The sequence below is a fragment of the Pipistrellus kuhlii genome, unplaced genomic scaffold (genome assembly GCF_014108245.1).
Source record: "Pipistrellus kuhlii isolate mPipKuh1 unplaced genomic scaffold, mPipKuh1.p scaffold_m20_p_11, whole genome shotgun sequence".
NCBI lineage: Eukaryota > Metazoa > Chordata > Mammalia > Chiroptera > Vespertilionidae > Pipistrellus > Pipistrellus kuhlii.
In genome coordinates, this window is record NW_023425416.1 from 51,168,522 (window position 1) to 51,234,750 (window position 66,229).

At 65.8% G+C, this 66,229-nt stretch overlaps 4 protein-coding genes across 8 annotated transcripts; 3 read left to right on the forward strand and 1 right to left on the reverse strand.

The window, feature by feature from the left end:
• The first annotated feature begins 1,943 nt into the window (after nucleotides 1-1,943).
• CISH (cytokine inducible SH2 containing protein) lies at nucleotides 1,944-21,057 on the forward strand. Its single transcript, XM_036432192.2, has 5 exons — nucleotides 1,944-2,063; nucleotides 4,710-4,918; nucleotides 5,122-5,641; nucleotides 19,503-19,513; nucleotides 21,049-21,057. Exons 1-3 carry the CDS (start codon nucleotides 2,044-2,046, stop codon nucleotides 5,637-5,639), a joined length of 747 nt encoding a protein of 248 aa, XP_036288085.1. The 5' UTR covers nucleotides 1,944-2,043; the 3' UTR covers nucleotides 5,640-5,641; nucleotides 19,503-19,513; nucleotides 21,049-21,057.
• A 1,738-nt stretch (nucleotides 21,058-22,795) lies between these two features.
• On the reverse strand, nucleotides 22,796-30,952 carry HEMK1 (HemK methyltransferase family member 1). Of its 4 annotated transcripts, XR_006741178.1 has the most exons (12): nucleotides 30,767-30,952; nucleotides 29,226-29,579; nucleotides 28,828-28,919; nucleotides 28,551-28,644; nucleotides 25,629-25,763; nucleotides 25,288-25,352; nucleotides 24,994-25,043; nucleotides 24,360-24,468; nucleotides 24,076-24,215; nucleotides 23,477-23,572; nucleotides 23,268-23,381; nucleotides 23,124-23,150 (listed from the first exon to the last, which is right to left on the reverse strand). XR_006741178.1 is itself a non-coding variant. In XM_036432189.2 (11 exons), the coding sequence occupies exons 2-11, from the start codon at nucleotides 29,448-29,450 to the stop codon at nucleotides 23,057-23,059; spliced, it is 1,074 nt and encodes a 357-aa protein (XP_036288082.1). In that variant the 5' UTR covers nucleotides 29,451-29,579; nucleotides 30,767-30,934; the 3' UTR covers nucleotides 22,796-23,056. The 4 variants fall into 4 exon arrangements, 3 of the variants coding, with proteins under 3 accessions (XP_036288082.1, XP_045435502.1, XP_045435503.1); XM_036432189.2 differs by lacking the exon at nucleotides 24,076-24,215 and having other exon boundaries at nucleotides 22,796-23,150; nucleotides 30,767-30,934; XM_045579546.1 differs by lacking the exons at nucleotides 23,477-23,572; nucleotides 24,076-24,215 and having other exon boundaries at nucleotides 22,796-23,150; nucleotides 30,767-30,945.
• A 1,371-nt stretch (nucleotides 30,953-32,323) lies between these two features.
• On the forward strand, nucleotides 32,324-41,598 carry CUNH3orf18 (chromosome unknown C3orf18 homolog). Of its 2 annotated transcripts, XM_045579548.1 has the most exons (5): nucleotides 32,324-32,485; nucleotides 34,201-34,527; nucleotides 36,899-36,924; nucleotides 37,454-37,574; nucleotides 38,818-41,593. In XM_045579548.1, the coding sequence occupies exons 2-5, from the start codon at nucleotides 34,297-34,299 to the stop codon at nucleotides 38,896-38,898; spliced, it is 459 nt and encodes a 152-aa protein (XP_045435504.1). In that variant the 5' UTR covers nucleotides 32,324-32,485; nucleotides 34,201-34,296; the 3' UTR covers nucleotides 38,899-41,593. The 2 variants fall into 2 exon arrangements, with proteins under 2 accessions (XP_045435504.1, XP_036288086.1); XM_036432193.2 differs by lacking the exon at nucleotides 32,324-32,485 and having other exon boundaries at nucleotides 34,263-34,527; nucleotides 38,818-41,598.
• Nucleotides 41,599-60,660: 19,062 nt separating this feature from the next.
• Nucleotides 60,661-61,185, forward strand: LOC118715781 (clumping factor B-like). Its single transcript, XM_036432398.1, has one exon. The coding sequence runs from the start codon at nucleotides 60,661-60,663 to the stop codon at nucleotides 61,183-61,185; it is 525 nt and encodes a 174-aa protein (XP_036288291.1).
• Nucleotides 61,186-66,229: the final 5,044 nt, after the last annotated feature.

The following is a 66,229-nucleotide window of genomic DNA, read 5'->3' on the forward strand; positions in this document are numbered from 1 at the left end:
CCTGCCTCCCCCACCCCCCATGGGTCCTCACTTCCCTGATTGGCGGGCGGCCAGGGGCCAGCATGGGTGGAGACCGGATGGCCTTGCAGGTGCAAAAGGCTCAGGCATGTTCCTTCTCCCGAACTTTCCAGAGGTTCTTTGCCCGGATCCTTTCGGCTGTGACAGCCGCAGACTAGACCCCTGCGGACCTGCTTGGATCTGGGGGCCCCCGCTGCACCCTTCCTCTCCCCCCCGCCGCCATATCCCTCTCCAAACCCCACCCCATGCCACTCACCGCCCCACCCCACCCTACCCCCAGAGTCCGGGGGTCCCAGAGGCACTGGCACACCCCAGACGGCCTCAGAGGCCTGGGACCCGCCCACATGCTGCCATCTACACTAAGGTGACCAGATTTTAACATTGGTAAAGCTGGACACCATTGACAGGGGGGGGGGTGTCCTTGATTAAAAATTTGGTCTCTATGGAGCAACAAAAATTTTCATAGAATGCAAAAATAGTATTGTAATATATTTAAAAATTTTTTAACATAAGTACAATTTACAAATATAATAAATTTAAAAATTATGTATAGTATTATTTTATTCTTTGGCATATTTCTCTTTTGAGTGAATTTTTTTTTATATTGATTTTTTACAGAGAGGAAAGGAGAGAGATAGAGAGCTAGAAATGTCGATGAGAGAGAAACATCGACCAGTTGCCTCCTGCACACCCCCTACCGGGGATGTGCCCGCAACCAAGGTACATGCCCTTGACCGGAATCGAACCCGAGACCCTTTAAAAGGTGATGAAAATTTTCACAAGATTTTGTTAAATTATATTTCACACATAAAATGGCTTTCAAAGTCTCAACACTTAATTGTGATTTTACTGATGTCCACACTTCATTTAAAACGAATTCAGTCACAGCATTAGTTCCCGGTAAGGACAGCGCATATTCCACAATTCTAACAACTGATCACCAATGCGAACTCTGATGAGCAGTTCTCGATAATCAGTTCTCAACAATTATTTGTTATTATTAAAGTTTAACATTATAAAATTATAACAAAAACAATATAAAACTCACATCCTGGCTAAATAACCACATGGCCGCCGAAAACCATATATTCCCTTCCCGTTCTCCTGCTGTTCCCTAGCTTGTCGAGCATTCTTTCCAAAGATCAGGACATTTTAAAAAATACATATTTTATTGATTTTTAAACAGAGAGGAAGAAAGAGGGATAGAGATAGAGTTAGAAACATCGATGAGAGAGAAGCAGCGATCAGCTGCCTCTTGCACACCCCTACTGGGGATGTACCCGCAACCAAGGTACATGCCCTTGACCGGAATCGAACCCGAGACCTCTCAGTCCGCAGGCCGACGCTCTGTCCACTGAGCAACACCGGTTTTGGCTAAAAATCGGGACTTTTTTAAAACGCCGCGGGCCAAATTGTTAAAAATCGGGACTGTCCCGCCTGAAACGGGACGTCTGGTCACCTTAACCTGCACAGACCCCAGGCCCTGCCCGGCGGGGTGAGAGCGCGGAGGACTAGCGGGCCCCGCCGGCCCCCAGACCGGTTCCCCCCCCACACCCCCCCCCCCCCCCCCGCCCGCCCGCCCGCCTCCGGGTCAAGTTCAAGCCCGAGCGCGTCAGCGTCCGCAGGCCCCGCCCCCGCGCCGCGATAGGCCGGCGCCGGGCCCCGCCCCCTTTTCCTGGAAAGTTCCTGGAAGCCGGTGCGCCGTCTTCCTGCGGGGCGGCCCGCGCCCGGCCCCGCCCGCCCGCCCGCCCGCGCCCGGCCCCGGCCCCGGCCCCGGCCCCGGCCCCGGCCCCGGCCCCGCGTTCCAGGAAGACGTGGCTTCCGGGAAGGCGGGCCGCGGGGACAAAAGATTAGGCGGCCGCCCCGCCCCGCCCCGCCGCCGGCCCGCCCCCCGCGCCGGCGCCTCCGGTCCCGTCCCTGTCCCCGTCCCAGTCTGGCCCGCGCCCGCGCCGCCGCCCGCCCGCCCGCAGCTCCCCGCGCCCGCGCCTCCTCCCTCCGAGCCCGGGCCGGGCGCCGCCGCCGGGAATGGTCCTCTGCGTCCAGGGGTGAGTAGGCGCCCCGCCCGGCCGGGCCCCGGAGAGCAGAGCGCCGGCCCGGGCCCGCCGCCGGGGGGGCCGGGGCTGGAGGGACCGGAGCGCAGGACTGGGTGCCGCCGGGGACGGTGACCCACCCGGGGCGGTGACCCTCGCCGCCGCCGTCGGAGAGCCGGGGGTCGGCTGGCGCCGGGGGCACACAGGTGCGCTCCGCCTGGGCTCTGGGGCCCCTGGGTCACCCTGGCAGCACGACCTCCGAGCCCGGGCTCCCCGGCCCGGACCCCCTGGGCCCAGCGCGCTCCTAGCCTGCCGCCCGCCCGGGCCTGCCGCGGGCTCGGGCCGCCTGCCCCGCTCTGTCCGGCCGGCCCGCTCCCGCCACCCGCTCTTCTTGGGAAGCAGCCTGAGACCCGAGGCTCGCCTCAAGCTGGCACCTGCCAGCCAGCAGCTCTTGGGAGAAACTGGGTTTGGCCCGGTCCTGTCTGCCCGCCCCCCCTCCCCTCCTCACAGCCCAGCCTAGGATCCTGCCTCCCTTCTCCACGTCTCCCAAGCCTGCGGGGGTGGCAGGGGCCGATAAGACGGTCTTGGCCGGGGCGCAGCATTCCTGGCACATTCCTGCCGTTCCTTCCAGCGCCCAGACCCTCGGCGTCACCTTCCGCCAGGGGTCTGCGCTCCCCAGACGGACCGGCAGCTCAGAGAGCCGCGGGGAGAGCCGGTGGCCCAGGGAGCCGGTGTCAGAACTGGGTGGTACCGGGTGAGGCAGGGTGCCAGGTGGGGCCAGGTGGTGTGCCCCTTGCCCTTGCTCGGAGCGGAGCAGGCGGTCCCGTTTCCAGGAGGAACCTGGAGGTGCCAGGGAGAATGTACTTCTCTAACTGCCCCCCCTGTCTCCAGCGCCTCCCCCCTCCTCCCTGAGTTCTGGGACTCCCGGACACCTCGCCGCGCCCCACCCTGCCCTCCTCAGCTCCCCCGGGTCTAGGGCCCCACACCCTCTCACTCTGCGTCAGCTGAAGCTCAGGGCCAGAGGTGGGGGCAAGACTTGACGCCCTCCGCCCTCCACGCACCCAGCCATGGCAGCCAAGCCTCCTGGGAAGGGGAAGCAATTCCCAGCTGCAGGCTTGGGCTGCCCGCTTTCTGGAGGGCCGGGTCCCCCCTCGGCTGTTTGCCCCGTGGGCACGTGTCCCCAGGCGGAACCCCAGGGCTAGGCACCCGGATAGGCGGCCACCCCCGCCATGCCGATGCCACAGCCACGGGCACGCCCCTCCCAGACACTCAGTCGCTCACCAGAAACTTGTGGGCCCAACACGGCCGTGCCCACGCCCACATGCGCCGGGTAAGCTGTCTAGACGCGGCCGCCCCCAGAGGCTCCGGCAGGACTGGCTAGCCTCCCGCCGCGCTGGGAGGTTCCTGGGCCCAACGGGCAGGCCCCCAGCCAGGGCCTGGGAACACGGCCTCCGGCTGCCCGAGGGGGACTCCAGTCCCAGGTGCAGCCAGAGGGAGAGGCGTCAGGCAGGCTGGGGTGTGCCAGGGCGCGTGGCCCCCTCTGCCCGTGCTGCTTAGGGACCTGTTAGTCTCCGAAGGGTCACCTCTAACCTCATTGCTGGACGTGCTCTGCCGGCTGGTGGCTGGCTCCTGCCCTCCCCCCCCTTTCCTGCTGCCCGGGCAGCATCTGGCACCGTTTCCCCTGCTGTCACCTCTGCCCGGAGGGCCTTCCCCGGTCCTTCCTGTGGCCCTGCGGGCGGGCGCAGCTCAGGAGCAGGGAGGCCTGGCTCCCTGAGACACCTGGGCGCTGTGACTCGGGGATAAGCTCTCCCCGAGGGTCGGGCCCGTGGTTTCCTTGGACCGGCCAGGACCAGACGCGGCGCTGAGGCCTAGGGGTGCAGTATGGAGCTGTGAGGGAGGGCCAGCTGTCCCTCCCCCATGCCCCACTGCCAGGACGCCCGGCCATCATGCTGGGCTCAGGTTGGGGTGGCCAGCCGGGATATGCCGTGGCCGGAGAATCGGTCTGGGCCAGGCGGGCCCTCCATGATGGTTCTAGCATAGAATCGCAGAGCCTGGTGGGGCTGGTGGCCAGGGTGGGCCAGGGGCTGGGCAGGGTGGGTTCGGAGGGGGGTACGCAGACCTGCCCTTTGGCGGGAGCTCACGTTGATGGGAGGCGGGACTTGCCAGCGCCTTAGAGACCACTGCCCCTGGGACCCTCCGCCGGGAGGAGCAGGGAGCAGGACAGGACGATGCCCAGTGTGGACTTAGTCCTGCCCGCAGCTCAGCCAGGAGGACCCCCGTGTGAGGGGCCTTGGCACTGAGTCCGGTCAGCATGGTGGGCAGCCAGCTGGCCGCTGGGAGTTAGAAGTGCCCCCAGGGATGGCGTGGCCTTCGAATGGGCCACAGAGACAGCGACCGCTCCCTGAACCACAAACGCAGGAGAGCCGAGCATCTTTCCAGAGAAGCCACGCGCAGGGGAGCAGTCAGGGGGATTCTGCGATGACAGTGGCAAGCGGGTGCCAGACGCATTGAGCCAGGGCTGGGCAGAGGGGAGGCTGAGGGTCCCAGGGAGATGGGCTGGACAGGGTCGCGTGCCCAGGCTGGGGCACAGGGGACTGTTGGGGATCACTGGAGGTGGGGAGAGCACAGGGCCTCCCCTCACTGCCCCTCACTCCCTTCCAGACCTTGTCCTTCGCCGGCTCCGGAGCGGATCGGGCAGCCGCCCCGGCGGGCCCAGCCTGAGCCAGTTATGCAGCCGCTGCCTGCCGGGCCCTTCCCGGAGGCGGCGGCCGAGGAGGCCCCGGCCCAGCCCGAGAGCGAGCCCAAGGTGCGCGACCCAGGGGAGGACCTGCTGTGCATAGCCAAGACCTTCTCCTACCTGCAGGAGTCCGGTGAGTCCCAGCGGCAGGCGCTGCCCCGCCGAGCCCAGAGGAAGCTTCGCTCCGACCACAGCGGGACCAGTGGGACTGGGGAGGCCCGGCCCTGCCCGGGTGCTGGGGGAGGCGTGAAGGGGAGACCGGGTCCTGCCCTGGTTCGGTGCCCCCAGACCGTTTCCACGGTGACCAACCTCTCGGCCCCCCCCCCCCTTGCCCAGGCTGGTACTGGGGCTCCATCACGGCCAGCGAGGCCCGGCAGCACCTGCAGAAGATGCCGGAGGGCACGTTCCTGGTCCGGGACAGCACCCACCCCAGCTACCTGTTCACGCTGTCCGTCAAGACCACACGCGGCCCCACCAACGTGCGCATCGAGTACGCCGACTCCAGCTTCCGCCTGGACTCCAACTGCCTGTCCCGGCCGCGCATCCTGGCCTTCCCGGACGTGGTGAGCCTCGTGCAGCACTACGTGGCCTCCTGCGCCGCCGACGGCCCGGACCCCGCGCCCGCCCCGGCCCCGCCGGCCCCCAAGGAGGAGGCGGGGGACGCCGCGCCGCCCGGCCCCGCGGCCACGGCCGTGCACCTGAAGCTGGTGCAGCCCTTCGTGCCGCGCAGCCGCACGCCCAGCCTGCAGCACCTGTGCCGCCTGGCCATCCACCGCCTGGCCGCCGACGTGGACCGCCTGCCGCTGCCCCGGCGCATGGCCGACTACCTCCGCCAGTACCCCTTCCGGCTCTGACCGTCCTCCGGGGTCACGGCCCCCTGGACTCCGGCCACCGCCGTCCCTCCTCCGGCACCCCAGTGCCCACGGGCTCCAGGCAGCTGGACCTGGGAGAGCCTGTGCCCGAGGAGAGGAGCCGGGCAGGCCCCGGCTTCCCATGGGCAGTGCCGGGCCGCTCCCTGCCCAGCCCCCCGCGCTCCGCAGACTTCGCCTGAGACTCCGCAGCTCTCAGCTCGCAGGGCAGGGCGGCCCCTCCTCCCAGCCCGACTCTCAGACTCTCAGGGAGGATGGCGGCCAGCGGAAGGGGGCGGCCATGACGTCCCCTGGTGGGGAGCAGGCCAGGCTGGGCTGCGCAGTCACACATATTTATTTATTTATTCTCCTCGCCCCGCCTCTCTGCCCTGGGCGCCCAGAGCTCCGGGGACCCCCGCTCCGCCCAGCTCCTCTGCTCCCCGCGGACAGCCCGCAGAAGCCCGCCGTGGCTGTGTCCCCCCGGCCCCCCAGCCCTGCACAGGAGGCGGCGAAAGGACAGGAACATGGAACAAGCCTCAGCACCCAGCGGAGCCCTGGGTCCTCAGAGCTGGTCTCGCTGGCCGCTCCGCTGGCCCCGCTGACCTTGCTTCCCCCCGGGAAGGGCCTGCCCGCCCCTGAGAGCGAAGGAGACGGCATCTAAGGGGACTTTATAAAACCATCACTATCACACACACACACACACACAGTTCGCTCGTCTGTCCTCCCACTGATTTTCTACGATGGCAATAAAATTGCTCCTGTTCATGGAGCCTGTGGGCCTCTTCTGCGTCTGCGCACGGACGGGTCCCCTCGGTCTCGTCATCACTGTCCCCGCTGTCTGTCCGGCTGCCCCGGGCTCGGGCCATGGGAGCGCTGGGGCAGGCGGCTCTGTCCTCTCGCCTCTGGTTCCCGGAGGATGAGGCGGGAGGGAAGGCCGCTGCCAGGGCAGGGAGGGCAGAGGAGCACCAGCCCGAGATGTGCCAACAGGAGAGGCCCATCGGACTAAAAGGGGAGGCTGGGGGGGTGCCCTGGCCGGCCACCTGGGGAGCAGGTGCAGGGCCATTGGGGGTCCGTGTGGTGAAGCTCCTCATTGCTCAGCCTGGGTCTCGGCGCCTTTGCGACCCCCGGAATGCCCGCGAGGCCACGGCGGAGGGTGAGGGGCAGACGGCCTCAGGGGGACCGGGCGCGGGTGAGGGGCTGGGGGAAGCTCTGCAGCAGGTGGCACGGAGCGGGGGCACCTGTGCAAAGAGCAGGCGCTGGCTGTGCCACCATCAGGGCGAGGACATCCGGGGGCGGGTGGGGGCGGCGGGAGCTGCCGGGCAATCCTCTCCGGGGCTGGGCCCGTCAGCGGGTGGGGTGCCCTCCCCCCCCGCCCCCCCGGGAGCTGAGGCGTGTGGGCTGTGGCAGGCAGGGTGGCCTGGAGCTCCTGGCTCTTGTCTCGCTCACAGCTGAAGCGGGAAGGCTCTGAGGGTGGTGGTCACCCAGCCTGTGAGGGGCAGAGCCAGGGTGCACACTCTGACCCAGAGGTCTGCCCTGCCCCCAGGGGCTGAGGGCATGAGAAGGGTGGGGAGATCCTGGAGGGCTCTCCGGAGGAGGGAGCGGGGCCGGGCCTGGGCGCTGGGCCCGGAGGATTCTGCCCGCCGTGGGGAGGGGCACTGGAGATGGGTCCTTATGCTCTGCCTCCCTGGCCTCACCGTCCTCCTCCGCACCAGGTTTGGGGACAGATGCCAGGAGGCCAGTCCGGGCCAGGTCTCCCTGGGACATCCGTCACCCCAAGCACTGAGTGTCCCCCGAGTCACCTGGCCTGGCCTGGCAGCTGCCCACTGAGCAGAGGGTGCTGGGCCGGGGCCACCTCAGGTGAGGGGGTTGGGCCGTGGCCAGCTGGCTCCCCCCAGGGGACCCTCCCCCCTGCACAGCAGCCCACAGTGATGCCAGGGGCAGGGGGCCTGGAGCCAGAAAGAAGGCGGAGGATGGGGGAGCTCCCAGCGGCCCTTCCGGAGGTGGAGGCGGGAGCCAGCAGGCTGGCAGCCCTGCCACACCAACCTGTTGGGCCAGTTTCTGGAGAACGGGCGAGCTTTGCCAGAAATCAATGCCTCTCACCACCCCCCTGCCAGGGCCAGGCCGAGTCCCAGGCAGGGGCCCCTGTGTCTCCGATACGAGATGGAGGAGGCCCTGGAGGTTCCGTCCTCCTCACCCATCCCCACGGCCTGGTTCACCCCACCTCCCTCCGGCCTGGGCCGGCCGCCAAGCGCTTGGTTCTGGGCATTCCCCTCGGTCTCACCAACTCAGCCGGTTCCTTGGCTGTGAAACAGGAGCGAGACCATCTCTCTCCAGGGGGCACGAAGGGAGGGGCCCAGGGGCACGGTGCTCAGGGGATGAGCGCCGAGCAGGCCCGATGAGCTCAGCCTGGCGGCTGCCCTGGTCCATGTGTGGGTGTTTGTTTTTAATATATTTTTATTGATTTGAGAGAGGAAGGGAGAGGGGGAGATAGAGACAGCAATGATGAGAGAGAATCATTGGTCGGCTGCCTCCTGCATGCCCCCCACTGGGGATCCAGCCTGCAACCCGGGCCTGTGCCCTGACCGGGAATCGAACCAGGGACCCTTCGATCTGCAGGTTGATGCTCTCTCTGCTGAGCAAAACGGGCCAGGGCCTCCCTCCCAACTGCCCTCCGGCCGCTGCCCTCTGTCTTGCCCAGGACCAGCCTATCACCTCTTGCTCGCCGGCGAGGCCCTCCTCTCGGCCTCCTCCTTAGCCTTCCCACCGCCTCTGTGAGGGTGCTCCCAAACCAGCCCCGCCCTGCCTTCCCCTCAGCGTGTCCAGGGCTCCTCCCTGCCCTGCCCGGCCTCCCCCGGGCCCAGGACGGGCTCTCCCCGCTGCCCGCGCTCTGTGGCTCCCTCCAGGGGTCCCCGCGCCGCCCTTCCACCTGGGATAGCCTGCGTCCTCAGTCTGCCCTCAGTCTGCCGGGGAAAACTCCTACTCACCCTTCAAAGCCCGGCCCAAACGCTCCTTTTCTAAGAAGCCTCCCCTGACGTCCCCCGCCGTCAGTCACGCCTGCCTTAGGGAGCCCGCTGCACTGCATGCTGTGAATTCCCCTGAAGCTGGAGTCTTCAGGTTCTCCAGTCTCATGGGAGAAAACATGCTTCCCATTCACATGGAAACAGCCATTCTTGCCAGGGACCGGTTTGGCTCAGTGGACAGAGCGTCGGCCTGAGGACTGAAGGGTCCCGGGTTCGATTCCGGTCAGGGGCATGTACCTTGGTTGCGGACACATCCTCAGTGGGGGGTGTGCAGGAGGCAGCTGATTGATGTTTCTCTCTCATCGACGTTTCTAACTCTCTGTCTCTCTCAATTCCTCTCTGTGTAAAATTAAAAAATAAAAAAATATTTAACAAAAAAAATAATAATAATAAAACAGCCATTCTTTGGTTCCTTATGAAACTTCTCTCTCTCTCTCTCTCTCTCTCTCTCTCTCTCTCTCTCACACACACACACACACACACACACACACACACCGTTTAACCTCTTAGAGCCTCAGTTTCTCCGTTTGTCTAGCAGAGGCAGTGGTGGAGCCCATGCCATGGCAGGTGGGGGCTGGGGAGTGGCGGGCCTGGGCTTGGGGTCGCAGAGCGAGTGGAAGCGGGTGCTCCTCTCTCAGCAGGAGGCTGGGCAGGCCGGAGCGGGAGGCACCTTTTGGGCGTGGCCCGAGCTCTGTGCTCCATGGGGAGACATTTGCCCCGGGGACGAGGTCTCATAGAAGCAGGCAGGGCCCAGAGCACAGGAGGCAGCCACTGGGACTGGGGGGGGGAGACTCCTCCAGTCCCCACTGGGGAGGCCACACTCAGTGGTGGGGCTGGAGGGAGGGGGACACGTCAAGGCGCCCCAGGCAGAGCCTGTCCGGGGCCTCTCTCCACACCCAGCACCGACGGGCCAGGTTCCATGGCCGTTCTGTCTCTGGAGCTGGGTCCTGAGGTAAGGACATCGCTCAGAGGCTGGACTGGACCAAAGCTTTGCTCATTTCTGTGGGGTTATTTTTAGTCCTCACCCAAGGATATTTTTCCCTTGATTTTTAGAGAGAGTGGAAGAGAGAGGGAGAGATAGAGAGAAATATCAATGTGAGACAGACACATCAATGGGTTGCCTCCTGCACACACCCCAACCAGGGCCTGGGCTGGGGAGGAGCCTGCAACCGAGGTACGTGCCCTTGACCAGAATCGAACCCAGGACCCTTCCGTCTATAGGCCGACTCTCTATCCACTGGGCCAGAAAAGGCAGGTCCAAAGCTCTGCTCTTAAAAATGCCTCTCGGGCCCGGCCGCATGGCTCGGTGGTTGAGCATCGATCTATGAACCAATAGGTCACGGATCGATTCCTGGTCAGGGCACAGGCCCGGGTGGCGGGCTCCATCCCCAGACAGGGGCGTGCAGGAGGCAGCCGACCCATGATTCTCTCCTGTCATTGATGTTTCTCTCCCTCTCCCCTCTTCTCTGAATCGATAAAATATATTTTTAAAAATACCTCTCGGCCCTCCGCACTTCACAGCTGCCTACCCCACCAGCCCCACCCTGAGCAACATCAGTGTGTGTGTGTGAGAGAGAGTGTGTGAGAGTGTGTGAGAGTGTGAGTGTGTGTGAGTGTGTGTGTGTGAGTGTGTGTGTGTGGGGGGGTGTGTGAAAGAGTGTGTGTGGGTGTGTGAGAGTGTGTGAGTGTGTGTGAGTGTGTGAGAGTGTGTGAGTGTGTGTGTGTGTGTGTGAGAGTGTGTGAGTGTGTGTGAGTGTGTGTGAGTGTGTGTGAGTGTGTGTGAGTGTGTGAGAGTGTGTGAGAGTGTGAGTGTGTGTGTGAGTGTGTGTGTGTGTGTGTGTGTATGAGAGAGAGTGTGTGAGTGTGTGTGTGAGTGTGTGAGTGGGGGTGTGTTTGTGAGAGAGTGTGTGAGAGTGTGTGAGTGTGTGTGTGAGTGTGTGAGTGTGTGTGTGTGTGGTGTGGAGTGTGGGTGTGTGTGGGGGTGTGTGTGTGAGTGTGTGTGAGTGTGTGTGTGTGGGTGTGGTTGTGTGAGTGTGTGTGTGGGTGTGAGTGTGTGAGTGTGAGTGTGTGTGTGAGTGTGTGTGTGAGTGTGTGTGTGTGTGGTGTGAGTGTGAGTGTGTGTGTGTGTGTGGGTGTGAGTGTGTGTGAGAGTGTGTGGGTGTGTGTGCGGGAGTGTGTGTGAGTGTATTAACCTCTGCACTTGGCAGCACTCCTGTTCTCTCAGCTCCTGGGTGGCCACGTTACTAGGACAAGTTCTCAGGAAACCTTTTTTTTAAAAATATTTTTATTGATTTTGTACAGAGAGGAAGGGAGAGGGACAGAGAGCTAGAAACATCGATGAGAGAGAAACATCCACCAGCTGCCTCCTGCACACCCCCCACTGGGGATGTGCCCGCAACCAAGGCACATGCCCCTGCCCGGAATCGAACCCGGGACTCTTCTGTCCGCAGTCCGACGCTCTACCACTGAGCCAAACCGGTTCCGGCAAGAAACTTTTTCTCCAAAGCCCCCGAGAGGCGAGGCCTGGGGGCTCATCCAGGAGGGAGCACAGGGCACCCCTGGCAGAAAGCACCCTCACCCCTCAGGCCAGCGGGCACCGAGCGGGCAGGCTGGGCTGGCCCTGCGGGCGGCTGGTCTCACTGGGCCGCGTCTGCCTCCGAGTGGACCAAAGCCTGGCTCCCCTCTGCCCGCCCCTGGGGCCGGCTGGTCTCTGCTGCCCGGACCTTTCCTTCGGGGGCCTGGGCGGGGGCTGTGGGCTTGGGGAGCAGTGGCACCCCCTTTCAGCACCTCGACGACCACCCCTTTCTCCAGTGTCTCAGCGGGCGGGGGGGCCGGGCTGGGAGCCCCGGTGCCCGCAGACAGGGAGGCCCGGGCACCCCGCCCCCACGGTGAGGTGTTTTCGCTGGAATCACAGCAGCTGCGGCCGGAGCCGCTTCCCAGGAAGAGCGGGCGCCTCTTCCAAGAACTCCGAGGGGGGCGGGGAGTTAATTTTAAACCGGCCTCCACCGCTTCTCAGGAACTGGTTGCTCAATGTGATCTGGCAGGTCCCGGGCAGCGGCAGGCGCGGTGCCAGCTCAGAAGTGGTGGGCGTGGAGGGCACACCCCAGGGGGGAGCCTGGTGACCTTGAGGGAGCAGAGCCCTGTCCTTGTCCATGAATCAGGGCCCGTCACCTCCGACCCGCACCCCCCAACCCCACTTGCTGGGCTGTGGAGCGGGGTGACTTCCTCTCTCCGAACCAGGTGGGTGACGTCATCACAAGACGGACAAGCCCAGCGGGCCCCAAGGCTCACTGTCCCGTCCCCCCTTCCTGCTCAGCACCTGCCCTCCTGCCCCCACCTGTCCCTCTGGAGGCGATCTGATGAAGGCCAGAGTGAGGCCTGGGCCATTAGCCCGGGGCTGGGACCCTCTGTACCAGGCCCGCGGGGGTGGGGGAGCTGGAGGGGGGACCAGGCGAGCTGGCCCCCAGGCAAGCTGGCCGAGGCTCTGGGCCCCAGGAGGGAGGTGGCCTCGCCGGGCGGCCCTGTAGCTGCCCAGAGGCAGAGCGCCTTCACAGACACTGGTCTGCTGTCCCCTCCCCAGGTGACCCCCTCCCAGCTGACCGTGGGCCCCCCTCCCAGGTCAGGGCCCTGAAGAGGCTCCTCCCAGGACACCCCCTCCTCTGCCTCCGCCCGCTGCCCGGGAGACCCCAGCAGCCGGCGCTGGCGAGGCCTCCGTTCTCGGAAAGAATCCTGAGCGGCCGCTGCCAGGAGCCCGAGTTCTCGGAATCGGCGCCGCGGGGAGAGGGGACGCTTCTTGGAACGCCCAGGCTCTGGGGAGGGAGGCTCAGAGAAGGGGCACTGACCTGGTGGAGAGGGAGGGGGCGCTAACACCTCCAGGAAGCTCTCCTGGACTGCAGGTGCCTCCTTAGGTACCCGTCTCGGCAGCAAGTCTGCTGGGTCCGGGTCTGGCCCGCAGAGCTCCTGCCCGGGGAGCACTGGGCCTGGAGTCCACCCACCTGGTGGCACAGCTGTGGCGGCATCTACGGGCTGCAGAGACACCGGTGCCGGCTACGGGTGGCTCCGGAGCCAGGCCACCTGTGTGACCAGCCAGTCACATCCTCCCCGAGCCACTCTCTAAAGCGGGACACACGATCACTCACTTCCGGAATGGTGGCGAGGAGTCCGTGTGTGGACTGGGTGATCTTCCTTTCTCCCTGGAGTCTCCTCCTGCCCCTCCCTCCAGCCCCCTCCTGTCCAGGGGGCCCTGTGGACACAGGCCCCTGCTCTGGCCCTCACAGGAGTGCAGGTCCGCCTTACAGGACCGAAGCCTTTAACAGTTATAAATGAAGCTACAAACTGCTGATGACATGTGCTTACCGCCTCCTCCACAAAGGAACGTTCACGACAACAAACATCTGTAAATCTGTGGTTTTCGTATGTCTGAAAGCCATATAAAAATATAGGAGAAAGTAAAATATAAAAAATGATTGAACTTGATCACTGCTCGTGCCCAGGTGTTCAGTGATGTTCGGTAAGAAATAAAGTCAGGACAGGACGCGCTGCTCAGTGGTTGAGCATCTGCCTCTGAACCAGGAGGTCACGGTTGGATGCTGGTCAGGGGCACATGCCCGGGTTGCTGGCTCGGTCCCCAGTGTGGGGTATGCAGGAGACAGCCGATCAGTGATTCTCTCCCATCACCGATGTTTCTATCTCTCTCCCTCTCCCTTCCTCTCTGAAATCAATAAAAATATATATTTTTTTTTAAAGAAAGAAAGAGCCCTCGCCAGTGTTGCTCAGTGGATAGAGCGTCAGCCTGTGGACTCAAGGATCCCGGGTTTGATTCCAGGCAAGGGAATGTACCCAGTAGGGGATGTGCAGGAGGCAGCTGATCGATGTTTCTCTCTCATCAATGTTCCTAGCTCTCTGTCCTTCTCCCTTCTTCTCTGTAAAGTAAATCAATAAAATATATTTTAAAAAAGTAATGAAGATATGCCTAATATGTAAAGTATTATATATTTATTCTGTAGTATTCACTGTTCTCGCTTTTATCCCAGTAAAACTATTATAATGTTGTTATAAATCAAGATTTTCACATCATTCCCATTGTATTGACGGTGATTTAAAAGACTCAAATAAAATATTATATTCAACGATCACAAAACAAAAATTAAATCTAATTTACTATATTAAAATTATAGTTAAAAAACGGATTGTTAAAATAATCAAAATCAGTAAAGTGAAAAGCAACATACAAACTCTAAGTTATCACAAACTAAGGTCAAATTCGAATGAGAAAGATATGAATTAAAACTGTATTTAACTTGTTGAAATGGTTATTGACTGTGAGGTGTTTTTGTAGAAATAAGGCCTTTCCGGCTCACACTCAGATCCTCGGGGAACTGGGAGGCGGGCTCACACGGTGTTGTCGCCGGTGCCGGTGGGGGTGCCGGCTGGGGTGCCGGCTGGGGGTGCCGGCTGGGGGTGCCGGCTGGGGGTGCCGGTGGGGGTGCCGGCTGGGGGTGCCGGCTGGGGTGCCGGCTGGGGGTGCCGGCTGGGGGTGCCGGTGGGGGTGCCGGCTGGGGGTGCCGGTGGGGGTGCCGGCTGGGGGTGCCGTCTGGGGGTGCCGGGTGGGGGTGCCGGTGGGGGTGCCGGTGGAGGTGTCGGTGGGGGTGCCGGTGGGGGTGCCGGCGGGGGTGGCCAGACACGTGCCAGGCGGAGCGTCCGGTCCCCATGGCGGGGATGCTGTGTGATGGTGTGTTGGTGAGGCGTTCCCCAGGGCAGGCCAGGCACAGGCCCCAGCTAATGGCACTGGAACAATCTGGAAGAAAATAAAGTCCGGTGTCCTCCTCACACAGGCACTGACCATAACGTCACGTGGCTCGAGAGCCGCAGTTTGCCGACCACGGCCTTAGCTCAAGGCTCTCCCGCCCCCGGCAGTGCAGCCCTCTCCCTGTGCCAGCGCCCCGGGCCCTCAGGGAGCCTCCGGTGGGAGCTGGGGGCCCGGATGTGTGCGAGAAGGTGCTGCCCCCTGCGCTCGGCTGCTCCTGGGAACAGGACGCCGGTCCTTGTTTCTGAGCTGGGCGTTGTGTCGTCTGCCGGCATCCTTGGGGCCATGGAGCCTCGCCTGTTAGCTTGCGAGCTGAGTGAACTCTCGGCCCCTTCCCGAGGGAGAGGGACCGGGAGACGGAAGGAAACGCAGCCGGAGCAGGTGTGTGTGAGGGGTCCCCACTGCAGGCCACTGAGCCTCGGCCTCAGGGCAGAGCCGGTGTGGAGCATGGCTCAGGGCTGTCCCGCCGAGGGGGGGGAGGCTGGGCGAGTGTCCGCCCCCTCCCGCCCGGCACTGGCTCAGGGTTCCCCCAGGGGCGCCCCCTGACACGCTGTGCCCCGCCTCGCCGGGAGAGGCAGGCTGAGCCCCGCGGCCGAGTGCGGGGACGTGCGGGCACACGGACGTGAGCTGCTCGGGCCCCGGCTCCGCGGGAGCAGGGCTTATCTGAGAGCCACCGACCCGGGGCTGGCAAAACGCCGAGCAGATGGTGCTCAGGGCGGCCGTGTGGCCGGAGGACAGGGCCTGCGCGCCCGCCGCTCTCCTCCTGAGGCTGAGCTGCGATGGGCCGGGTCCGTGTCAATTGTTCCCTCCCGACCGCACCCTGGGGCAGGCCTGGCCATCGGCAAGTGCCCAGCAAAGGGGTGTGGCAGGGATGATGCCAGGAACAGGCGGCCCTGCGTCCCCCGGGACGGACGACCTCCCTGAGCTGGAGGAAGGCTGGGACCCGCCCCCGCAGCCGCCCCGCGGGCACCGAGGCCCTGCTCACGCCGGAAGCCGGACACGGACGCTCCAGCATCGCCCGCTTCCATTGCACACTGAGCACCTTAGCCAAGCTGTGGCCACGGAAAGTGAAGGAGAGCCGTGGCCCTGGCTGGTGCGGCTCAGTGCTTAGGGTGTCGGCCTGTGGACTGAGGGGTCCCGGGTTCGATCCCGGTCAAGGGCACGTCACTCGGTTGCAGGCTCACTGTCCGTGGGGCGCAGCCTGTGCAGCCAGGGCGGGGAAGGGAGAGTGGGAGCATGAAGCCGCCTGCCTCCCGGCTGAATCTTACCCTCCTCTCCCCCTCCCCCAGCACCCCCAAACCTTCCCGAGGCCCCAAGCCAGCCAGGTGCCAGGCAAGGCCCCGATGTCCCCCCCCCCCCCGCCACCCTGAGCCAGCCCGTTGCCCACAGGCCAGCTTGGGGGGGGGAGGGGCTGTGACTATTCCCAGAGACACGGCGAGGCCAGCAGCTGCGGCTCTGACAGTCCGGGGTGGGAGCAATGGGCTCAGAGCCAGGTGGGGCGAAGGCTGCCTCTCTGCCCCACCCCCCCACCCCCCATGGAGGGAAACACCCTACGAAGGAGCAGAGACCATTCAGTGAGAGGGCAGCACCCGCTTGTCTGGCCCCACCTCCCCCTCAAACATAGCGGGCGGGCCCAGCACACAGTCAGGGGAGCTGGGCACAAACAAAGCCTGGGTGGCAAACCCCGAGGCCGATGGGCCCGAGGGCCGTGTTCCAGGCTCCTCTGCCCTCTGAGGGCACATGGGGCCTTGCCAGGCCTTCAGGGAAGAGCAGGGCGGGGCAGGTGCTGTGCCCTCCACTAGCTGGGGGTGGGGGCTGGTGGGGGGAATGGCAGAGTCTGAAGGTCTGGGCTGGCCTGGGTGTGGCTCCCGCTGTTTCAGCCTCAGAGGACCCTCCACCCCAGCCTAGGGCTCCAGGCATCCATGTTGTGTGCAGAAGGTGGGTGAGCAGAGGGGAGGGGGGGCAAGGGGGACCCTCCCGCTGCTGAGGACTCAGCCTGAACCCAGCCACTCCTTAGGGGCCTGAGCAGGTGCCCAGGTCCAGGTCCACGTGCACCGCACAGGCCGGCCGCACCTGACACACACACACACACACACACACACACACACACACACACACCCCGCCTGGCGGACAGTGGTGTTCGGCGCCGTGGGGAGAGGAGGCCGGGTGACGGGGAGAGAGGACAGCCATGGGGAGAGGAGGCCGGGTGACGGGGAGAGAGGACAGCCGTGGGGAGAGGAGGCCGGGTGACGGGGAGAGGAGGCTGGGTGACGGGGAGAGGAGGCTGGGTGACGGGGAGAGGAGGCTGAGTGACGGGGAGAGGAGGCTGGGTGACGGGGAGAGAGGACAGCCATGGGGAGAGGAGGCTGGGTGACGGGGAGAGAGAACAGCTGGTGCTCGGTGCCCTGGGGAGAGGAGGCTGGGTGACGGGGAGAGGAGGCTGGGTGACGGGGAGAGGAGGCTGGGTGACGGGGAGAGGAGGCTGGGTGACGGGGAGAGAGGACCTCAGTCTCGGGGAGGCCCCTCAGCAGGGTGTGGCGGGAAGAGGGCTGCTCCCCAGGCCTGTCCTCGCCTGACCCCGAACCCGCCCCGCCCGGCCCCAGAGGAGCGAGGTGCTGGCTCCTGGCGGTGACTCAGCGGAAGGAAGACAGGAAGGGGGGTGGGGCGGCGGGGCCCCGGGCTCTGCTTCTGTTTTCCCGGGCCCAGCAGTTCCCAGAAACGGAGGCCCTGGAACTGCAGCGAGCCCGCTCTCAGGGCGCCGGTCCCCAGGCCCCACGGAGCCCCCCCCCCCCCCCCCGCCCCTGTCCTCAGACCGGGGCTGGGCGCCGGGCGGGCCACACCAGAGCCAGCGGTGGGTTGGAAGTCAGACTTTCCAGGAGCCTGCGGCCCAGGCTGGCTCGCTGGGCCACGCCCCTGGGTGAGAGGAGACACTGGAAACTCCAGGATGCGTGGGGATGGAGCAGTCAGGGCGGGCTTCCTGGGAGAGGAGGCAGAGAGAGGCTACCTACACCAAGGACCCGAGGGAGGGCACCCTCAGCTGCCCCACAGGAGTTCCCTCTCCCCCTGCCCTGCCCTGCCCTCCCCTCCCTCCCTTCTTCCTGTCTCGCTCTCTCTTCTTCTTCCTTACACTTTTCTGAGAAAAGCCCAGGTGAGAACACCGCACACAGACCAGGCACACCACCCGGTCCTGCATCAGCTCCTCCCGGGCACCCAGAGCTGGAATGGGGGCTCCCGCGGACCCTGTGGAGAGAGGGGCGCACGGAGGTCCCAGCCCAGGGCACCGCTGTCCTCCTGACCCACTGCCGCCAGCGCGCCCTGAGGACTGGAACTCATGAAATGCATTTATGTTTAAGATGCTGCTTTTATATTATTTTTTTTTATTTTTTTTAACACATATCTGAATTCCACAGGAAACTCACTTTGCAAGAGCAGAATCCAGCCCAGCCGGCGTGGCACAGGGGCTGAGCATCAACCTATGAAGCAGGAGCCCCAGTCTATTCCCGGTCCGGGCACAGGCCCAGGTTGCCGGCTTGATCCCCAGTGGGGGGCGTGCAGAAGGCAGCCGGTCCAGGATTCTCTTGAGAGGGCAGGGCGGGGCGAGGATGGGCTCCTGACTCCACTGTGGGGCAGGGAGGAGCTATCCTCCATTTTGTAACTGGAACCTGGCCCTCACCCAACCAATCGGGGTCAGCCAAAGCAGTGACATCACCACCGGAGTAAAACCCGGGGCTTGGAGAAATTCGCTCTCTCTTCCGCCATGCTGCCAGCATGAGTGGGAAGAGCCCATGCTAGCACGGAAGAGGCTCTTTTGGTCATTGCATCGGACTCGGCTCCCTGGTGGTCCTTGGGGATCGCGAAGTCTGGGTGTAACACTCTCATCACTGATGTTTCTCTCTTTCCCCCTCTCCCTTCCTCTCTGAAGCCAATAAAAATATAATTTTAAAAAAGAAAGAAGGAAGAGCGAACTGCAGGACCCTGGGGCCGGGCGGGTTGGAAGTTCAGCTCCGGGCAGAGGGTGTGGGTGCCTCCCGCCGGGGCCCTGGAGCACCCCGGACAGGCCCTGCAGGCTTCCGGCCTGCTGCCTGCGAGGTGGGCACACCTCACCACGTCCGCGGAGAGCCGGAGCTGGGGTCTGCCAGCCCCACCCACACGCGGAGTTCTTTGGGACACACACACACATACACACACACACACACACCCCCGGCTCTGCCCGCCTCCTGCTGGGCCGGGGAGCGGCGGGGAGGGAGGAAGCTCACTCTGCTTCCTGTCAGGTGCTTTGGGATTGGCCCCTTTGCCCTTTGCCCTGGAAGCCAGGTGGGCTCCGGGGCTCTGGGGTGCCCACCTGGGGGTGGAGGCCCCCTGGGAATGGAGCCCCAGGCTGCAGTGACCTCAGCCTGCTGGCCTGCTCACCCCTTCCCGCTGGGAAGTCAGAGGGGCTCAAACCCTCACGTGGCCACTTCCTGGGTGTGGCATTGGGCAAGCCAGGCCTCGGTCTCTTCCTGGTCTAGAGGCCGAGGAAGGCGCCCTGCGGGCGGGCGGAGGATCCTGCAGAGCTTATCCGTGGGGCCTGCTTCCTGCTGCGGACGCCTCCCGGCCGGGGAGAGGCCTCACACCCCCCTGCAGGCCCGCCCCTGGGCTGCCCCCCAATGGTCACATCTGACTCCAGAGCCCCCTCCACGCCCTGCCCCTGCCTCTGGGATGTCCTGAGGGCACCCCACTCTCTCATGCCCCTGACGTCCCCTCATCCGGAGCGGGGTCCTGGTCCCAGCCTGGACGGGGCAGGTCTGAGGGTCCGCTTTGGGGCTATGAGGTGAGAACCCCGGAACGACCCAGTGCTCTCCCAGCCGCCCGGCCGTGCAGCCTGCAGCGGGGCCTTTCTCCTGTGGCTGGAGGAGCCAGACCCGTCCCGCGCACACCGAGGGCAGGGCCCTCAGCTCAGCTGTGGCTCCTGCTCCCCTCCACGCCAGGGTGCCGGGCCAGCCACTGGCGGGGGCAGGACCAGCTTGCGTTCAGGCTGGGATTCTCTGACCGTGCGGGTGAGCCCGCCCGGCCGCCTTCCCGGGGTCTCGCTCCGGGAATTGCCCAACGCTGCCACGTGCCCCCCGTCTTGTCTCTCGGAGAAGTGTTCGAGGCGCCTATCCTGCACCAAACTCTCCCAGCCGCTGCCCATTCGTTCCCACCCCAAAGCCGCGTCCGTCTCCGCTGCAGCCGCACTGCACTCCGCCCACAGGGGGCGCTGGTTTCCTCCGGGGCTGTGACGAGTCGCCAGCAGGTGCAGCCGTGCACTGGACGCGGCTATCCCCTCGCTGTGCTGGAGGCCGCACCCAGTCCGATCAGCAGCTGCAGCCAGGGGCGCAGGCCGCATCCTTTCTGAGGCTCCGGGGAGACCCACCCGTCTTTCCCGGCGCCTGGAGACCGAGTCCCATCCACGGCCTTTCCCCAGCCTGCACCGTCCCACCCGGAGCCCGCCCTCCATCCCCTCTCGCTCTGACCTCCCTCCCTCCCCCTCCCATACCGAGCCCGGAACAGTGCGGGATCATCGCCCACCTCAGACCCTTTGCAGGGAGGCCATGCCCACAGGTGTGGAGGTTGAAACTGGGGCGCCGTGGGGGCCACAGGTGCGGCGGGCCGGTCCCGGGGCCCGTCCAGAGGCTTGTCCAGAACCGAGGGCCCAGAGGGACGACCAGGCCTGTTCTGGCTGACACGCCGGCCGGAGGCTGGCTGGGGCCCAGCGCCCCAGGAAGCTGCCGCCTCCACTGCGGACGCCAAGGACAGCCTGTGCTCCTGGCGGCCCCGGCAGGCAGCAGGTGCACTCAGTCCCGAAGTGGCCATGCCTCTGGGGCCTCCGTTCCCTGGCGGGGCTGTGGGAGAGCTGCTGAGCCCCATGGAAAGTTCCGGCTCGTTCCAGAAAACGCACACACTGCCGGCGTACCGTGTGACACCCAGAGTGTGGGGTGCGCCAGGCCCCGGGGAGCCAAGAGGAAGCAGCCAGGTTTCCCAGGCCGGGCAGACACCTCGGTGCTGGCGAAGCTTGGGCCAGGGGCTAGCGGAGGACAGTTCAGGCGGCATCCCAAGGAGGCTGCTGTGGCGGAGCCTGAGAAGTGAGGTTCAGGTGGCGGGTGTGTGTGTGTGTGTGTGTGTGTGTGCGTGTGTGTCAAGGGCGCTGCTGACAGACCCCTGGGCTGGCGAGAGAGGGAGGCGTGGCTGGGCCAGCAGAGGAGTGTCCGGAAGTGGCCTGGCCAGCGTGTTTAGCAGTTAGGACGTCAGCCTGTGCTCAGAGGTTCACGGTTTGACTCCTGGTCACAGGCACGTATGTGGGTCGCAGGTTCGATCCCAGCCCCTATTGGGGCGAGTTGTGGGAGGCAGCCAATCGATGTCCCTCTCCCTCTCCCTCCCTCCCTCCCCCCAGCCCCCCTTCCACCCTCTTTAAAAAGTCAATGGAAAAATGTCCTCGGGTGGCAATTAACAAAACAAACAAAAAGAATCCACCAGTGGCCAGGGATGGACAGCCATGGCTGCGGTGCCTGAGGCTGGCGGGGCGGCCGGACGCCTGCTCAGAGCGGGAGGGCCGGGGCGGCCGGGCCTTTCCCCTCGCCTCCTCCCCCTTTCAGACCCGGGCTCTGCAGACGTGCGGCCAGGGGAGCTGCCGGGTGCAGGGCAGGGATTGGGGTTCCGGCCCTGGGCCCAGGTACTAGTGGTGAGAGCAGGAGGGTTCAATAACGCACCCAGATGCTCCCGCGGAGAAACCCACGGCAGCTGGGAGACGCCCCGGGCCCGAGCGCCTCTGCCCGCACGGAGCTCTGAGGGCAGAGCGGGCAGCAGACTCCTCTCAGGGCCACCTCCGCCCCTGTCCTCCTCCGTCCGCCTCCAGGGGAGAGGAGGCGGCGTCTCTGTGCGGCTCCAGGAAGGAGGGCGAGAGCAGGTGGCCTGCTTTCCTGGCTGGAGCCATGGCCTCCGGGTGCTACGCCCGGTGAGGGGGGAAGAGGGGCCGAGGGTGGGTGGCCCGCTGCCAGGCTGCCAGCTTCCTGTGGCTCCAGCTCCCTGAGACTGAAACCCGGCTCCCTTTCCTGCAGAGTCCCCGTTTCTGCCTGCCCGTCAGTGCCAAGCGCCAGACAGACAGACAGACAGGTGCCCGGGGACACAGGACCCCTGCTCCCTCCAAAGCGCAGTGGGAACAACGCCCGTGAGAGGGCGTCCCAGGCTCGCCGCCGCTGCCGGCAGAAAAAGTGCTGGGGCCGTTTTCCAGGCTCGGGCGGGAGCCAAGGCTGAGGGCGGTGAAGGCGTCTGCCCACAGTCACATGCTGGTGCGGGGCGGGGGCCGGGACCTGGCCCGGGCTGGTGTGGCTCCGATGACGATGACGTGGAGCTCCCAGTAAAGGGCTCCCAGCCGCCCGGCCAGCAGCTACGGCTGGAGGCCCCGCCCTGCCCGCCTGCTTGGCTGGGCCTCTTTCCCAGGGGGCCAAGCCTTTGGGTTTCTGGGAAGGACGCTGTCCCCAAGGGTGGCTCCTGCTCTGGCGACCTCAGCGGTCCCAGCATCCGCAGGCCTGGGGGCCTCCCCTCCCTCAGCAACGGGCCCGTGGCCAGGAGGGGGGCTGGCACCAGTTGAGGTGTGGCCCCAGCTGGGGGACAGGGGACACGACTGCTGGTCAGGGAAGCCAGCGCACAGGAGGAGGGGACGGCAGTGCCGGGAGGACCGGGCGGCAGAGGCGGAGCACAGGGCCCAGGAGCCCAGAGCCTCCCTCCACTGTGCCACCCAGCCTCCCCAGGCTCCTTCCGGAACAGCCACCAAGGGGAGTCCCTGCCCAGGGAGCGGGCACTCGGATGCCAGCTACACTCCGCCTCGCTGACAGAGTACAGGGAGGCCGCCCTGGAGCTTGCCCAGGCACCGGAGGAGCCAGCCTCCAAGCTGCTGCCCAAGGTCCCACCGCAAGACCATCCCAGCCTGCAGCCTGCTCCCGGCGAACCTGCCACCCGCCACGGGCACCAGCGCCAAGCCCTTGGGCACTGGGAGGGCGGCGAGTGTGATGGGACGAGCCGGCCTGGCTGCCGAGTCCCTCTGAACCCCTGTGTGGGCCCCACCAGCACCTGCCAGCCAGCAGGACAGCGCGGGCTCCAGGCCTCCTGGCAGCCCCGGTCTGCGCAGACCAGAGCGGGGGAGGCCACACCGGGGCCCGGGGGAGGTGCGGGAGCTCTGCCAGGTGGTGAAAGAGCGCTCAGCGCCGCGCAGCATGCGAGGCAGGAACGCCTGGGTGCCGCCCCCCACGGCGCCTCCCGCGCTACTATTGGGCGAGGGGTCCGGGACCCACAGACCCGGCAACAAACGTCAGGCCACCATGTCCGCTCCGTGACACTTTATTGGCCAGCTCCCCGCTCCCGAGCTGTGCCACCAGAGACGCCAAGCCACTACTCTGGCCCTGCCGGTGGCACCGAGCCAGCCTGGGCACTGGGTCCCTCAGTCCGGAGCTGGCCTGGGGTGCCCTGGCTCTCTGCCGCCCGAAAAGGAGGAAGGCACCCCTCCTTCCTGGCGCCCAGAGCCGCGGGAATGCCCAGCACCGGCGCTGGCAGGTGCCCCGTGGCAGGGAGCAGTCCAGGATGTGTCACCCGGGCCCTCCGGCAGGCTGGGGCGCTGGCCCGGCGTCCACAGGGCAGCCACCCTGCGGCCCGGACCTCCGGATGTGCAGGAACCGGGGCCTAGGGCACAACAACAAGGGCAGTCACTGCCTGGGCCCGGGAGGAGCAGGGAGCGGGGCGGCCGGAGCCGAGGGGCCGTGGAAGGCCAGCGGCTGTGGGGCGGGGGAGGGCGCTCACCTCCCGCAGCAGTCCCTGCGCACGGCCGCGAGCTCGAGGGCCAGGCCCGGCCGGCTCCGAAGCCAGCTGCCGACCAGCTCGGGGTGTCTGGGGTCCACTTCTAAGAAGAGGCTTCTGTGCGGGAGAGAGGGCCAGCTCAGCTGGGCAGGGCCCAGTGGCCACCAGGGCAGGCGCAGGGCACACCGACCCCGGGGACCGTCCCTCCCTACCCAGAGTCCTTCAGGAGCCGAGGGGCCAGGGCCAGGAGGTGCAGGATGATGTCCATGCCCTTCTCCCCGCCATCCAGGGCTGCTGGGTCTTCATAGCTGCGGGGAGCAGAGGGTGAGAGGGACAGGAGCGCGGGGAGCAGGGGGTGAGAGGGACAGGAGCGCAGGGAGCAGGGGGTGAGAGCAGACAGGAGAGCTGAGCAGAGCCCTCACGGAGTGCCCAGCACCTACACGCTGGGCTGAGAGAACGTCTGAGGCCCAGGTGCCAGCGGCTCCCGCTCCCCATGTCCGACAGGCAGCAGCCACCAGGCAGTGCCCAGGGCAGGAGCCTGTCTCCCCACAACAGGCTGCTCCTATTCTGGGTCTGGGGGTGCCTGGGGAGGGGAGCCAGCACCCTGACCCACTGCCGCTGCCCATGTGGGAGTTCTGGGCTGCGCGGGCTCTCGGCCCACTGGAGGGCAGGATGGCTCAATGCACAGCCGTGAGCGGCTTTGGCCTCAGCTTCCCCGCTAAGTCCCCCATGGCCGTGGACAAGGCGCCGTCCCCCTCCGGGCCTGTCTTCTGTGAAACGAGCACCCTGGATGCGTTCTGTGCTGTCTGACCCTGCGCTGTGTCACCGCCGAGCCCTCCGTGGCCTGCACGGCTCGGCCCCGCTCTCAGAGGCAGGAAGCGGAGGCTCCGAGAGGCAGGGGTCGTCCAGAGGTCGTCAGGAGGCAGAAGCCAAACCGGGAGGGTCTGTGGGCTGTGGAGTGAGCTCTCTTCCACCGCCTGCACCTTTCAGCCCCTCCTCCACCCCCCACCACGGTGGTCCTCCAGGGCAGACCATCCCACTCGCCCCCGGCCGGCCACGGCCTCCCCCCACCCGCACCCGCACCCGCACCCCCACCTGCAGATCTCAGGGGCCAGCAGCGCCATGTCCTGGCGGAACACGTAGGGAGGGTTGCTGACGAGCAGGTCCACGGGGCCCCAGGGCAGGAGGTGTGTCCAGCTGCCCTCTGGTCGGGGCACACAGCAGAGTGGGAGTGAGAGTGGAGCCCGCCCACACCAGGCCCCTCACTGAGCCCTTCGGCCAGTGCCCCGCCCCAGCCTGCCTGGGCCAGGGCCACAGAGGGCACCCAAGTATTTCGGTCTTAAGATTTCTCTTGAGCTTCTGCTTATCTCTTACAACAATGCAAGCACTAGATAAGACCTTAGTTACAGGGATTTGAAGATAAGAAAAACCCCAGGGCTGGTCCCCTCCAGGGTCAGGTCAGCCCAGGAGGCAACAGGGACTGGCGTGTCCTCAGGAAGGATTGGTCTGATGCCCCTTGTATGCATGAGTGTATGCAAGTGTGCGCACATGTGTGCATGTGTGTGGGCACGTGTGCATGCATGTGTGTACATGCATTTGTGTGTATGTGTGTGTGTATGTGTGAATAGTGTTGGGAAGCCTCCCCCGCTCTGCAGACTGCCTCATCCCCCCCCCCCCCCCCAGCATCTAACCACAGGACCACACCCAGGGAGGAGGGGTGGGGAGGTACCTAAGGTCACATCGAGGGCGGTGATCCGAATCCTGTCCTGCAGCTGAAGCCTGGGGAGAGGGGAAGGCGTGAGCACAGGCGGTGCCTGCCCTTGGCTAGAAGCCTGGGAGGATAAACCCCGCCCAGACTGAGACACTGGGGCCCACCATCCCGTGTCCCGCTGGGCGCCAGCCGGGCTGCCCAGTGCCCCCCCTCGGGAGCGGACGTCGGTGGGTTTGTTGCCTGAACAGGGGCTGAGATCAGGCCCAGGCCCGTCGCCCGCACCCTGACCTTCCGGTCCCCCGGCCCGCCTACCTCTGAGCGTTCTCAAGGGCCAGGGAGACGGCGGCTCCTGCCTTATCCACAGCGAGGACTCGGCTCTGCCCAAGACACAGTGCAGGGCACGCGGGAGGCAGGTGCTGGAGAGGCCAGGCCCGGGGACACAGCCGCACCAACCCCGGCGGAAAAGGAGGGAATGCCCACACCTTCCCCTCCCCGCGCCAGGTCCGGCCAGCCAGAGGGTATGGGAGGCGGAGGCTGTGACCATGGCGGGCTGGCAGCTGCCCCTCCAGTGCTCCTAGCAGAGACGGGGCAGGGCCAGGGAGCACCAGCCCGTCTCCTGGGGCGGGGAGGGGAGGGGTGCTGGGGACGCTCACCTGGGGCAGCTGGCTCAGCAGGCTGAGGGAGATGGCTCCCGACCCACAGCCCACCTCCAGGATGAGGGGGCCGCCTCGGGCTCCCCCCGCACGGGGCTTCTGGGCCTCCTCCTCCAGCACCCACTCAACCAGCTCCTGTGAGGCAGAGTGGTCTGCGTCAGGAGGGGTCAGCCTGGCCCCTCGGGGTCTGGCACAGAGACAGCCTCTGGCTGGGAGCTCACGCCCAGGAGCAGCGGTCACCTGCCCGGGGTAGCGAGTCTGAGGCAGCAGAGCCCGCCGTTCCTGCCCTGCGCCCGCTGCCCGACAGACAGAGCTATGCTTACGGGGAGATGGCCTGGCTCCAGGCAGAGGGGCTCCCCGGGCGCCCCCGGCCTGGGCCAAGCCCTGCGGAGACTTGGGAGCCGGCAGCAAGCTGGGCCCACAGTGCTGGGCACCGAGCGAGCAGCTGGCTGTGGCCGGGGCCTGTGGTCTGGGTGGCGAGGTTGTGCGCCGAGTGGCTGGTGGAGGCCGGGCTGTGGGGTGGGAGGCTCTTGGGGTTTCCTGGCCGCAGACAGACCTGCTCTGGCTGGGGATGACCCCTCAGCCAACCACACCGGCTACCACTTCACAGACACCCCGACCTCAGACAGGCCGCACCGCGAATGGCCACCCCGGCCGCCCTCTTACACCCAGACCACAGGAGGGGCCTCTGGCTGCAGAACCACAGGGGGGGGGGGGGGTGACACCAGGAGCCCTGGCACTCCTCTTCCTGAGCCAGTGAGGGCCCCCCGGGGAAGGAGGCTCGGGGGAGGCCGAGAGCCCAGGGCGCGTGTCCCTGGAGAAGGAGGACAGAGTGGGGTGCGGGCAGAGGGGCATGCAGGAAGGAGATGGGGAGCAGGCAGCTGTCGGCTCTGCCTGGAGCCACTGCCTCCGCAGGACCCACCCCCCTCAGGAGGCTGGCCCGGGCCCCGGCAGGGCCTGGTGCCATGAGCACTCCGCTAGGATTACGTCCCTGTGGGGCGTACCAGGCGGTGCACTGCCTCCCTCAAGCCAACCCCAGAAAAGGACCCACACCCCGCAGGGCCTGAGGCCCAGGCCGGGCGCCTCTCTGCACACCCCGCGGGCCAGCCCAGGGGAAGCCCGACCTGTCAGCCACACGCCTACCACTGGGCATCCCAGCCTGCTGCCCCCCTGATCAGAAACCACCCTCCAGGGACGGGGAGAGTCAGCACCGCGGTCCCGCCCATGCCCCCGTGCCGCCCGCCGCCTGCCGCAGGCCACGTCCTCTCAGGTTCTCAGTAAGGCACCCCCGATGCGGCTTCACGCTGGGTGAACTCAGCAAGTTCTGAGAAATGTCTGTACCGTGAAGTGAGGACTCGGGCTCCCAACCACAGCCTCCCCCCCCTCTTCCCCTCCCGCGGCACAGAGTTGCTCTCTGGCCCAGACCCAGCCAGGAAAGGGGGGCCAAGCGGAGCCGGAAGTCCACACTCAGACCTGCGAGGACATGACTGGGGCCAGGTCCAGCCTGAGGGGCTCAGAGGTCATCACGGAAGCTTCCCTCCCAGACCCTGACCCTTGGCAGCGTCCGGAAACCATGAGTGACCTCCTGGCCAGAGGTCACGTGCTTCGGGGAGCCACAGGTAGCAGGCCACATCCGACTCTGCCTCAGCACCCCTTCCCGGCTCCTCCAGTCCCAGGAGGGACAGGCCCATGGAGTTCATGGGGCCCTGACTGGGGAGTCAGGGTGTCTGAGTGCTGCCCTCGCTACCCGCTTCTTCCCACCCCCTACTCTGCCAGCCCTCAGCAGCCCTGTGACCTCAGCCCTGACCTGGGCAGTGCCGGAAGGACCTGGCCTCCCCACCGCACGACGTGGGGGGAGCGGATTCTGGGCTTGGGGAGAGGCTGAGGAGCTGAGGAGGGGCCCTGGGTCCCCGGCTGGGCAGGCAGACAGGCCCGGTCTCTCCCAGGAATGTTCGTGTTTCTAGGCACACCCCCTTCTCAGAACTGGGCACCCTCTGGCTTCCCCACCGGCCCCCCAGCCCCAGCCCCGGCCCTGCTCTTCCCTGTGCCAGCTCTGCCACCCACAGGACAGAGGGGCGCCCGAGAACAGTCACAGGAACATCCCGATTGGGGTGCCTGGCCAAGCCACCCCGCTGGGGCCCGCGCCCCCGTCCTACCGACTAGAGGGACAGAGGTGAGCACTTCACCGGAGAGTAGGCCTAAAAGGACTCGTCTGGAGGCCCAACCCGCTCATCGCCTGGGCCCGGAGGGGCAGTGACCTCCCTGGGTCACACGGCTGTTCCAGGCCCCAGGCCCCGGGGAGAGCCCCCCACTCAGTCTCTGCCTCCTGAGCACGAGGACGCCAGTTTCCTATGGGTTGGGTAGGCCACTGGCCCGAGGGACAACGTGTAGGTCCATGGTCGGCAAACTGTGGCTCGAGAACCAATGCGGCTCTTTGGCCCCTGGAGTGTGGCTCTTCCACAAAATACCACGGCCTGGGCGAGTCTATGTGGAAGAAGTGGTGTTAGAGAAGTTTAAGTTTAAACAATGTGGCTCTCCGAAGACATGTCCATCGTTGTCCTGTTGGTATTTGGCTCTGTGGACTAATTTAATGAGTTTGCCGACCACTGTCCTAGGGGAACGCCAGGAACAGGCCAGGCACTTGGTAGGCAGCACTACTGGGGTTCCCGGAGCCACTGCAAGCCCCGGTGGCTGGGGCGATGGTTGGGATATAAGGACATTTGAGGAAGCCAGCTGGAGACTGTCCTCTGGGCCCATCTGCCCAACCAGCCAGGCACAGCGGCTTGGAAGGGCACTCGCTGCCTGGAAGGACAGCGGCCATGGGGTCCCAGCGCCCTCTGGAGGAAGTCTGGGGCAAGACAAGTGTTCTGAACCCCACGTTCCTCCCCATGGGGACTGTCCCAGTCAGAACGGAACACCTACCTCTGTCTCTGGCCGAGGGATGAACACGGGGGGCGCCATCTTCAGACTGAGCCCGTGGAAGTCCCACTCGCCGAGGATGTACTGCACAGGCATCCTGCGGAGGGGCGGGGTGAGAGACAGCCCTGGACCAAGAAGACAGCCCCTTGTCACCCCCTCATCCCACGCACTTCCCTAGCCCTTGGACACGGTCCTCCTCCCTGACCATGAACTTGGTGGCGCTGGGGGAGCCGAAGCCCCGCTCCGCACAGAGCCCGCGGGGACAGCCCCCGGTGCTCACCTCTGCAGCCGGCGCCTGCTCAGCTCCTGGACGCACCGCAGTTGCCAAGGGGTCAGGGGCTTCGACCGAAGGGCTGGCCTCAGGCTCTGAAACTGTCCCACGGGGAGTGTGAGTGGCGGCTCCCCTGGTCCAGAGGCCCTGGCCCAGGTTTTGTAGGTGGACAATGCCTTTGGGCCCAACGCTGGCCACCTGGCCAGCGAGCCCAACACACAGGATGATAGTTGGCTAGATGAACAAGTATCTGCCGAAGGCATTCCTCCAGAAAAATGGCGTCACCCTCAGATCAGCACTCTTAGGGGGGCAGAAAAGCCTGCAAGTCCCCTCCCCCAGGCCCCCTTTCTGCATACCCCTCCCCCCAAGGTGCTCCGGCTCCCCCGCTGGACATCCCAGCACTTAACTGTTTTGGCTCCAAGGACATGAGCCACGATGTACTCACTGGATTCCCGGGGCTCAGGGACGCCCCTCTTCTCAAAGACCGCGGCCCACTGGCTGACCAGCTCAATGGCACTCCGCCCGGCCTGAGGCAGACGGGGTCGCCGGGAACTGAAGGCCCGGCCCAGAGTGCCTCCCCTCCTCCCGGGGCCGGTCAGGAGGGCCCGCAGCACTGCCCCCCAGAGCTCCATGTCTCCGGGACGGCTCCCCCAGCACCCCGCAGCCCACGTCCCTGTGATGTCAGCGCAGAGGATGGTCCCTGGCCCCGGCTGGGGGAGAGGCAGAGGTCACGGGCTCCGGCCTTCAGGCGTGCTGCCCACCTGGCGGAGGGAAGAGAACCAGTCCAGCCGCAGAGCTCCTGGGCCGCTCCCTCCGACCAGCTGCGGGGGGAGGGCCCGCTCTGCCTGGCGCTGTCCCCTCCGCGCCTCCGCCTTAGACCCTCACCCGCCTCCGCGGTCCTTCCCGCTTTGAGAGAGGTGAACCCACAGCTCAGTCCCTGCTGAGAAATGGGTCCGGGCCCGGGCGTGGGTGTTGGACAAATCTGTGTGACCCGGAGTTGCGGCCTTGGGGGGAATCGTCATTTCCGGGGCTGGGGTTCCTTGTCCGTAAAATGGGGAACACCAGTTTTAGGGCGAGCAGTGTGCCAGTGCGTGAATGTCAAGAGCCTGGGAGCCAGCTCCGCAGTCAGGAGGGGCTCCACGTTACATGCTCTGAACTAATATGGGGGGGCGGGGGGCTGCCTTGCCTGGGTCCTGCCGTTGATATTGTGCCTGGACTGCCATTGATTTGGACACTGAAATGCCACCCCCCCTACTTAACCCCTACCCTAAATGGCGGCCTAACTCGCCAGCTAACACGTGGGCAGTTTTGCTCATTTTACACCTAAGTTAGCACCAACACTTTGCCCAAGGTTTTCAGCCAGTGGTGCCCTTCCCTTCCACACAGACCACGGTCCCCACCAGCTCCATCGAGCCTTTCCAATATATTTTTATTGATTTCAGAGAGGAAGGGAGAGGGAGAGAGAGAGAAACATCAATGATGAGAGAGAATCATTGATCAGCTGCCTCCTGCACGCCTCACAATGGGATCAAGCCTGCCGCCTGGGCACGTGTCCTTGACTGGAATCGAATCTGGGACCATTCAGTCCACAGGCTGACAATCTATCCACTGAGCCAAACCAGCTGGGGCCTAGGTGGCATCTTCAAAGCAAGTGGAGGGGTTGTGGGGAGGCCGGGAGGAGGCTCCGCGAGGGGGCGACGGGCCCAAAGCCACCAGCTAGGCGCTGTCCTGGGCAAGACACGATCCCAGGGCCTTGGCCTCTGCCCACCGAGCGCCGCGCGGCCTGAAGCCAGGGGCGCAGCTTCTCTCTCGCTCCCGCACCTCCACGTCAATGATCCGGGCAAAGCCGCCTCCCGCACCATTTCCCCTCATGCCCACGTTTGGGGGTTTGGGGGGTGAGATGCTCCGAGGTGGTGCAGTCCTCCCGATCCCCACCTCTAGAGCCTACCTGCCCGAAGGGCTCCCCGACCCGCCCGCCGGCCTGCAGAGAAGGCGCGGGCCCGGCCCCCGGAAGTGCGGGCCCGCGGTGAGCGCCCTCGGACGCCCGGCTTCCGGTCGGCGCAGCAGAGAAAAGGGCTCGGGCGGACCCCGTCGCCCAGCTCCAGGGTTCCTAGCGCCACTGAGCAGCACCCGGAGGTCCCCGCGGGCAGTGAGAGAGGCTGCGAACCCCACTCCCCCTGCGCCCGCAGGCCCCGGCGGGGCGTGCACGGCTGTGGGAGGGGGGCTGCTCCGTGGGGGGCGGGCCTCCGGGAACACGGCCCCAGCCCGCGGCGACTGCCCGGAGCTGGACCGGCGGTAGGTAGCCGGTCCGAAAGGAGGCGTGTCATCAGCCGGTCCTGGGTTCGAGAGTGGGTGCTGAGTGCAGGGGCGTGGTCTAGCAGAGCCTCTGGGCGGATAGAGCTGCCCCTGTGCGGGTCCCAGGGCTGAGACGGGGGCCCATTTGGAGGGCGGGACCCTGGACCCGGACGGGGACCTGGCGAGGGAGCGGCCGAGCCGTGCGGGGCGGGGGCAGGCGGCCTGGTTCCTCTCGCTCCCGCTTCAGGGTTGGAAGCGGGGACTAGAAACCGCACGCAGGTTTGTCCATGGCTTTGTCCAGGTGTCCGGCCCGCCATGGGCCTCAGCGGCTCCTGTAAACCCCACGGCGTGTCCGCAGAGTGTGTCCTGCACCGCCCCCTTCCCGCCCCAGAATCTGTTACTAACGAGGTCTCTGTTCACCAAACTATTGCACATGCAGTTCCCCGGGCTCCGTCCCGGCCCCGGGGCGCCAGCAGCCGGGAATCAATATTTGTAACAAATTACTTCGATGATCCCCCATAAATTCCTTCGAAAACCTGAGGATGAGAAGGTATCAGAAGGCCGGCCGGAGTAGCTCAGTGGTTGAGCATCGACCTGTGAGCCCGGAGGTCACGGACCGTTCAATTCCCGGTCAGAGCACAGGCCCGGGTTGCGGGCTGGATCCCCAGTGGGGGGCGTGCAGGAGGCAGCTGATCCATGATTTTTCTCTCGTCACCGATGTTTATAACTCTCCCTCTCCCTTCATCTCTGAAATCAATAAAAATAACTGCAAAAAAATCAATAAAAGTAAGTGGAGCTCTTGTGAGGGTACACGCTGGCTGGAGGGGCCGGGTGCCCAACACCTGCGCTCCGATAACCGTACCGCCCCCTCCCCACGCGCAGCGCCCGCCTGCGGGCGGGAGCGCGGGCCTGCCGGGCGGAGGTGCAGCCGGGCGGGCCCAGGGCCCGAGGTCCGGCCCGAGAGGGGCCCGGCCGCCCACGGTGCCCGCGGGACGCCGGCTGAGGCCCGGGAGTGAGGGGTGGCGTCCGAGAACGGCCGCCCGGCTCCCTCTGGGGGCGGAGCCGTGCCCGAGCGACAGGCGAGCCGACCAATGGCGGGCGGGATGCGGGCCTGGCAGCCAATCGGAGCTCTGTGGGCGGTGCCTGCGGGGCGGGCGGGGGGCGGAGGCGCTGGAGCATCACGGAGCCGCCAGGCTGCTCGCCGGGACCCCACCCCCCGCGGAGGGTCCTGCCCTGCCCTCCGGCCCGGCGCGCCGAGCGAACCGAGGGCGGACCTCGGATCGGACCCTCCGCCCGTCACCCCAGGCCTGGGGGTCCCCCCGCCCGGTCCTCCTGCCTGTGGCCACCACCCCCCGCCGCCCCGGAGGATTAGGTAAGTGCTGAGGATGGAACTCAGCAGGAACGCAGGGATCACAGAGGGCGGAGGCCCAGGCGCCCTGGGTCAGGGAGGACGAAGGACCGTGGTGGAGAGCCCAATGCGGGTTCTCGGAGATCACGACCCCGTTCGTCCTGAATTCTCGTGCCCTCTGGACCCCGAGGTGGTCCCCAGCAGTGGTGAGAAGGCCTTCCTCTCCTCTGGGCACAGGGGTCAGTGAGCCCCCGAGTCAGGGGTAAGGTCTGGCCCAAGGTCACTCCTGGGGTCAATGGCAGAGCCAGGAAAGGACCCGGGACTCCTGACCTGCCAGCCTCGATGGAGGGAGAGGGCAGAGGGTGAGAGGAGCCAGCCTCTTCCGCTCCATGTCCGTCCACCAGCCGGGCCCCTTCCTAAGGACCAGCACGGGGGTGTGCAAACCTCACACACACCCATCGCCTGCCCCGGGGAGGCACCCGGTACAGCCAGGAGCACCACAGGGAGGGGTCTGGGTGCAGCTGTGTGCTGTGCACCCTCCTCTCCCCACCCTGCCTTACCCAGGGCCCTCTGGCCTGGAAAGGCCTCAGCCCCACCCAGGGCTGGCACCTCTCCCACCCTCTGGTCCGGAGGGAGGAGGGAGGGGGGCAGGCACCTCCATCCATCCCGAAAGGCATGCTCCCTGCGTTCCTCCTAGTCCCTGGCAGCCACCCGCTCCCCTACCGGGGGTCAGTGACCCCCAGAGCCTGCCAGGGCACCTGACTGTAGCCTCTTTCCTTCCTGCCTCCTGGTCTCCCCGTGCCCGCCCCACCCCCACCCCACGCACAGCCTGGGCCACCCGGCGGGCTGGGTGCAGGGCCTCCTGTGACTTCCCGGCGGGCCAGAGGGCGAAGGCTCACCGCGGACAGGGCGGCGCGGAGCTCCGGCCTGTCCGGGACCGGTTCGTTCCGGCATTCCATGGCCCTCTGGCCCTGGGAGGGAGGGGGAAGGGAAGGAGGAGGCACATTTAGGGGTGACTTGCCAGGGCGGTTCTGGTCAGGTGGCCGAGCTGGAATTCAAAGCCAGGCCTGTGTGACCCTTAGTCAACCTCCCCCTTCCCTCCTCTTCCCTCCCTCCTCCTCTCCCTTCCCTCCTCTCCCTTCCCTCCTCTCCCCTCCCTCATCCTCCCCCCTCCCTCTCTCCCTTCCCTCCTCTTCCCTCCCTCATCCTCCCCCTTCCCTCTCTCCCTTCCCTCCTCTTCCCTCCCTCATCCTCCCCCTTCCCTCTCTCCCTTCCCTCCTCTCCCCTCCCTCATCCTCCCCTTCCCTCCTCTCCCCCCTCTCCCCTCCCTCATCCTCCCCTTCCCTCCTCTCCCCCCTCCCCCCTCCCTCCTCTCCCCTCCCTCCCCCTCCCCCTTCCTTCCTCTCCCCTCCCTCCTCTCCCCTCCCTCCTCTTCCTCCTTCATCCTCCCCCTTTCCTCCTCTCCCTCCTCTCCCCTCCCTCCCCCCCCCCCTCCCTCCTCTCCCCTCCCTCCTCTCCCCTCCCTCCTCCTCCCCCCTCCCTCCTCTCCCCCACAAAGAGGGGCGGGGCTCCGTCCAGGTGTCCTCAAGCCTCGGAGCCGCAGCTATAGAAAGCACTGTCCCCGAGCCCCTGGACTTGGCCTTGTCCTCCAGCCTGCAGTCCCCGGAGCCTTCAGCACGCAGGGGCTCCCCCTCCCCACCGGGCCCATCCCCAGCCTCAGGTTTCACCCTCCCTTTCAGGTGGCCGCCCGCCTGCGGAGCCGGCCACAGGCTGGGGCTCCTGATGTCGGAAGCAAGTGGGCAGCTTGACTGGCCACAGGCCGTCTCGGCGTCGGCATGAACGCCAGGCTCCTGGGGGCCAGGGACTGGCTCAGCACCCGCCCGCCCACCTCCGAGCCGAGCCTGGAGCCCGCCACCGACGGGCCGGCCCCCCAGCCCACCGCCCTCAGCCCGGAAGCCACCAGCTTCAACGACACCAGGATGCCCGGCGTGGGCGGCGCCGCTGGCGCGGGCACCATGCTCCTGTCCTTCGGCGTCATCACGGTGATCGGCCTGGCCGTGGCCATGGTGAGAGCCGGGACTTCGGCTGGAGGTGGTGGGCTGGGGTGGTAGAGGATCCGATCGGAGAGGCGTCTGTTCACGGCCACGCAGCCCACCCCTCCCCTGGGCGTCTGTCCGAGGGCCGGGCAGGCCGGGGACCGGGGAGGCCGCCTGAGGTCTGAGAAACGCACCTGTTTGAGCCGGGCCCGAAGGCCCCCCAGGAGAGGAGGCGGGGTTTCGGGGTGCAGCTTCCTGAAGGTCCTGTGAGCAGCGGGCAGGCCAGGGGCCCATGGGCGTGGGGCTGTAGGCCTCTCAGAATCGGGGTGGAGCCTCTGCGGGGAGCGCAGGCCCCGGGCGTGTCCATCCATCCGTCCACGGGCAGTCACTCCTGGGCACCTGCCCCAGATCGGCCGTCAGCCCCCGGACCAGGGAGACAGGCCCTGCCCTGGTTCCCACAGGGGTGGGAGGCGTGAAATGGAGGCGCCGAGGGCTGCGCACAGGGACTGGGCCCGGGAAGGTGGGGGGCTGGGTGGTCGGTCAGCGGAGGAGCCTGGCCCGTGTCCACGGAAAGGCCGAGCGGACAGACACGAGGATGGGCTTCTGGAGCACAGGGGTGGGGTGGGGGAGGGGTGGCTGCAGGGTCCCCGCCGGTGTCTGCGCCTGGAGGTCTGAGCTTTCCTTTTTTTGTTAATCCTCACCCGAGGATATCTTTCCACTGATTATAGAGAGTGGAAGAGAGAGAGGGAAAGAGAGGGAGAAACATCCACGTGAGAGAGATACATCGATGGGCTGCCTCCTGCACACGCCCCGATCAGGGCCCAGGCCAGGGAGGGGCCTGCAACCAAGGTCCATGATCTTGACGGGAATCGAACCCGGGACCCTTCTGTCTGCAGGCTGACGCTCCACCCACTGAGCCGCACCGGCTGGGGCGAAGGTCTGAGCTTTTCCTCTGGGACGATACAGGGACGCTCAGGGCATCCCAGAGGGATCCCTAGAGATGGAGCAGGCTGAGGCCAGGCAGGGGGGTCCCCCGAGGCCCCAGCGGCCTGGCGGCAGTGGGTCCTGCCTGCGCCCCTCGCGGGCTCCCATGGCCTCAGCTCAGGACCCTGCTCTGACAGGCGGGCTGGATGGTCCGGTCGTGGCCGGTTGCAGCTGCTGTTAAACCGGTTGCCATATGGCCCTGCGGGCTCCGGATCACAGCCAGGGAGTGAGCGCCGGGCAGCAAGAGGGCTGGATGCGGGCTGAGCAGCAGGGGGGGCGGGGCAGAGTGCCAGTGCTTCCCCTTGGCACCCACCCGCGGTTAAACAGCCGGAGACACCCCAGCTTCTGCCCTTGTAATTTTCCAGGGAGATTGTCACCCAGGACCCGGGAGAACCCCCTCGCCGGGTCCCGGAGGAACGCTGCAGGGCCCGGGGGTGGGGGCGCGGGCGGCCTTCTTGCCAAAGCCGAGAGGGAGGAGGCCACGGGCAGAGCCATGGAGGGCAGGCACAGCTCCTGGGCACCAGGAGACAGGCCCACAGATGTGCCCGGAGGAACGGGTCAGTGCCAGGCTGTGTCCCCCCCGGAGGGCTTCCTGGGGGGGGGGGGTGTGCTGCTGGGCAGTGAGGTTTGTTTTTTTTAAGTTTTTATTGATTTCAGAGAGGAAGGGAGAGAGGGATAGAAACATCAGTGCTGAGCCCTAGCCGGTGTGGCTCAGTGGATAGAGCGTTGGCCTGCAGAGTGAAGGGTCCCAGGTTCGATTCCGGTCAAAGGCATGTACCTTGGTTGCGGGCACGTCCCCAGTGGTGGGGTGTGTAGGAGACAGCTCTCTATCCCTCTCCCTTCCTCTCTGTAAAAAATCAATAAAAATATGTATATTAAAAAAAAAGGAACATCAGTGATGAGAGAGAATTTCTGATCGGCTGCCTCCTGGATGCCCCCACTGGGGATGGAGCCTGCAACCCGGGCACATGCCTTTGACTGGAATCGAACCTGACCTCCTGGTCTCCCCAGGAAGGCTCTTTGCACCCCTCCTCCTGACCCCCGGCTGCAGTGAGGGGTCTGGGCTGCCAGGGGTTCGATGCTCAACCCCCAGCCGGCCGGCCGGGCCTGTCTCCTGGGCCGTGGGGAGTCGGGAGGAGGGTGAGCTGAAGCGAGGCCCTCCCCCTTCGGCCCCGAGGAGCCCCAGGCGGGCGGGTGCTGAGGGCCTGGCGCCGGGCGGGGGGGCAGAGGTGGGCCTGCCAGCCGCCGGGGAAGACCAGTGGAGCCCACCTCTGCCCGCACTGCTCCTCAAGGGCACGGCGGCCTCGCACACACCTGCACGGGAGACACACGTGCGGGAGGCCTGTCCTGGCCTGGGGTCCTGAGGACTCGCACGGCCCTGCCCGCGGCCGCGGCTAACCAGGCCCCTCTCTTGCAGGTCCTGTACATCAGGAAGAAGAAGAGGTAACGCTCTCCCAGTCCTCCAGCCACGGGCGGCCGGCCGGCGGCTCCGGGGGTGTGGGTGGGAGGGGGAGCCTCACCCTGGGAGCCCCCCCGTCAGCCCCCCTCGGCGCCAGGCTGCCTGGCCAGGGCGTCAGGGCCAGGGCAGAGGGAGGCACTTCCTCCGGAGGAACCGGGGATGGGGGAGGGGAGGAAGGGGAAGGCGAGGACTACCTCCCAGCCACCTGTGCCCATGCCCGGCTGCCCTGAGCCAGCTGCCAGGGACCCGCCCCCACCCGCCCAGCGGCTGTGGGTGGCGCCAGGCCGGGCCTCGGCGGCCCCCTGGGACCCGCAGGTGCCGCTCTGACACTGAGCCTCCAGGCTGGCACAGCCGGCTCTCATTTCACCGCAGGGGCAGCTGCAGGCTCCTAGCTGGTGTGAGCTGCGGCTCAGCTGGCCAGCGGCAGGGCCTGGGGGGGGGGAGGAGGGGAGGGCCTGCCGGATCCCAAGCAGCTTCTCCCCCCCCCCCCCCCCGCCCCGCCCTGCCCCCCAGGCTGGAGAAGCTGCGCCACCAGCTCATGCCCATGTACAGCTTCGACCCCACGGAGGAGCAGGACGAGCTGGAGCAGGAGCTGCTGGAGCACGCCGCCTCCGCGCAGGCCCCGCCGAGCAAGGTGGGCGCTGCCCGCTCCCCACGGCCCCGCCCCGCCCCGCCCCCCCAACCTCCCCAACACCTCCCTCTTCCTTCCTCCGCCACCAGGAGGTGGGGGGCAGCTGCGGGGGTGGGTTTTGTCAGGTTTGTTTAGAAATTGGCAGAATTGCTCCGTGGCCACCGCACCCCTTCGTGTGAGGGCAGGCGGGGCAGCCGGGCCCCCCCAGGCCCTGTAAGGAGCCCCCGGCCTCTCGGACCCCAGTCTGCTCCTCTGCGAACCCTAATCTCCGTCCCCCCCGCCCCGCTGTGCCTGGGGCAGCTGGAGAGCAGGAGGGGCCTGGGGCAGATGCTGGGACCGGCTCTGGGCCTCTGCTCCCGGGAGCCGTGGTCCTGAGGGGGCGGGGGTGGCTGGGTCACGGGGCAGCGGCAGCGCTGAGTGGACGGATGGTCCCCAGTAACCGGCAGAGCCCAGGCGGGTGGGTCTGTGTGGCCGTCCTGCTGGAATCATCGGCTGCCTGGCCACCGGCCATCACCCCAAACCCCGAGGCCTTGTCTGCAGGAGGCCTGGTCTCCCCAGGAAGGCTCTTTGCACCCCTCCTCCTGGCCCCCGGCTGCAGTGAGGGGTCTGGGCTGCCAGGGGCAGAGTTAGGGGGCTGGACCCGGGCAAAGCCAGGCTGGGGGTCCAGGGACGCCTGGCTTTGCCGCCAGTCCGGGTCGCCGTGCTCGGGACACGTTCCCCGGGGGTCAGTCGCGAAATGGGGCTGAGAACCGCAGCCGCCGGCCCCCGGGCTCCTGAGCCGTGACAGCTGCTTCCCTTTTCCCTTCTTTAAAAAGTATTTTTACTGATTTCAGAGAGGAAGGGAGAGGGAAGGAGAAGCATCATCCAAGATCGGCTGCCTCTCCGGGGGACGAGCCCACAGGCCGGGCCCGGGCGGGCAGTGGAGCCGGGGCCTCCGGTGCTGGGTGGACGCTCCAGCAGGGAGCCAGCTGCTTCCTGCGCGGCCGCCGTGGGCCTGTGCGGGGCTGGGCAGTGAGGGGAGCCGTGGCGCATGCGTAACTAACCCGGCCGGCCGGTGCGAGCTGCCAGGGCCACGGGCCCGGGCGGGAGGAGCCGGCGGCGCCAGCTCCGGTCTCCAGGTTTCCGGGCTGAGCTTGCGGGGAGGCCCTGGCACAGGCAGAGCTGGTGGGGTGGGCAGCGGGGAGCGGGCGGCTGGCCAGAGAGCGCGGGGCCTTGGCCACGCCCGATGCCCTGACTCTCTCCGCAGACCACGCTCCCGGCCCAGGGCCCGGTGCAGAGGCCCAGCCGGCTGGTCTTCACCGACGTAGCCATCGCCATCCACGCCTGAGCGGCCGGGGCGGCCTGGACCCCCGACACCGGCGCGGCACCGCAGGGCGGCCTGCGCTCGGACCCGGTGCCGAGGCCCCGCCGCCGCCTCCGGGCTGGGCACCTGGCCCGGCGTCCCTGTCGGGGAGGCCGAGAGCCGCGGCGGCTCCGTGTGTGTGCCAGACCCCCGTCCGGTCTGCGGCTCCATCTCCGGGGAGGAAGTGGGGAGACGGGAGAGGAGGGGAGAGGGGAGAGGGACCACCCACGGGTGGGACGGTGTGGTGGCGCCCAGGATGGAGCTGACACTGCCCAGCAGGCGGCGGTGCCAGGAGGGCCGCTCCCGCCCGCGGGAGGCCCCGTGGCCCGCAGTGGGCCCCTGTCCCCGAGCGACCAGGAGTCTCCCCGCCCCCCGCCTCCCTGCAGCGGCTGCGGCTGAGGGGAGGGGCGGGGAGGGGGCGGGTGTGGAAGTGGGGGACAGGCGGAGCCCACGCCTGCTGGAAGGCCTGGTGTGTGTGCAGGATGTGCCCGCGCGGATGGCGCCTGTGCTGGGCAGGAGGCAGACCCTCTGCTGTGGCTGTGCCTCAGGCGGCCAGCCCCCAGGGCGTGGGGAGCCCAGGGCGGGCCCCTGCCCTCCACGTTCAGGGCGGAGAAAGAGGGGGGACAGGGCGAGGACAGGGCTGAAGGAGGAGGGGGAACAGGGCGAGGGCCAGCAGCCCCATCTCTTCACTGGCTCTGAAGGCGGGGCCTGGGCCTGCAGGCGGCCCTGCCCGCTGTGTGCGGGCCTGGGCCTGGGCCTGGGGCTGGGCTGGGGCTGGGGCTCGGCGGCTGTTGGTCTGAGAGCCGCGGTCATGGCTGCAGCCAGTGGGGGGGTCCTGACTGCCTGAAGTGGGGGGTCACCCCACACACACCCATGGCCCACCGCCCCACACCCCTCAGGGGCTCATCCAAGCGGGGTGTCTGGGCCAAGCCAGACTCCAGGAGCCGACACTTTGTCTGCTGGGCACAACTGCGGAGCACGCCCGCCCGCCTCACCCCTGCCCGCCTCACCCCTGCCCGTCTCGCTGCAGCCGGTTGGAGGGAGCAGGGGCACAGGCTGTGCACGTGTCAGGATATGGGGGTGTGGGGCCGTGGGGAGGAGTCGGGAAGGAGCCCCCAGATGCTGTGAATAGGGCACCCCTCACGCTGCCTCTTCCCGCGGGCATTAAAGATGCTGAGGGTTCCCAGAGTGTGTGAGCCTGTGACACGCAGGTGGGCCCAGGAGGGGCTGTGGGGGGGTGTGGGCGCTTGGATCCCAGCTACGGAGCCCTGGGTGGGTTCCCTGATCTGCACTTCGTGCGTGTGCCATCGACGGGAACACGTGGCCCTCTGAAGGAGCAATACAACAAAACAGCACACACATCTCATCGCATCTATATCAACATCTGTGCAACCCCCTCCACTGGGGAAATCCACATTACTAACCGGTGTGCCCGGTGTATGTTCACGCCTCCATCCACAGCACCCGCCTTGGCGCCCTGGGGGTTGGGTCCAGGATGCCTGCTGACACCCACTGAGGCTCAGCCCCACAGAAGGTGAGGGAGGATTTCTAAACAACGGGCACAACCTCCGGAAAACAAACCCTCCTCATCACCCCTCCCGCCTGGCACCACGTGGACGGTGTGAACAGGGTTCCATGTGGGAGCCCCTTCCACGTCCGCGTGGTTCAGGGTTCCGGTTCAGGAGGAGGCCGCACACAGATGAAAAGAGACTAGAAAAGCATTAATTTGGGAAATTGGGGCCAGGTGGAAGCCCGAGAGAGGCCTATCCTCACTCTGGCTTCGTCATCCCGTTCATTCAGACGATGGGATACACCCACAGCCCTCAGTCAGGAAACTCCAATAACAGCCAATCAGCGAATTTACTTAAAACAGGTGGAGGCTGCCTCCATACCAATGTCTAGTGACTAGCTCGTCCTGATGAGCGTGAGCTACGGGGCCACCTCCTGGAGGGAGGCCAGGCCCGCGTGCCCCTGCCCACCGGCCGCCCACTGCTCAGGGCCCACCACTCCACGGTGCCCGGAGGGGCCTGGGGCTCCCCCGAGGGCCAGGAGCTGGTCCTAGCAACACCCACCCTCCACTGGCTGGGTCCCAGCCCAGTCTCCGTCTCCACCAGTTCGCCCTCCCTCAATCACCACCTCCCTCAGTCTCCCACTCTCCCCTGTCTCCCCCTCCCTCAGTCTCCCCCTCCCCCAGTCTCACTCTATCTGCAGTGCCCTCCACAAGGACAAACTGCCACTCACATTAAAGAGAGGAGATGAAAATAAATAAAATAAAAATTAAAAAGAAGGAAAAAATAAGAGAGAAGGCTCCGGCCCCCAGACACTGGGCCATCCGGCCTAGAGCCAGGCACTCATCTCTCCTCACGGCTCCAGAACGAGGGTCAGACAAGCGTGAGCTACGGGGCCACCTCCTGGGGGGGTGAGGGGAGTGAGGGGCGCGGCACTGGGCTTCCCCCCCTTCCTGCTTCCAATGCCACCTGTGCTGCCACCTGCTGGGAACTACAGGCACTGCAGGGAGCCCTCCTGCCCCACCCCCACCCCTTAAACCCCATCCCTGAGCCCCACGCTGCCCTCAGCCTCTCCCCACGTGGGCTGGAGAGCAGCCCTCACCCCCAAGGCCCCGGCGGGGAGCAGGGGGCTCAGCTGGTGGGACCAGGACCCGGACTGGGGACAGTGAAGTGAGGTGTGTGTGTGGGGGGTGTGGGCGGGGTCGTAGGGGGTCTGTCAGACACTGGGCTTTAAGAATCCCCAGGCCGCCAAAACCGGTGTGGCTCAGTGGATAGAGCATCGGCCTGCGGACTGAGGTCCCAGGTTCAATTCTGGTCAGGGGCATGTACCTTGGTTGCGGGCACATCCCCGGTAGGGGGTGTGTAAGAGGCAGCTGGTCGATGATTCTCTCTCATCGAAGTTTCTAGCTTTCTATCCTTCTCTCTTCTCCTCTGTAAAAAACTCAATAAAATATGTTTTAAAAAAAAGTTTGATTTCTTTAAATGATCTACCCTCCTTTTATTAAAAATAATAATAATAAATAAATAAATAAGAATCCCCAGGCCAATGGATGGCCCCCAGAGAGACCACGCCCCCCTCTACGCCCCCAGAGGGACCCAGGGGTCTGTTCCACCCACAAGCGGGGGCTCCCCAGACCTGTGGATGGGTGGACCCCACTGGCCTTAGAGGAGGGAGAAAAGGGTGCTGTTTGGAGCGCTTCCCAATGTGACCACCAGGGGGCAGCGCAGGCCGGCGCCGGGCGGGGTGAACCGCCCTGAGCCTGCGGGTCCGCGGGGGCAGCCTGTCCAGCGGAGGGTCAGTGCGTCTGGCCTCGTGGGAACACGTGGGCTCGTGTGTGAAAAGCACACGGAGAGAGGTCACTGAGCGAGCAGCTTCCTGCCGGGAGTGAGCAGATGGTTCTCCCAGAGCGTGACGGACAGGTGTGTGCTCAGCCCTGACGGTGGCACCCGCAGGACCTGGCAGCTCGGCCTTCCCAGAGCCACCCCTCTCCTGCCGACAGGGCTGCCCGGGCAGGCTCCGCTGGCAGAGGGTGGGCAAGGGAGAGGCTGGGGGGCAGGAGATGTTCTTGGTGGCACGGCCCAAGCTCACAGCATCTCTGGACCCTTCTCCTGGAGCCTCTGGCTGCCACCTGTGCCTGCCGGGGCCGCCCCTCTGACCCCCACAGCTCCTCCCAGGGGCCACCAGGGCACCGTGCAGACACCATGGACGCCTCTGCCCTGCCCCAAGGGGACTCCCCTCCACTGAGCTCTCCTGAGGTCACTCAGCGGTCCCCCTGCCGCCAGGGTCAAAGGTGAGTGACTTGTCGCAGGTCACACGGGGCTGGGACCCGGCTCCATGGGCTCCCGGGCGAGGTTGAGTGGGTCTGGTCATCCCTGCATTGCTCACCGCGTGTCCGGCGCTGGGCCTGGAGTCCAGGGGGCTCCTGGGCGTGTCCCTGAGCGCCCCCCTCCTCTCAGCCCCTGCATCCCCCAGGGACCATGTGCGACAGGATGGCGGCTGCCTGCAGCAGCCAGGCCCGGAGCCGGCCCGGAGCCGCCCCGCCTCCTCCCCATCCACCCTCTCCCCCGCAGAGAGCAGGACCAGCAGCTCCCGCCAGGTGCTCCCTGTGAGGGCTGCAGCCGGCTCCCAGGAGGGGGCGGGGCAGCTGCCTGGCCCTTCCCAGCTGTTAGGAGTCGCTCTGCCTTCCACGGAGCCGGTGACCCAGGGGCCTCTGTGCAAGGACCTGGGCCAGCGGGTCGCCCCTGGAGGCCCCTGGCTGCCTGGCTGAGCTGGTCTGGGTCCTGCTTGACCACTAGGCGACCCCGGGCAAGTCGGAACCCCTCCTCCCTCCTTCCCGGTGCACAGCGGGCAGGTGCTCCCACCGAGGCCGGCGTCACAGAGGCCTGGAGCAGGCCTGACACGGACGCCGGGGGAGTGCTGGCTGAGTCAGTCACACACTCACCCTCCTGAGGGACCCCGCACCCGTGGGAGCTCCAGGCACAGGTGGCTCAGCGGGCAGCCGCCCAGGTCAGCCTCCTGCCCCAGCCGGGCCAGCCTTCCACCCATCCCGCCCAGACTGGGCCGCCCCGGCGGGCAGAGCCTGCCTCCCCGCTCCCGGCAATCACCCGCGTGGTTAGCGTGGTGACCCGCCCCCTCAGGGTGCTTCCCTCCCGTGGGCCGGCTCCACTGCTCTGGGAGGGGCGCGCCGGGAGGCCAGAGGTGCGGAGTCCCCTCTGTGTAAGGCCCCCCCCCCCAGGCCGGCCGGGCACATAGCGGCTGCCCGTAAAGACAGCCAAGTGCTGGGTGCACCGGTTAGCAATGAGGATTGACCCTTCACCAGTTAGTAATGCGGATTTTCCCAGTGAAGGGGGTTGCACAGATGTTGATATAGATGCGATGTGACGTGTGCTGTTTTGTTGCACTGCTCCTTCAGAGGGCCACGTGTTCCCGTCGATGGCACACGCACTGTCTGAGCAGCACTTCACACGTACGAAGAAGTGGGACATCGGGTCTCTGAATGGTTTGCCTCAAAACAAGACAAGTTCTATTGGGATGGTACCCGCCAATGACCTGAAGGATGGGAAATGTGTAGCTAGCGATGGGCATTATTTTGAATAAAACACTTCTGATGTCTCTTGAAATTTTATTGATTATAAAATCTGTATTTTTAAAAAATATATTTTATTAATTTTTTACAGAGAGGAAGGGAGAGGGATAGAGTTAGAAACATTGATGAGAGAGAAACATCGACCAGCTGCCTCCTGCACACCCCCCACTGGGGATGTGCCCGCAACCAAGGTACATGCCCTTGGCCGGAGTCGAACCTGGGACCTTTCAGTCCACAGACCGATGCTCTATCCACTGCGCCAAACCGGTTTTGGCTAAAATCTGTATTTTTAACCTGTAAATTCTCAATCCACATTATTAACTGATATCTGCATTTTAAAGGCTCAATCGCATTATTAACCACTTAATATGGATTGACCCTTTACCGGTTGAAAATGCAGATTTTGTAATGTCCATCGCTAGCTGCACATTTCCCCATCTTTCAGGTCATTGGCGGTTACCGTCCCAATCGAACTTTTCTTGTTTTGAGGCAGGCCATTCAGAGACCCGATCTTCCCCTTCTTCGTACATGTTGAAGTGCTGCTCAGACAGTGCGTGTGCATCGATGGGAACAAGCGGCCATCTGAAGGAGTAGGTCTGGTGAATACGGCCGGTGGGTTCATACTTCCCAGCAAGATTTTTTAACGTGTCTTTAACTGGTTTTGAAGCGTGTGCTGGTGCGTCATGTGTCTTATGGCCCACTGTGGTGGTTTTACGATCAAAGCGTGGTTCCTATTAATTCTTCGTTGTGGGTAGCGATCAGTATTAACGGTTTGCCTGGTTGTAGAAGCTCACGATACACCACACCTTCCCGATTCCGCCAAACGCAGAGCATCGTCTTCTTTCCGAAGCGATTTGGCCTTGCAGTTGGTATTGATGGTTGACCTGGATCAACCAATGATTTTTGTGCGTTTGGGATTCTCAAAATAGATCCATTTTCACCACCAATCACAATTCGATGCATCCTGGTGTCTGATTTGAAGAATTAAAAACTGACTTAGAAAAAAAAGAAAAAGACTTTCTTTTGTGCCGTTGAAGCAACATTTTACTGATGACTTTTCGGTTTTCCATTTGTCTTTCGTTCAGTTGATGTGGCGTCCATTTTCCGTCCTTTAAAATCTTCCCCATTGCTTGTAAACTATAGGAATTGTTTGCTGAGCAACGTTTAATCTTTCTGCAAGTTGTTTTTGAGTTTGACACGCATCTTCATCCAATAATACTCGTAATTGTTGGTCTTCAAACTTTTTTGGTTGACCTGGACGTTCTTTGTCTTTCACATATAAATCATTACTTTTAAAGCATTTAAACCAGTGTTCACAAGTACCTTGAGATGGAGCATGTTCGCCATAAGCTTCCCGAAGTAAAGGATAACTTTCAGCAGCACCAAAATAATGAATCAAAACTTCCTGCAAATGCTCTTTTTTTTTTGGCACAAAATTAGACATTTTTAAGCGTAAAAATATCTACGATGTTAACACCTTCAGCAAATTCGGCATATGAAGTTTTGAAGCTTGTTGTCAATACAACAAAATAGCATACATATCAGATCGCATATATATCAACATGTGTGTAACTTCATCTATTGGAAAAAAGTTCATATCGTCATTATCTAAGTATATTTGTATTGGTTTTGGAGAGGAAGGGAGAGAGAACATCAATGATGAGAGAGAATCACGGGTCGGGTGCCTCCTGCATGCCCCCTACTGGGGATGGAGCCCACAATCCGGGCATGTGACCTCCTGGTTCATGGAGTCGATGCTCAACCCCTGAGCCATGCAGGAGAGAGAGAGAGAGAGAGAGAGAGAGAGAGAGAGAGAGAGAGAGAGAGAGAACGCTCACACCAGCTTGGGCCTCTGGGGAGACCCCAGGGCCGCCCTAGGATGCAGGCTCCCAGCCAGTCTCAGCCAGGGCAGCGCTGCTCCAGCTCAGCCTTGGGGAACTCGCCCTGGGCTCCTGGGCGCCGAGTGTGTGGGTGTGGGGAGCGGAGGTCTGCGTCCCGGCCCAGCCCCGGGCATGGGCACCGGTAAGTTCCCGAGGTCCTGTCCTCGGTGAGGCCCCACCTGGCAGCGGGCAGGCAGACCGAGGCGCCGTGGCTGGAGGAGGCCTTCCCGGCGGGCCCCGTCTGGGGTGGGCTGTGACCCGCCGGAGGAGTGGCCCCGGAGACACTGAGCCCTGCGGCCGGTGGGGGTCCGGGAAGGGCCCGCCCGCAGCCTGGCCTCCCCGCTGCTCCCGGGCGCCGCCAGGCGTGCGGCCTGCGGTCAGCTCCCAGAAGCTGCCAGGGGGCGTCCCACGGAGCCAGCCCCGGGGCATTGATGGAAGTGCCCTGTGCCAGCGAGGGTTTGGGAAAGAAATGTCTAATGATCCCTAATTGGCACCCTCATTAGGTGCCAATTAAACCCTTAAGTGTTTCCTACAAAGTTCAGCCCATTAATATGGCAGCTCATTACACGGTAACGCGATTTATTTCTCATATTTATTACATTGTTTCACCGCCGCTGACAGCCAGCAGAGTTATTCTTAAAACGTGGCTTCCTGCAGAGGGCACAGCCCTTCCTGCAGCCCGTCCTGCGGGGATCCCCGCCCCCCGCCCCAGTGCCGCCTGGTCCCCTCCTTCCTCAGCCGGAAGGACAGCGCCGGCCTGCTCCTTCCAGGGCCGCGGGGGGAGGGGGGGGACAGGGGGGCAGGGCCCAGGGAGGTGGGAACTACAGGGGGGCTGGGGCTGTGAGGGCAGGAGCCCTGCAGCCAGGGCAGCACAGGAAGTCCTTGGAGGCTGCTGCCCCAGGGCGGGAGGGCTGCAGGCAGCAGATGACTGGGCTCAGAGGCCGGAGAGTGGGGAGGACAGAGAGCGGCCGGGTCCCAAGGCGGGAGTGGCTGCCACCCAGAGGCCCCAGGGTGAAGGGAGTGTTGGGGCGGGAAGCCAGGACCAGACCTTTGTGTAGAACAATCTGGAAGGATGGGGAGTGGGCAGGGAACAGACACGACCCCCTGCTGCTGGCCCCGGGGGCTCCCACGGCCAGACCCTGCACCAGAGGACGGAGCCGCTGGGTGCCACCCACAGCGCCAGCGCGACTCGGTGCCGGGCGGGGGGATGGGCTGACAGGGCCAGGCACTGTGGGTGACCGGGGCACCCACCTTCTTCTTTAAAAACAAAACAAAACAAACAAACAAACAAAAAAAACCATGGCTGAGCATCGACCTGTGAGCCTGGAGCTCACGGTTCGATTCCCGGTCAGGGCACAGGCCCGGGAGCGGCTCCATCCCTTGGGGGCGGCAGGAGGCAGCCGGTCCATGACTCTCTCTCACCGGCGGTGCTTCTCTCTCACTCCCTCTCCCTTCCTCTCTGGCATCGATACAAACACATTTTAAACGCCCGCGGTTACCGTCCTCTGCACTCACCGCGCCCTGCTGGCACCTCACCGCCCGTGGCACAGCGCCCGCACCCTCGCCAGCCCGCGTGGCGTGGGCTCCGGGTTCGCTGGCCCGGCCGCGGGGAGGCCATCTCCATGGTCATTCCTAGGAAGGGGCGCCATGAACGCGGGGGTGGGGGGCAGCGTGTGTCTGACACTCGGGGGTTCCTGCAGGACAAATTCCTTCTTCCCCTTCCCTCCAGGCTCCCCGCGTCGCTGCCTCAGGGGCACTCTGTCCCTTAAGACAGGGAAGGCCAGACCGTCCGTCTCTGATGCCAGATCTCCTTGGAAGGCATTCTGGGAGGTTCTGGGGGGCACACGTCTCCTGGCGCCTCGGAGCCCAGGCAGGTGGAGGAAAGCCCAGGTTCTGCCCCGCACCCGAGTGGGGCATATGGGAGCGCCTATCCCACCTGCCTGCCCCTTTGTCCCCAAGCCTGGGGGTGTCCTTCCGTCCGCCTCCTGGGAATTGGACTAGCAGGTGCTTTGCCTCTCCCAGCCTCCAGGTGGCAGCAGTGAACGCCATATTTCCCTCCTCCCCGCCCTCGGTTCTCAGAGGAGCTGTGGGCTTGACCTCCAGAGGGACCCTGAGGTTACCTGGGAGCCCAGGACCTCCAGGAGCTGACAAAAGAGGGGCCGCCTCCCAGCCAGGGCACAGGGCCCTTCCGTCTCAGAGGGATGAGGAGCCTAGGGCCCAGGCTGTTTTCCCAGCCCCCCCCCCCTCCGCCCCAGGATCTATGGGGCAGCCGCTGGGGAGAAGCCCCGGACGGGGGTGGGTCTCCGGACTTGGCCCACAGCCACACTCCAATCAGGCCACGGCTTCCCCGGCGGAGCCAGAGGGACCGCCCGGAGCCCAAGGACACGGGAGGGGAGAGGCAGGGGACAGGGAGGGGACAGGGAGTGAGCAGAGGGCAGGAGCCAGGACTGGGGGAAGATTCCAGTGCCCCCCGGCTGGCCCCTGACCCAGGATTCGGCGCCAGCATGGCAGAACACGCTCTGGCATTGCCCTTGTGTGGGCTGAGGCCCTGGGGCCACCTCCCCCCAACACCGGTGGGGTACCCCTCCCTCCTCCCCATAGGGGACAGTGTCCTGCAGGTGTATGGGTGCCCCCATCTCCTCTCCCACCGCCTGGCCCTATCCCAAGCCTGTCACTCCGGCTGCACCCATCTCCTTGTCAGCGCTGGCCCTGACACCTCTCCCCTATCTCCATCGCGTGGGGGCGGGGCAGATGTAGTGTCAGCCTCGCCATGCTCCCGCTCCGGCCCCAGCGCTTGGCAACCCCGGATGTGTGGGGCCTGGGGGCCTGGCCCTCCGGATGCTGCTCGCTGGGGCAGCCTGGACCCAAAGCCCTAAGCCTTCACCGGGGACCAGCCCATCGCCCTGGCAACCACACCCTCGCTCCTGGCCCGGAGCAGGTCTTGTCTGACATGGGGGCAGGGCCTGGGCGCTCAGGGGCCAGGAGGGTGAGCAGCAGGCCCTGCTGCCAGGGGGCGAGGGGAGGCGCCTCCTCCTTGGGGCTCCCGCTGCCTGGGGGGCCGATGGTGAGCAGGGAGCCAATCACAGGCCCTTGCAGCTCTGGAAGGAACCCCCTCTTCCTGGGTCGGAGTGGAAGTGACGGACGGGCAGGGCCAGCTCCAGGGACGCGAGGGAAAAGTCGTGGCTTTTTGTTGATTGGGGGGAGCCCTGTGCCAGGGTCTGTCCGTGTGGCCCAGTCCCCTCGCCCTCCCGGCCCTGCTCGGGGCCGGGAACCTGGGCCCGTGGGGAGGCGTCACTGGGCAGCTCGGGGGGGGGGGGCGCCTTCCTCATCGCTCCCGAGGGCACAGGGTCCCCTGAAGTGGGGTCTCTTCTCTCGCCTCCTTTCTTTCCCAGTTTCCCCCCACAGGCCCAGGCTCCCCGAAGCCCTAATCCCTGCACCACCATCAGCCGCCACCTTTCTTCCCGCCTTATCTGCCTCCTGCAGCCCCGCCGGCCGGCTCCCCTGTGGCCAGCTCCCTGCAGCCTCGCCGCCCTGCCGGGCCAGTGGGTGTGTCCTCTCCCCCCTCCTCCCCTCTCCTGCTCCTCCCCTCCTCTCCCTTTCCTTTCTCCTTCCCTCTCTCCTGCCCCGCTTTGTCCCCTGGGGAGACGAAGGCCTGGGGGGAGGGGCTGTGGACAGGGTCAGCCTTCAGGGGCCGCTGGACAAAGACCTGTGGCCACCCCCCTCCAAGGGGGGAGCAGCTGGGGCACCCCAGGGCGGCCCCGGGCTGTTGGGCTGTGGCGCTCGCAGGGCGGGCGGGGAGAGGCACACGTCCTGGGGGGGTGGGAGCCGTGGGAGCCGGGGCCTGGGCAGGTCCGCCCCGCAGCCCGGCTGCCCCCCGCCATGAGGCCATGCCTCCGCCTCCAGCGCCCAGGGCGGCTCTGCCCTCGGACCACGTGCACCTGTCCTTCCCGCTCTCGGGCCTGCCCTCCCCTCCCTGTGGAAGGCGGGGTGCGGCCACTTCCTGCCGGGGCTCCCCAGCCAGCGGCTTAGAATCTCCGAGCCTCACTTCCCCCGTGAAACGGGCAGGAGGCCGCCCGGCCTGGGCCGTGAGGCCAGGAGCTGCCGGCTGAGGACGCGCCCCCAGGAAGCGGACCAGAGAGCGCATGGCGGGCACGGCGGGGCCAGACGAGACGGGAGCGGCGAGCAGAGACCCTGACCCCGCAGACACCCGGGGGAGCCTGTGGGCGGCGGCCTGGCTGCGCCCCGGGATGCGTGCGGGGCGCGCCGGGTGCGCCGTGCAGGTGGGCTCCCAGGTGGGCAGACCAGTGCCACTCAGGTGTTGAGGCCGCCCACCGCCCACCTGCCGTTCAGCACCCGCAGCGGCTGGGCAGAGGGCGTGGGAGGCTCTCCCAGCGGCTGAGTTCCCCTCCCGCCATGGAGCGGAGCCGGCGGTCAGGCGGGAGCCCGCAGGCCGGGGACAGGAGCAGGATGGTAGGGGGCCGGGAGCTGGGGGGCAGGTCCGCAGGCTCAGGGAGTGAGGGTGCTCAGGGGCGGTCTGACCCCACGAGGTCAGAGGCCGTGTCAGCCGGGCGGGACCCGGGACCCCGGGAGTTGAGGGGACCCAGGCCTCTGGCTCCTTCCTGTGAGAGGGGTGCCCCTGGGCTCCCGGAGGGCAGGGGGCCCAGGCCCCACCCTGAACCAAAGGCCCACCGCACCCCACCCAGCGGCTAAAAATAAAAGCAAGGATCATTTCCGTAAGTGAAGCCCCCACTTAAACACTTAAAAAGCAATAAAAAGCCAATTTCCTCTCCCTCAATTATTTCACTTCTTTCATTTTCCAGAGGCTCACCCCTATGAAGACGTATTTTCCCCATCAGAGGCGCCGTTCCCCGCCATTACTCAAAGTGACGCGGCCTCCGCCGGAGGGTCCTGTCTCCCGGCAACCAGGTGCCCTGGGCCGGGACCCTGCGGGCACCTGATCTCCCGCCCCCTAGCCCGTGCCTCAGTTTCCCCGGCCGCCCGGGCCCCACCCGGAGGAGCCGCGGGCGGGGGCAGCCCGGGTGCTCCATCACCGCCTGACACCGACGCGGTTTCCAGTGCCATTAGCCCCGTGATTGGCTCCATTTGTATTGTGGGCGCCGCCGCCAGCTAATTGTTTTCACTCACTCTTCCCTTGTTGGCTTTTAATTTTTAATTATTGCCGCGGCCCCTTCCCTCCTCACAGGCCAGGCCCGGCTGGGCCCCCTGTGCCGGGCTGAGGCGGTGCCCTCTGGGGGCCCAGGCCTGCCCTCCTCCGGCCTCCAGCCCTGGGCACAGCCTCGCCCGGAGGCGGGCACACCTGGTTCCTGGGGCAGCCAGGGCTCCGGTCCATCCCCAGGCAGCACTGGGCGAGGCCTGTGGGGGCTGCGGTGCAGAGACCCCTCCCAGGCGGCCTTGGCCTGGGGGTGTAGGGAATGGGGGAGGGGGAGGAGGGAATGGGGGAGGGGAGGAGGGAATAGGGGAGGGGGAGGAGGGAATGGAGGAAGGGAGGAGGGAATGGGGGAGGGGAGAAGGGAATGGGGGAGGGGAGAAGGGAATGGGGGAGGGGAGGAGGGAATGGGGGAGGGGAGGAGGGAATGGGGGAGGGGAGGAGGAATGGGGAGGGTGTTGTAGGGAATGGGGGAGGGAGGAGGGAATGGGGGAGGGGTGTAGGGAATGGGGGAGGGGAGGAGGGAAAGGGGGGGGGGTGGGAGGGCATGGGGGGGGGGAGGAGGGAATGGGGGAGGGGGTGTAGGGAATGGGGGAGGGGAGGAGGGAATGGAGGAAGGGAGGAGGGAATGGGGGAGGGGAGGAGGGAATGGGGGGGAGGGAATGGGGGAGGGGTGTAGGGAATGGGGGAGGGGGAAGAGGGAATGGGGAGGGGTGTAGGGAATGTGGGAGGGGAGGAGGGAATGGGGGAGGGGGTGTAGGGAATGGGGGAGGGGAGGAGGGAATGGGGAGGGGTGTAGGGAATGGGGGAGGGGAGGAGGGAATGGGGGAGGGGAGGAGGGAATGGGGGAGGGGTGTAGGGAATGGGGGAGGAAAGGAGGGAATGGGGGAGGGGTGTAGGGAATGGGGAGGAGGGAGGAGGGAATGGGGGAGGGGAGGAGGGAATGGGGGAGGGGTGTAGGGAATGGGGGAGGAGGGAATGGGGAGGGGGTGTAGGGAATGGGGGAGGGGTGTGGGGAATGGGGGAGGGGAGGAGGGAATGGGGAGGGGAGGAGGGAATGGGGGAGGGGAGGAGGGAATGGGGGAGGAGAGGAGGGAATGGGGGAGGGGTGTAGAGAATGGGGGAGGGGAGGAGGGAATGGGGGAGGGGTGTAGGGAATGGGGGAGGGGTGTAGGGAATGGGGGAGGGGGAGGAGGGAATGGAGGAAGGGAGGAGGAGGAATGGGGAGGGGAGGAGGAATGGGGAGGGGAGGAGGGAATGGGGGAGGAGGGAATGGGGGAGGGGTGTAGGGAATGGGGGAGGGGAGGAGGGAATGGGGGAGGGGAGGAGGGAATGGGGGGGGGGGGAGGGAATGGGGGAGGGGAGGAGGGAATGGGGGAGGGGTGTAGGGAATGGGGGAGGGGTGTAGGGAATGGGGAGGGGTGTAGGAAACAGGGGGCCGGCGGGAGGGGAGTAGGGAATGGGGGGGAGCGGGGAGCACACGGGAGGCCTGTCTCCCACTGCGAGGAGCGGCGCGGCCCATAAACCCCGCAGCGGCCGTGCTAATGGGCCCGGCGGCTCCAGCTGAGGGTGTGGTGGGGCCGCCACTCCCTTCACCCTCCGTGGCTCCCACTGCCGCCGGCATCACAGCCACAGGCCTGCCCTCCCCACGGCCCCTCCGCCCTCCGCCCGGACTGGCTGTTTCTCAGGGTCAGGGCGGCTTCCTGGAGGAAGGGGTGTGAACTGGGCCACGACTCCTTAGGGATGGGGATGGGGGTGGGGGGGGGGGTGGGGGTGGGGGTGGGGGTGGGGATGGGGGTGGGGATGGGGATGGGGATGGGGATGGGGATGGGGGTGGGGGTGGGGATGGGGATGGGGATGGGGATGGGGATGGGGATGGGGATGGGGATGGGGATGGGGATGGGGATGGGGATGGGGGTGGGGGTGGGGATGGGATGGGGATGGGATGGGGATGGGGATGGGATGGGGATGGGATGGGGATGGGATGGGGATGGGGATGGGGATGGGGATGGGATGGGGATGGGGATGGGGATGGGGATGGAGATGGGGAGGGGGATGGGGGTGGGGGAGGGGGATGGGGATGGGGATGGGGATGGGATGGGGATGGGGATGGGGGTGGGGATGGGGATGGGGGTGGGGGTGGGGTGGGGTGGGGATGGGATGGGATGGGGATGGGGATGGGGATGGGGATGGGGATGGGGGTGGGGGTGGGGATGGGATGGGGATGGGATGGGGATGGGGAGGGGAGGGGATGGGGATGGGATGGGGATGGGATGGGGATGGGATGGGGATGGGGATGGGATGGGGATGGGGATGGGGATGGGGATGGAGATGGGGGTGGGGATGGGGGTGGGGGGGGGGATGGGATGGGGATGGGGATGGGGATGGGGAAAGGATGGAGATGGGGATGGGGATGGGGATGGGATGGGGATGGGGTGGGGATGGGGTTATGGTTAAGATTAGGTTTAGGTGTGGAGGGATGGCAGCCTGAGGTGGGGAAGCTCACAAAGGTGGGGTTCAGGGCTGAGGGCATAGAGCAGGCAGGCTGGGGACTTTGGGGGGGGGCTGAGGTAGGGGAGAGGCCGGATGGAGAGGTGGAGTTGAAGAGTGGCTGCTGGTTGGAGACACCTCAGCTCACACCCCCTCCCAAAAGGAGCAGAAAAAACGCAGCATCAGAGGGACTGTCCGAGCACCAGAGTATTCCTGCTCTGGACCCCCGCTCCGCCCCATGGACCCTGTGCCCGGGCTACAGAGCATGGCCCTCCCCTTAGCCAAGGAAGTCTTGGGTTTTAGCTTAAGATGGGTGGCACGGCTCTAGCCAGTTTGGCTCAGTGGTTAGTGTCATCCCACAGACTGAGGGTCCTGGGTTCGGTTCTGGTCAAGGGCAGGTCCCTCAGTTGCAGGCTTGACCCCTGGCCCTGGTCGGGGTGTGTGTGGGAGGCAACCAACCGATGTTTCTCTCTCTGTGTCTCTCCCTCTCGCTCCCACTCTCTCTAAAAACCCATGGGAAAACGTCCTCAGGTGAGGATTAACAAGAAAGGTGGATGGCACAGCGGGAGTCTCCTTCACAGTGAATTCCATCCTGTGTTCCGGGCTCGGGTGTGCACCATGAGGGGCCAGTGAGGCGAGGGCGCATGCTCCCTCGGGCAGGAACGCACGTGTAGGAGTTTGTGTGCAGAGAAGTGGCTCCTGGGGTGCAGGCAACTCTCACAAGAAGTTTAGAGAAAAAAGATCCCCAAGGGTGGATGAGGGAAGGGGTGCCTGGGAGGAATGTAGGGGAGGGTGCAGGAGAGGGGTGCAAGGAGGGGGTGCAAGGGAGGGTTGCAGGGATGGGGTGCAGGGGAGGAATGCAGGGGAGGGGAAGGGTGCAGGGGAGGGCTGCAGGGGAGGGGACAGGGTGCAGGGGAGGGGTGCAGGGGAGGAATGCAGGGAAGGGGACAGGGTGCAGGGGAGGGTGCAGGGGAGGGGACAGGGTGCAGGGGAGGGGTGCAGGGGAGGGGACAGGGTGCAGGGAGGGGACAGGGTGGAGGGGACAGGGTGCAGGGGAGGGGTGCAGGGGAGGGTGCAGGGGAGGGGACAGGGTGCAGGGGAGGGGACAGGGTGCAGGGGAGGGCTGCAGGGGAGGGGACAGGGTGCAGGGGAGGGTGCAGGGGAGGGGAACAGGGTGCAGGGGAGGGCTGCAGGGGAGGGGACAGGGTGCAGGGGAGGGGTGCAGGGGAGGGGACAGGGTGCAGGGGAGGGCTGCAGGGGAGGGGTGCAGGGGAGGGGACAGGGTGCAGGGGAGGGTGCAGGGGAGGGGACAGGGTGCAGGGGAGGGCTGCAGGGGAGGGGACAGGGTGCAGGGGAGGGGTGCAGGGGAGGGGACAGGGTGCAGGGAAGGGTGCAGGGGAGGGGTGCAGGGGAGGGGACAGGGAGGGGACAGGGTGTAGGGGAGGGGTGCAGGGGAGGGGACAGGGTGCAGGGGAGGGTGCAGGGGAGGGGACAGGGTGCAGGGGAGGGTGCAGGGGAGGGGACAGGGTGCAGGGGAGGGTGCAGGGCGGCCGCAGCTCCATTGTGGCCGTTGCCGTTGCGGTTGTGTGGGTGCAGCACCGTTCCCTGCACTGCGTCCCTCCCAGGAGAGCCTCCCGGCCTCTCAGGACGAGTGAGCTGCGAGGTCAGCTCTGCCGTCACCCCCTTTGCTGAGGAAATGGAGGCGAGGCCACCTGCCCTGCCCGAGGCCACACGGCAGGACCCTGAGCCGGGGGCACCAGAGCGTGGCTGGGCCCGAGAGGGGGGGGGGGGCAGGACAGGGGCATGGGCGCCGGGCGCCGGGCCCAGCACTGAGCTCTGTGGGCAGGAAGCTGGAGGGGCGAGTGCCACCCCGACCCCTCCCTGAGCATGGCGCCCCCCCCAGCTTCCACCCCTGGGAGCCTCTCCTCCAGGGCGCCGCAGGGTGTGACTGGGCGGGGAGTGGAGGGCTCCTCCGGGCTCGGACCTTCTGGAGCTCTGTCGTAGGCATGCGCACACGTATGTGGGTTCATGTTTTGTCTGTTTTTTTTGGGGGGGGCGGTGTATGCCCGGAGGAAAGCGTAACTGCAAAATGGGACCCCAAGGACCGTGGGCATGTGCTTGTGGGTCCGGTGTGTTCCCAGAGCGGAGGGGCCTCCCGGGTCCGCTGGGTCACTCAGCCGGGTGTGTGTGTGGGGCAGTGAGTGGGAGAGAGCAGCAGATTGGGGCGGTGAGGCCTGCGCCGGAGTCAGGGGCGGGGGAGGGATGCGGGGGGGGGGGTAAGCAGGAGGAGGAGGAGCAGGCAGGGGAGGCCCCTGGGCTTCAGGACTTAATTCCCGCCGTTCCTGTTCCTGTCCCTGCGCCCGCTCCGGCCGCCGGCAGGGCAGCCACAAAGAAAAGCATTTCGCTCCGCGGGGGCCGAGCGGGCGATGGAGACTGATAAGGGAACTGCAAGGTGAAAGCAGCCAGCCCAGCCCTGGGCCGGGCAGGGGGGCTCAGCGAGAGGAGGGCTCACAGGAGCTCTGGGCGAGGGGCTGAGGAGGGGGTGAGGGGACGGCTGCCCTGGGGGCCCGGCTGCAGGAGGGGAGGACAGGCTCAAGGGCAGACGCCAGCATGCCAGCATGGACGGATGTGCGCGGAGCAGGTTGGCTGCGGAGCGGCTCTGAGGCCTGATCCCTGCCAGGCCTCCAGGAGTCCCCGCCCCAGGCCCTGCCCGCGCCCCGGCGTTGTCGTCCAGCGTGGGCATCAGGGCAGCGGGCAGGGGAGCCCAAGGCGCAAGAGGAGGCCCGGGTCAGCTTTGGCCCTGAGTGCCAGTGGGACACCAGAGCCAGCCTCCAGGCCACTGAGCAGAAAAGCGGGGGGCTGGTACCGAAGGCTGCTCCCCTCCCCACTTCAGGGAGGCCAAGGCCCAGGTTCCGGCACCCCTGAGCCCACTTGCTAATGGGGAGCAGGGACTAGCGTGCAGGCCGTGCCAGGCTCCCCAGGTCCACCTGCCCCACGCCCTGTGCTGCCCCGAGTCCCAGAATCCCACAGTGCAGCAGCCGGAGGCCTGGGAAGGGGGAGCGGCCGGATGGGGGCGGGGGCAGGTGAGGACGAGGGAAGGGGTCCCCTGGCCGCACCTGCAGACGGCCCTGTGGGAGCCCTTTGGAGCGGACAGGGAGCCGGGCACCCCTCCTCCCTCTGTGGCAGTGGTGGTGGCGGTGGTGGTGGTGGGCGTGGGGGTGGGGGTGAAGGACCCAGAGGCTGTTCCTAGGAATGGGGTTCCTTTCAGTGCGTCTCACTCTGCAGAGACAAATGGGCCCCCCAGCCGGAAGCCTGGGATCCTCTAGACCAGCCGTTCCCAACCTCCCTTTCATACGGTTCCTCAGGTTGTGGTCACCCCCAACCGTAAAATTATTTTCGTTGCTACTGATATGAATCGTGCTGTGAGTATCTGTGTTTTCCGATGGTCTCAGACGACCCCTCTAGCGGTCCGCTATCAGGGTTGCCTGAGGCCATTGGAGGACGAGGTACCGGACGGTCAGGGCCTCGTCCGTCCTGCAGCCCATCCGTCTGCGGTTTCTGCCCCGGCGGGGGCGCCTCCCGAGCTCCCGGCAGAGAGGAAGGGGGCGAGGAGGGACCGGAAGAGGGTGTTTGTGGGGAAGGGGACTGGGAGCTGAGTGGGTGGGGGGAGCTGGGCTCTAAGCGGGCCGCCCCCCAGGCTCAGACACAGGACGAGAGGCGACAGGGCCGGGGCGGCCGAGGCCTCTCGCTGGTGACGGTTCAGCACCGCGGAGAGCTCCCGCCGCCTCCCTGCCTCCCTGCCTCCAGGTCGGTGCCTGGGCGTCTCCTGGGTCCGTTGTCCCCCAAATGAGTGTGCCCCCCTCTGGCTTCTGCCCTGGGATCTCAGGACCAGGGTGTCTGTTCACCGACCGAGTCCTCTCCCCACGCCCAGCCTGCTCTCGGGTCCGATGGGCCATCTTCCCACACTCCTTCTCCTCAAAGTTTTAATTTAACCACGCCGAGCCTTCTCATCCCCGCAGAATCAATATTTTCTCTGTCGTTGGACACTTATTTTGTTTTACATGCAGCCTCCTGAAGGCTGTAATTTACGGCTAACACCGTACAATCAGAGACAGCGGCCTGGTGCCCGTGAGCCCGAGCGGGCAGGCTCCCTGCCCAGTGCCCCCGGCCCCTCTGCCACCCCCTCCCAGCGAGTCCGTGCCCGCGAGGCCCTGGGCGCGAGAGCCACAGGCAGCCTGGGAGAGACGTGGCCGTGAGCCCAGCCACTATCCGGGGGCCACGGGAATGGGTGGGCCCTGGAGATGCCCCGGGCTGGGGGCTTCCGTGGCATGCTGGTCTGAACAGAGGGGCAGGCGGGTGCTGAGGGGCGCCCTGCTGGGCCGGCCTCACCCGCCGCCAGTCTCCCCAGCGGAGGTGCCCGAGCAGAGCCACTCTGAGCCGCCCGCACCTCCCGTTCCCCTCCCTCCCCCCCTGCCGCTCCGAGCTGCTCCCGCGTGGCTCCCGCACTGCCATCTCCGGCGCTGTTACTCTGTCAGTGATTTAAACCCTCTGATGGAGCCGGTGACAGCTCAAATGGCTGCCATCCCCGCCCGGTCCCCCAGGCCCCGGCGAGGCCCCATCTGGGGGAGAGGGGAGGCTGGGCGGGGGGGGGGGGGAGGATTCAGACAGCGTTTCCCCAGCCCCAGGGTGGCCGGGCCGCTGGGTGCTGCTCCTCTGGAGGGGAGGGAGCCAGCGTGATGGAGGGGGGAAGATAAGACCCTCCGTGCGTCCGTTCCCCGGGAAATGAGCGTCTGGAACACGCTCGGTGCCCCCCGCCCGCAGGTGAGAGGCCAGGGGGGCGGGGCAGGGTCCCCAGGGTGCCGGTCCTTCTCAGGGCCTCGTGGCCTGTGCCTGGGGAGCCGACAGCCCCTCAGTGCGGCCCCGGAAGGGGTGGCCTGGCCTGCGACCAAACCCCAGGGCCGGGCAGGGCGGCCGCACGTGGTGGTTGGGGGGGGGGGGCAGGAGGCCTTTGGGAGGCGGCCCCGGCCGGGCACTGGGTGCGAGAGGAAGCAGTCCTCAGGCCACGGGGCCACCCAGAGCCCCGTCAGGTCTTGGGGTTGTGGCTAAATCAGTCCTGAGAGCCGGGGGAGGGGCGGTGGGCTCCGGGGAGGGGAGGTGCTCCAGGCCGAGGGAGCAGCCTGTCAAGTAGCCCTTGAGGGAGGAGCCCGGACTGTCCCTTGATGGAGAGGGCAGAGGGGACAGTGCCCGTCAGGAGGGACAGACAGACGGGCGGGGAAGCTGGGCACAGCAAGGGTAGCTGGTGTGCTCAAGGTCACCCGTTTGCATGTGGCTGGGCCGTGGCTTGAGCCCGGTCCTGCTGCTGCTGCCTCCCGGCTCCCGGCCGGGCCAGGGCGCAGTGCGCGGGGCTCGGAGCCGGGCAGCCTCAGCCCTGCGGACCCCTCCCGGGCGGAGGGGGTGTCAGAGGAGTAATTAAATGACTGAGTGAGCGGGGCAGCCGCTGGAGCCAGCGCCCGGCACGCCAGGCGCCCTTCCAAACAGCCACATGTCCCCGGGGGCGGGGGCCTCTGGTCTGGGTGGGCAGGGGGCGGAGGCCGGGCACCGGCTCTGTGCGGACCACACAGGACGCGGCTCAGGGCTCCCAGAGGGACCCTGCGGCCACTGCCCTGTCCCATGGCGCTCCTAGCCGGAGGGACAGTCTGGGTGGCGTGGGCTGGGGTTGAGGCAGGGGCTGAGGTCTCCAGGTCCGGTCCCCCTGGAGCAGGCCCCTGGGACAGAGCTGGGCCTCAGTGAGACAGACCGGGGTCCCTTCCGACTTGCAGAGTCCCCGTCTCCTGCCCCCCTCCCCACCAGATCCACAGCCCTGACTCAGCAGCTTCCCCCGCTCCCACACGTCCCACCCCAAGCTCTTTAATGACTTTTTAATAAATTGAAAAATTGTTTCAATACCAAATGCGATCCCGGGACATTGTTCGTGACTGTATTGAGCCGAAGTCAAACGCTTTGCATTAAATCCGGCTGATTAATAATTACGAGGAGCGAGTCTGTCTTTACTGTAATGTGTTTAGGAAAACTGATGGATTTAATTTTTTTATCGGCCAAAGTAAGAAAATGTAATCTTTCTGAAAGTATCTAATACAACAATGCACCATAATTAGTTTCTCTGGAAACAGGCATAATGGACTGGAATGATAAATCACTCCCTCCGCCGGCCTCTGATGGAGGAGAGATTGCCCCTCCGGGGGGGCTGGGCACAGGACGGGGAACAGGACTGGGGACCAGGCGGCCATGGCTCCTCCCTGCTGAGTCCGGGGCCCTGGGCCTGCCCTGCCCTGCCCTCCGCTACAGGCCAGACGGATGGAGGCACAGACAGGATGGGAACCCCGTTCTCCTGGCCTCTGAGCTACAGGGGCCTCCCTGCTGCCTGTGGCCGGGCGGCGTGTCTGCCCTGCGCCACCGCCTCCTGCTGCTGCGAGACCCAGGCCTCGGCGCTCTGCTGACACTGTGCGGCTTTGGGCTGACGCTCAGCTGGGTGTCCGTGAGGCTGGCCCGGAGCAGGGCCTCGGCCGACCTGTGAGGGACAGGAAGCGGAAGAGAAACAGCCCTTCCCACGGGGAGGGAGGACCCGTTCTGGAACAGCTGGCACCAGGAGGGGGGACGGTGGCAGGGATGGCCAGCGGTGTGCCAGGAGGCCAGGGTCTCACCGGGGTTAGCCCAGCGTGGCCTTCCCCGCTCTGCACCTCAATCTCCCCACCAGCCAGGCACCTGGTGTCTTTGGGGCAGGGAGAGTCGGATGAGGGGACAGTGTGTGTGTGTGTGTCTTGAGTTGGGAAGAGCAAGCACGGTGCGTGTGATTGGGATGGTGACCGTGAGCCCTGGCTGGCTGCTGATGCCCCCGCGAGGGTGACGGTGATGGGGACGGCGATGGGGACGGTGATGGGGACGGGGACGGCGATGGGGATGGTGATGGGGACGGCGATGGGGACGGTGATGGGGACGGTGATGGGGACGGGGATGGGGACGGGGATGGTGATGGGGACGGGGATGGGGACGGGGATGGTGATGGTGACGGTGATGGGGACAGTGATGGTGATGGGGACGGTGATGGGACGGTGATGATGACGGTGATGGGGACGGTGACTGTGACTGTGACTGTGATAGGGACAGTGATGGTGACTGTCACTGTGACAGTGACTGTGACAGTGATAGGGACTGTGAAGGGGACAGGAATGGGGACAGTGACTGATGGTGACTGTGATGATGACAGTGACTGTGATGGTGACAGTGGCTGTAAAGGGGACAGGGAAGGGGACAGTGACGGTGACAATGACTGTGAAGGGGATTATGAAGGTGACAGTAATGGTGACTGTTATGGTGACAGTGACAGTGATGGTGACTGTGACAGTGACAGTGAATGGGACTGTGATGGTGATTGTGATGGCAACAGTGACAGTGAGTGTGACGGTGACAGTGACAGTGATGGTGTCTGTGACGGTGGCAGTGACAGTGATGGTGATTGTGATGGTGACAGTGAATGGGACTGTGATGGTGACTGTGACGGTGACTGTGACAGTGACAGTGACTGTGATGGTGACAGTGATGGTGACAGCGACTGTGACGGAGACAGCAACATTGAGCCCTGATCAGTGTTGATGCCGTGATTGTGCTGGTGATGGGGGTGCGGACAGCAGGTGGTTTGCTCCTGGCAGCCTGGCCTGGCCCTCACTGCCACGGCCATGGGCAGCAGCGGCCGCAGCGCCGGACGGAGGCCTGGGATGTTGATTAATCACCTCCCGGGGCCGCTAATTGTCCGCTGACCTCTGTCACCCGAGCGCCGCCTGCCTGCCCCGGGCGGGCCCTCGGAGAGCACTGCCCGGCGCCGGCAGAGGTTCCCAGATACGGGCTGGCCTCTCCCCCCGTCCGCCTGAGCCGGTGAGTGGGCCCGCCGGCTGGGGCCGGGCTGGGCGGCCGTACAGCATCAGACGGTGTTTTCCTGCCTCCTGACAACCCAGCATGGAGTCGCTGTGCTGCGGAGATGGGCACGGGGTGCGGGGCTGGGGATCCTCAGGACTAAGATCTTCCTTCTCCCAGACTCCACCAGCAACCCGTGCCCTTCCATGCAGGACGCAGCGCTGGCCACTGGGGGCGCCACCGACCCAGCCATGATTCTGTCCGGCTTGCCCTGCGGGAGGCCCAGTCTGGCTGACCTCAGACACACCGGACACCAGGCTGACAGGAGACTGGGACGAGGCTGAGCCACAGCAGCCCTGAGTGTAAGGACTGGACTCTAGCCGCCCTCCCTCCTGGTACCAAAGGGCACACGGAGGCCAGGAATGGGGGAGGGCAGGCCCCTCACGCACCCAGCTCCTCAGCTAGCTCAGCCTGTGGTTGCCAGAGGCACAGATGAGACTCTTTAATCCCCTGTTCCGTTTTCGCTGAGTCGGGCTTCTCGGTCCCGTCGGAGGCTCGGCTGTGTGCTCCGAGGGGGGAATGCCTTCATTTGGAGGCAGAGCTGAGAGGAAAGCATCCAGGCCCGTTCCCCGTGGAGCCGTGATGAGCACACCACGGTCGTTAACGTGATAAAAGTCACTTTGTCTGGGTGTAAGATTCATTCTCCCATTTGGCACATGGCGCGTTTGCATCCTGCCGCGGCTCCTGGCGGCTCCTCCCCGCGGCCCTGAAATGGTCCCCATCCCCCAGCCTCCACCCCCACCCCCAGCCGACCAGGTCCCCGAGACCTGGGCCTGGGGAGGGCGGGCCCCGCGCTGGGAGCGGCCCCGGCTCCGTGTGCCTGGGCCTGGACCCTCCCGTGCGCCTCGAGGGGCATCCTGAGGCCCCACGATCCTGGGCCAAACTGGAGGGGACTTGGCAGGGTGGGTGAGTGGGGCATCGGGGACCCCAAAGTGCCCCCAGTGGCCCAGTTCTTGCCCTGGCTCTGCCACAGAGTGCCCACAGAAGGCCGCCTGCCCAGCAGCCTTGCCCCCATGCTCCCTCCCCCTCCCCCCGCTTAGCCCCGGGGTCCTGCCTCAGAGGCAGGGCCTCATGGGGTTCCCGACTCCTCCGAGCAGAGAGGGCTGTGTTTATGGCCACCTGAGCAACCGAGGATGGCTCTCTCCATCCCCCGCACTACGGCCAAGGGTTCACATCCCACCATCACCTGTGCCAGGCCCACCAGGGCCCAGTGCCAGGGCTGAGGCAGCCACCCGGGTCTGCCTGCTGCCCTGCCGTAGAACACGGTGTTGGTGCTCCCCTGACTGGGCCGTTTCCTTAGCCGTGATGGCAGCTCCACGGGCCAGATGCCACGGTCGCTGAAGGTGTTCAGATGTTGTCTGTTGTTTAACCTGAGCCTCGAGGCGGGCTGGGCACCATAGGGCCAGGTGAGGCCCTCTGGACACAGAGGTAAAAAGCAGAGCCCTCGGCCCCGCAGGCTAAAGAGGCCTGGTGAGGCCGGGCCAAGGCCGCTGCCACCTAAGCAGGGGCTGCGGCTGAGACGGCCTGGGGCTCTGGGAGTGGGGCTGGGAGCCCCTTCTCCAGGCCTGCCGGCAGGACAGCGTGGGCAGCGTGGGCAGAGGGAGAAAGGCCTGGAGCCCAGACCCTGCCCCAGCTCTGGGGCTTAGACCCGTTACTGATAGAGCTGCCCGCCGTGGTGGGCAAAGAAACAGAGAGAGACCCCTCTGGCGGAAAGGGGCACAGCGGCTGGGTTGGGAGTGGACGAGGCTCCGAGGGGTTGGCCATTGGAGCAGGGGCCTTCGAGTACAATGCTCACCCGGCGGGCAGGCCTGGCAGAGGGCAGGCCTGGCAGAGGGCAGGCCTGGCAGAGGGCAGGCCTGGCAGAGGGCAGGCCTGGCAGAGGGGCTCAGAAAATGCCCAGGAGCCAGAGGGAGTCCTGTGCCTTTGACCAAGAAGCCTGGGAGCGCAGGCCGGAGGCAGCTGCCTGGGAGAGGCTGGGAGGTGGGGATGGCAGGAGGTCTCTCACAGCGGGCACAGGTCTGGTCCGGGGGCGGCAGGCGGGCTGGAAGCCCTTAGAGGTGACCTTGGCTTCCCTGGGAAAGGCAGGCCCGCGAGGCCTCGTCCAACTGCAGCGGGAGGGCTGGCTGCCCCCACATCCCACCGCTTACATCCTGCCTGCCAGCCAGAGCGGAATCCGGGCCCCTGGGGTGCCTGCAGAGGGGGTGAGTCCCCCGCCCCCGCCCGCTACCACGAGGGCGCGGGAGGCGCAGTGCGCATGGCGGGCGGGGCCGCGACAGCTGTTCACTCGCTGAAGCTGTTATAATATTGCCGGAGCTTTTAAAATAATCCCATTTCTGCGGAATATTCCCAGCTAATTGGAGCTGTCTCTTTCCTATTAAACAGGAAGGTTATAAAAATGTGTGTTGAGGGTTGAGGAGCAATATCTCTCGGCTGCTCTGACTGTTATGACAAGGATACCGTGCGGGAGCCGCGCGGGGCGGGCTAGACGGGGCGGGCCCTGGTGGCGGGGCAGGCCGGGGCCGGGCCGGGTGGGGGCGGGGGCCGGGCAGGGAGGCCAGGCTGGCTCTGCCCGCGGTGCCCGCACAGCCCGGGCCCGAGCAATGGCAGCCTTCCCCAGAACAATTGCTCTCACACACTCAGGCTGCTGTGACAGGGCTGTCCATCACCGGCCTCTGGCTGCGGGATTCGCATCACTTACGGAAGCAGCCGAGGGGGAGCCTCTCCAATTAGCCGAGCCAGGAGGCAGCCCAGCCCGCCCGGGCCCCGGCGACCGCAGGCGGGGGAGTGACTAAGGACCCCCTGTCTGAGATGGGGGGCCCATGGGGGGCCGGGAGAGAGGGCCTCTGCCCCTGCTCCAGCGCCCCGGGCCGGGCCACAGCCCGCGGCTGCAGGAGGCCCCCCCCAAGGTCGTCCAAGGAGCGTCGGCCCAGCCCACGCGTGTTTGGAGCTGGGCCTGTGCCCGCCTCCGGCCGGGAGCGTGCGGGCTGAGGCTGTTCGGGGAGCCTCCGGACACCCCGGGACCCTCACTCACCCTCCGTCGGAGCACCCCACCTCCATCTGTCAAGGGTGGGGGATCTGCCTCCAATTGAGTGTGAAATGAATTCCCTGTCGCTTAGCGAGCGTTGGGAGGAATGCAGCGTTCCGGAAGAGGCGCGCGGACCCCGGCCCTCCCCACTGGGCACCGCCCCCACCTGGCGATGTGACGGCAATCCGTCTGGGCCCGCGGTCCTCCCGGAACCGCTCTCACGGAAGCTTCCAGACGGAGCTGGGCACGTGCCTCCGCTCGCCATTTGCCGCATTCCCCCGCAGGCCAGCCGGCCCTGCTGTGCACCTCACTCAGCAGCTCCAGGGGGGCCTCGCACTGCCCCGGCCTCTCTGACCGGCCACTGACACGGGTGCCGCCCAGTCCCGCCCCGGCTGGGACTCAGTGCCAAGGCCCCGGGCAGCCTGGGAGCCTGCGGCAGCTGAGAGGTGACATAGTGGGTGCCAGGACACCCGGAGGCACCCCTTCCTTGCCTGCTGATGACTCCACCAAGGATCAAGCCCCGAGGACTCCCGGCGGCCCTGAGAGGAAGAGGAGGGGCTTGTGGGGCCCGCTTCCCGCCAAGGAGACCGAGGTGCAGGGACCGTGTCGCCCGGCCCAGTGGGTGTCTCCGCCTCCCGCTGTGACTCAGGCCGGGCGCCCGGACGACTGTCCTTTCCAGCCTGTGCTCCTGGGACGTTTCTCCCATGATTTGTGGCCATAGCTGTGTCCGCCCAACAGCCGCCGGGCACCCGGCCGGCCTGCTCCAGCGCCCCACGCTCCTCCATCACCGAGATGCCTCGCTCCCCGCGACAGAGCGGATCTCGCTGGCTTCCCGAGCGGATCCCCCTCCCCGCCTTCGCCCAGCCCCCCGCGCTGCCCTCACGGCACAGCCTCTCCTCGCCTCCGGGAGCCTTCCCACAGGCCCCCAGCGGAGGGCAGGCCTCGAATCCCGGAGTGCCCGGGGCCCCGGAGGGGGGTGGAGGAGGAGTGAGGGGCCTTGCCTTATCTGCCCGCTGTGCCTGTGGGATCAGACCCCCGGAGACTTCCTAAAGCCCAGCCCGGAAGTGGGGGAGAGGGAGGGGGGGAACAGGCAGGGCAGAGGGGCTCAGTCAAGCAGGAGAGAGGGGGCTTCCTGTGGGATGTCATCAGATCCAGAGGCTGCGGCACTGCCAGCCACCCTGGCTGGGAGCAGACAGGAAGCGCTCATTTGCATGCCATGTGCATAGTTTTGCATATTGAAATAAGACGGGCTCATGCATACTTTTTTTTTAAGGTTACAACACGCTGCTCATGCCCAGACCCAGCATCCCACTCCACCTCCTGGCCTCCGTTTCCTCTTCCGCCCGCTCTGCGGGGCTGGCACTGTCCACCCGGAACCCACTGAGGAGGAGGCGCCCTCCCGCCCAGGCCGGTGTGCGGTGGGGGAGGCGGGGGGAGGGGCGGCGATGGGCTCGGACCCTCGTTCACGTTCAGGAGGAAACATCAGGAATTCTCGCCTGAAGTCTCGGGAGAGCCAGGGTGACCCGGGCACGCCCTGTTCTTCTGCACAGAGAAGAGGGAGCTCACGGCCCCGGGGAGGCTGGGGGGCCACACCCCAGAGGGGCGGAGCCTCCTCAGCTCCCGGTGACCCAGAAGCTGCAGCTAGACCCTCGGGGCGGCCGAAGTGTGGTCCCCAGGCTCCGCCAAGAGCA

Coding starts and splice junctions, on each gene's coding strand:
- CISH (XM_036432192.2), top strand. CDS start 2,044: ATGGTCCTCTGCGTCCAGGG. Junction 2,064..4,709: donor ATGGTCCTCTGCGTCCAGGG/GTGAGTAGGCGC, acceptor ACTCCCTTCCAG/ACCTTGTCCTTCGCCGGCTC. Junction 4,919..5,121: donor CTCCTACCTGCAGGAGTCCG/GTGAGTCCCAGC, acceptor CCCCTTGCCCAG/GCTGGTACTGGGGCTCCATC.
- HEMK1 (XM_036432189.2), bottom strand. CDS start 29,450: ATGGAGCTCTGGGGGGCAGTGCTGCGGGCCCTCCTGACCGGCCCCGGG. Junction 25,353..25,628: donor TGCTGAGCCAGCTGCCCCAG/GTGAGCGTCCCC, acceptor TGTCTTGGGCAG/AGCCGAGTCCTCGCTGTGGA. Junction 23,151..23,267: donor CGCAGGGACTGCTGCGGGAG/GTGAGCGCCCTC, acceptor GTTGTGCCCTAG/GCCCCGGTTCCTGCACATCC.
- CUNH3orf18 (XM_045579548.1), top strand. CDS start 34,297: ATGAACGCCAGGCTCCTGGGGGCCAGGGACTGGCTCAGCACCCGCCCG. Junction 36,925..37,453: donor TACATCAGGAAGAAGAAGAG/GTAACGCTCTCC, acceptor CCTGCCCCCCAG/GCTGGAGAAGCTGCGCCACC. Junction 37,575..38,817: donor CGCAGGCCCCGCCGAGCAAG/GTGGGCGCTGCC, acceptor CTCTCTCCGCAG/ACCACGCTCCCGGCCCAGGG.
- LOC118715781 (XM_036432398.1), top strand. CDS start 60,661: ATGACGGTGATGGGGACGGTGACTGTGACTGTGACTGTGATAGGGACA.